Here is a 72,089-nt window from a genome sequence, read left to right on the forward strand (position 1 = left end):
TGATCAAATGAATTCTTCATAAGCTAAAACTTGAAACATAACAATTCTTTGATGTCTAAAATGTAATACAAAAGGAATTTTAACATTTCATTGAACTGGGTCAAAGTTATAACATGTCAAACAGGGCTTCCCAGAAATATGTGCAAAGTGCATCAACGTGAAAATAGTAACTGACCAACTTTGAGGGATTCAAAACATTGTCAAATGGACTCAAAATGACTCAAAATCTAAAACATAGGCTCTCAGGTATGTATACTAGATATTCCCAAAGTGGCGGGTCATGAAACATTTTTGGTTGTGAGATATTCACTTGCAAACATAGCGTCCTGTCATTGTTTGACACTTAGGTGAAAATGCAGATTTGGCAATCTCTCAAAATGGGACTTCACAGAATGGCTCGAAACAAAAAATTATCTTCATGGAACAAGTGGACATGCTAAAAGGAAGGTGTTAGAAACATTAAACACCTCATGGGGCTCAAAGGTACAGTTAGGTACAATCTCATCACAAAGCATTTATGGGCATTTAAAGGGCTTGAATTGACTCAAAATTTGAAATAGATGCTCAGAATGGGAATGCAATTTTGAGCGCCAACATACTGCCTCAAATCTGACTTTGAAATGCTCTTAGGAGATCTCCAAGTAGCTTAAAATCACAATAAATTTTAAACCATAAAGCTATTTGACCTGATTCTTTTCTTGGAGTGCTTTAAATTACAAATAATCATCCTTCCAACTTGTACCCTTTGAATCATCATAATTATGGCTCAATTACAAAATAACCTATTTTCTATAGTGGCATGTATCCTACAGTGCTGAAAAACTTTAACCCAAAAAACCAATACTTCGACTATGAGAGTTGAAATCTTTAATTTACCCAAATGGGTATCTAGAAATGAAAACACATTAAACGGGAACTAATACTAACCATATTTTTGGGTGATATAGGATTGCCCTTACACCACTAGATACTCCTATATTAGACACCCAAGGTAGATTTAAAAGTGACATTTTCACTTTATAGCAGGTAGAGGAAAACCCAAATGGGAAACCTCCATTGAAAATATCCAAGTTGAGTCTTCTATTGGTCGTCCTTTCCACTTCACCAGGTATTCTTCATACTGCCTATTTTTGGTACTTCGGCCCAGACAACTATCTAGAATTTCTTCAATCTCTTCCTTCACAAAAGCAAGAATTGGACATGGCTCCAACATCAACTGCTCATCTACACCATCATCATGATATTCTGTTAAATTTGAAATATTGAAAATATAAGAAATGTGAATCCCATCTACCAAGTCCAACTCATATGCATTCCCTGAATCATGTTTCTTCAAAATTTTACAAGGGCCAAATTTCTTCATCTTCAACTTGTTGTAGGTACCCACTGGAAATTGTTCCTTCCTCAAGTATATCACAACCTAGTCTCCAACTTGGAACTCCTTATGTCTCCTCTTTTGATCTTCCCTAGCCTTATACTATAGGTTCATCTTGGTAATATGGGCTCACACCTCCTCATGTACATTCTTGACATGTTCAGCAAAGTCCTCTACCTCAACACTTGTCCTCTCCCCTTGCTCCATCTTCCTCAGCTCTTGTGCAGACCTTGGACTACTCCCATACACAAATTGGAATGGTGATCTACCAGTACTCATATTTACAGAAGTATTGTAAGAAAATTCTACTTGTGGTAGAATCAAATCCCATCCCTTGGGTTTATCTCCTACTAAACACCTTAGCAAATTGCCCATACTTCTATTCACTACTTCTGTTTTTCCATCAGTTTGCAGATGATGTGCAAAACTAAACTTCAATTTTGTCTTCAACTTCTTCCACAAAGTCCTCCAGAAATACCCAAGAAATTTAGTATCTCAATTAGAAACAATACTTTTTGGGAGACCATGTAGCCTTACCACCTCTTTGTAAGAAAAATTTGCAATATGTACTACATCATGAATCTTGTGGCATGGAATGAAATGTGCCATCTTGAAGAACCTATCAACCACCAAAAATACTAAGTCATTACCCCTTTGTTTCCTTGGCAATGCAAGAACAAAATCCATACTTATGTCCTCCCAAGGGTTCGATGGAACAAGCAATGGTTGATAGAGTCTAGTATTTTGACTAAATCCTTTTGTTGTTTGACATACTTGACAACTTTGCACAAAATTCTTCACACCCTGTGACAATCGAGGCCAAAAGTAATGTTCTCTAATAATGGCAATGGTCTTATCTCGACCAAAGTGTCCTACCATCCCTCCACTTTGCTTCTTCTTGATCAAGTTCTCCCTCATGGAACTCCTTAGAATACACAATTGACTTCTCTTGAACAACATACCATCCTAAATCATGTAATCTAGTCACCTAGTCCTATCTAGAGTAACAGGTTCTTTACAAGCCTTCTAAGCCTCTACAAAGTTAGGATCCCCAGGGTATAGTTTTTGAGTTCATTAAACCCAACCACTTCAACTTCCATTACTGCCAACAATAACTATCTCCTAGTTAATGCATCTACAACCCTATTGGATGTTTTGCTTCTATGTTTCAATGAAAATATATAGCTTTGCATGAAATCTACCCATTTTAAATGTCTCTAATTCAATTTACCTTGGCTATTTAGGTATTGCAATGCCTAGTGATTAGTATACAAAAAAAATTCTTTTTGCAACAAATAATGCCTCCATTTCTTTAAGGCATGAATTATTACATAGAACTCTTGATCATAAACAGAATACTTCTTTGCATCATTCAATTTTTCACTAAAGTAGGCAATAGGTTTACCCTTTTGGCTCAACATAGCCCCAATAACACTGCCACTAGAATCACAATCCACCTAGAACACTTTGTTAAAATTAGGAAGTGCCAACACATGTTTCTCTATCACCTTCTTCTTTAGTAATTCAAAACTCCTAGTAGCTCATATAGTCCACTTGAACTCTTTTCTATCCTCCCTCATTGTTTTAGTTAGGGGTGCACATGTACTACTGAAATTCCTAATGAACTTCTTGTAAAAACTAGCCAAACCATGGAATGATCTTACCTCAGTGGAAGACCTTGGAGTAGGCCATTCCAAGATGATCTTCACCTTCTCTGGGTCCATTTTGTGACCATCAGCTGATAGAACAAACCCCAAATAGACTAACTCCCTTTTGAAAAAGCTACACTTCTTGAAATTAATCAACAATTTCTCCTCACTCAACCTTTCAAGGACACTATGAATGTGCAATAAATGTTCATCCAAAGACTTACTGAAAATCAAAATATCATCCAGATAGACAATAACAAATTTTCCCAAAACTTTCTTTAGTACCTCATTCATAAGTTGCATGAAGGTGCTTGGTGCATTGGTCAGTCCAAAGGGCATTACTAATCACTCATATAGACTCTCCTTGGTCTTGAATGTAGTCTTCCACTCATATCCATATCTGGTAATAACTACTCTTGAGATCTATATTTGTGAAGTATTCAGATCCACTCAAATAGTCCATAAGATCATCCATTCTTGGCAAAGGAAATCAATACTTGATGGTTATTCTATTTATGGCCTAAGAGTCTATACACATTCTCCACTTTCCATCCTTCTTTGGTGCTAGCACTGTGGGTACTGCACATGGACTCAGGCTCTCTTGAATCAAACCTTTCCTCAACAGCTCTTGAACTTGTTTCTTTAGCTCCTTAGTCTCATTAAGAGTCATCCTATGAGAAACCTTGTTAGTAAAACTAGCTTTAGGGACTACATCCATTTGATGACTAATTTGTCTTATTGGTAGCAACCCTTCTAGAACATTATCAGATATGACATCTCCATTCTCACTTAATAGACTTGAAAATTCAAGTGGAATTTCACTACTACCTTCCTTATCTTTTCTAGGAATTAAAGCATAACATATATGTTGGTGTTTCATGCCATCCAAAAAATTTCTTCCATCAACGAGACATACCCTAGCACTGTTGGATTTGATCAAAGCCAACTCTGAAGATGCCCAAGATCACCTGCATGCGAGAGCCTATCAAAGAGAAGCCAAGAAGAGGAAGAGGAAGGAGTAAGGGTAAAACCCTAAACAGACATGAGAGACAATATGTGCAAACACAAGAAGAAAATGTATTTACAATATGCACAATGCCTTATGAAAATACAATGAGAGAGAGGTTTCTTATAAAGACCTCAAGGAAGCTTGTAGAACAAGCTGGAAGGTGGTAGAAGATAAGGATGACAACTTAGCACACATCCACAAAAGGTGGAACATGCTAGAAGGGAACAGACTCTCGTGTTGTCAACAACTAACCACTACATGCATTAAATACAAAATATTAAATAAATGCATTTACCTAAGTAAGCTTAAGTAAATAGAATAAATAATTAACAATTAATTAATTATTTACTCTAACAAGCACTACAACATACCTTTTCATCTTACTTTATCAAGGGCTTCAATTTGTGATGAAATCCATCCTTTCTCAGAGAGTATGTATTTGCATGACCATCATGTATAGCATGCCTATCAAACTACCATGACCTTCCCAAAAATAAATGTCAGACATCCCTTGGAATGATGTCACAGAGAGCCTCATAATGGTAACTCCCAATCTTAAACTTTACCAAACATTTCTCACTAACTAAGACCTTATGATCATCCTATAGCCAAGCAATCTGATAGGGTTGGGGGTGCTTCTCCCTCTTGAGCTTTGGCTTTGAGACCATCTCCTCTAACACCAAGTTGCTAGTGCTTCCACCATCAATAATCACATCACAAAATTTTCCCTTGCACTTGCACCTAGTACAAAAAAAACTCCTTTGTCTAGGTTCAGTCTCACCACTTAGTAAGACCCTTTCATTAACTAGAACCTCTCATCTTTCTACATCCTCTAAATGTGATGATTGTACATCATCATCCACATGAGTGACCCTTGCTTGATCATCCATTCTTCTATCTATCCTTCCTTAACATTGAGGGCATTCAAAGGCATGATGACCTTCTTCATTGTAATGAAAATAGGTACCACAAAAGCCTCCTCTTCTTGAACCTTGTCCATGTCTGCTACCTCTTTTCTCTCTAATCTCCAAATTTTTGATCATGGGAGTGGTTAAAACCCTCGTTCCTCTGATTTTAGCTAGTACCCACATCTTCATTTTTCTTCCAGTTCTCATTTCAGCCTCCAAATGACCTACCACTGCCCCTTCCTCCTTGACTGTACCCTCTTTTCCTTCCATCAAACTTTTTTTTTAGCTTCTCCTAAACTTGCAAGGAAAACTAGTATGCCTTTTCATTGCTAGTCATTCTAACCAGACTTAACTCCTCCCTATTGCTAGATCCTAACCCACTAAGGTAATGAGAAACATTTTCTTAGTTTGCTTCTACATGCCTTGTCCTAATAAGGACTTGGTAAAATTCCTCTATGTATTCCTAGATAAATTTTTATACTTGCTTTAACCCTTGCATCTTTTTGAACAAATCAAGCTTGTAATCAATAAGAATAAACTGCTTCTTTAGTTTATCCACCATGCGATCCCATCTTGTGATTTTCTCCTTTCCTCTCCTATTTCTTTCCAACTAAATCTCTTGCCACCAAATTTTGGCATGGCTTTTCATTTTGGCCTTCAGAAACTTAACCCTATTAGGGTCCTCAATATCCTCATACTCAAAATATTCCTCCTACTCATTGATCTAGTCGATCAACTCATCTAGGTTTAGATTTTCCCAAAACATGTCGACATCAATTTTAAATCTTTTTCCAAGCTTGGCAATGGCCCTAAAAAGCCTCTCCTCCACCTAGTTTAGGAATTCCCTATCTCCTTCCCCTTCTCACCTAATAATTCCTTCTTCTTCATTTTCTTCCTCACTTTTGTCACGTATGGAAACATTCATCCCTCTACGGATCTCCTCTTGTAATGCCTAGACTTGTCTCTAGAGGTCTCTAACCTTAGGAGTAACAACTCTGGCCCTTCCACCATGCTCCCTTCATGGAGGCATTTTATTTTATCAAAACCCACAACCACATGGTCCTAGTGCAAACTACCTCACAGTTGGCACTCTATCTACACACTCAAGAAGACCTGCTCTGATACCACTTGATGAAGGCACAATCCAAGATAAAAATGAACACAACAAGAGAGGGGGAATATTATTATTAGAAATGATATGCTATTACATTTAGTACAAAAAAAAAAGACACCTCAACATGCCCTATGGGCTTATAGTATTATTAGATTCTAGAGAAAATGCTTCTCACAGTACCTTCTCCCAAACTCCATCAAAAAACTACCTTTACAATGCTAGAAATGTCCTTAAGTAAACCAAATTAGGTTTAGGGTTAGGAATAAATTTTAGAATATTCCATTTGGAATCCACCACCAAAAAAAAAGTTCTAGAAAATATGTCAAAAGTCGGTGTAGAATTACAAGAATCCAGAAATGGTAGTCCAACTTCTGTCAGGCATAACTTTTGACTTGACACTCCAATTAATGAACCATTTACAATTTTGGAAATCTCTCCAAGTGCTCTATAGCCCTATGGACCATATTTTCTTGTCTACCATTTTTTGAGCCCATAAAAGGTCGTTTAGTGCCTCAAATTTGACTTTGAAGCACTCTTAGGTCTCTAGTTAGATTAAAACTGCAATAACTTTCAAACCATAAAGCCTTTTGACCTGATTATTTTTTTCAACTGCTTTAAATTACAACTATAATCATCCCTCCAACTTACACCCTCTAAATTATCATAATTATGGCTTAATTACAAAATAACCTATTTTTTATATCGGCACATATCCTAAGGTGCTCAAAAACTCTAACCCAAAAAACCAATAGTGGAACTATAATAGTTGGAATCTTTAATTGACCCAAATGGGTATCCAAAAATGATAACACATTAAATAGAAACTAACACTAAGCATTATTTTGGTGATATAGGATTGCCCTTACACCACTAGATGCTCCTACATCAAAATGAATAATAACTGTAATTGATAACTTCATGACAAATAATCTATTTGATGTTAATTTTGATTAATGATAACAATGCACACATGATATTTCACTTCAGTCTACTACTCCCAACATAGATCTTACTTATGATGATGAAGGCACAAATCCTACACATGATGAACACCTCAATGTGCATTACAATGATACAAGTACATATTCTATTTCTATTTCAAATTAATAATGTAATTATTAATAAAATTTAACCTTTATGTGATATTTTTTGAGTATGCAAAGTGTGATGTTAGTGTTAAGCATGTTGAGGTCGGGGCTGAATAGAATGTGACAATAGTAGATGTAGCACTATTAGGGAAAGAAAAATCCCAGTTATTTTCTTTAGATTTATTCAATACTTGTAACAGAAAAAAATAGTTTAGAATTAAAACTATTTATTTATTATTATAGGGACGCATCAACCTTGTCCTCATTGGAAGAAGAGGAAGCCTCATATTGTAAGATCAGGACCACAAGAGCCACAAGATGTCAAAGATAGTTAGGATGTGCCTATTTGCCTTTATCTTCAAAAAAAGAAATAAGAAAATAAGAAATGAATGTTGCAAAACTTGTTTGATGATGAATGTGTTGATGGATATTTATGAATGTTTCTTATTAATGGATTTTTATGATGATAAATATTGCTTATTAATGGATTTTTATGATGATGAATGTTTCTTATTAATGGATTTTTATGATGATGAATGTTTCTTATTAATGGATTTTTATGATGATAAATGTTTCTTATTAATAGATTTTTATGAATGTTTCTTATTGATGATGAATTTTGATGGATTTTTATGAATGTTGATGAATTTTATGTCATGTTATTGAATATTGTTATGTGATTATAATGATTGACATGTTCACAAATTTTTGATGAATGTTTATAGGTATTAATGAAATACATGTCATGTTAATGAATGTTATGTGAATATAATGATTGATATTTTTTCACAAATTATTGATGAGTGTTTATATGTATTAATTAATTATATGTCTTGTTAATGTATGTTATGTGATTATAATGATTCAATGGATATACTTCTAAAATGAATGAATGAAATATATATTTACTTAGTTGTTAATGGCAAATTTAGAGTGATTATAGGGGGGAGAGGCCAAATGAGCTTCCACCTTCACGTGGTTGCCCTTGTTAAGTAGAGAATATGAAAGGATTCTTGAAACCAAATGAAGCTCAAACTAAACCCGTTAAAAGCATTTTAGTTACAACTTATTTTCGTATCATGTCATTATTGACTCTCACATGCATTACTGCCATTATTGTAGATCATTGGGATGCTCAAACTTTGAAGTCTCCAACATGGTACTTACTTTTAGTGGGTCAACATAGTAGGTTCCAGGCGAATGCCTTAAACTGGCCTTAACATAAAAACTATGAATTACAACATACTGTTTTCTCTATAAGTTGTATGCAGATTATGATTTATTGATGATTACCAATTGCTTCTCTGATAGAAATGGACAACATGTTTCTTTCTCTATAAGTTGTATGCAGACATGGAGCTACTCTTGCAAGAGATTGTGTATCACACTTGTCCATCAAGGAGGAGAAAGTATTTGATTTTCAATATTAAGGTATATTAATCTTCTAAGTTTACTAAAAATCTAGTCACACCTTGTAAGTATAATGTTTACTTCATAGATATCAAGTGGTGAGTTCATAATAATACTTGAATCTATTTATATGTTTTGTGTGCTAGACTTAAAGTTATCAACATCAATATGGTCTTGGGTGCTTAGTAGCTTAATGTTCAATAAATGTTTATGAAGTTTTGATGCTTATTTTGTCTATTGTATGGCATTTAAGAAATATGCTACATTTGTAATGCTTCGTAGTATTATGTCATAGGTAGATCTTATTAATATTATCTAAGATTGAGGTTGTGAGATCTTTCTAGCTAGGTCGACCCATTATGAATGCATCATATTAGATTTTTGAGCATTTCCAACATGGGAGTTGTTATTTAGTTGTTTGTTCCATATCTCAATGCACATGATCTATTAAGAGCAACAAGAGAGTTTCCAACATTTTTGGTTGGTCCAACAACTAGTTTGTTTTGATATTGTTGTGATTAGTAATCATACTATAGGAAAGTAATTTGCACCAATGCTTCCTCTATGGCTTGTGAGTATTGACATTTTCTAGAAACTTATCAGTACCATATATCCATATTATGTCTAAAATATTTTAAGCTCAAATTAATCTATATAATTATATCACAAAGATATTATTATTTTTCTTTAGTCTAATATTTATCAAAGCACTTAGTGTTAAGTGGAGGTATGTTATCTTTGATGAATTTACAATTTATGCTGATTTGGTTCTCATTACTTTAAGATATATTTAGTTTAGTGCATTTCAAGAAATGTTGGCCCACACTATTATATTGGTAATTTGGTTTTTGATTTGAAGTTGTATTTTCATTGTCTAGTTAGGATTTAAGATTGATTTAAGATTGTTCTCAAGTAAAAATATTCCTTTTGGTCTTAAGTGTACAATGATAAAATCTCAAAATTTCATATAATTTACATGTTGTATTTGTGACATAATATTATTGAGAAAAAAGGATTACATCAAAAGAAGGAGCATACTCTCCAATATAGAACCACTTCAACAAACAAACCCATCCTACGACCTTAATGAAACAGATAACTTGTCCCATTGCCAATAGGGATAAGCCTTTCTGACACTTCTAAAGGGAATAGGTTCATGTTCGAAGAACAAAAATCCTCAAACTTGCTCATGTCAAACTCCTCAACCACACATTTCTGAAACACCTTCCAAGCTTTTTTCATTAACTTTTTCTTACTTGCCTCTTCCATACAAAATAAAATCAAAATCCCTCCACTCGATAATCTTGTATCAATCAGATCCATTGCAATAGATACCTCCATATAAATATCTTCTGCCAACATTCTACAAATCATACCATCAACAAGCATTGGGTGACCAAACACTTGGAAAATGGGACAAAAAAATCAAAAATTAGTTTCCCATCATGAACATGCCCAACCAACTAATAATCCACCCCCAGCAAATCAAAAATGGTAACTTTATCTTGATCATTAGCCTGTCTAAAATTTCTCACAATTTTCTCCTCTAAAACCTCCACCAAGTCTAGAACCTGCATACATTTGCACGTTATCCCTAAAAATGCCATCAAATCAATACAAAAGAAAGAGCACAATTCCTTTAGAAAGGAAACAAGTTGATTGTCACTAGCTCTTAACCTAAGATTCAACAAGATATTTACTCAAACTTGTTGCTGGGATATTGAAATGTTTTAGAAAAGTAGTGGACCAAAACTACAAAAGGACTAAGTTCACAAGAAACATTCCTTTTAGTAAATGATGCAAATTATTCTACATTAACCTATACACTTTCTCATGATGGCCTACATATCGTCTGCAATAATCTCCTGTAAGGATGTCGGCAAGAGATCTAGACAATCAAATGTTTTTGACGCTTTGATTTTAATCCCTAGATTTTTCTGTCTATTAGTTGCTTCATTCCCTTCTCAATATACATGCTAGATTTGGACTTCTCCAATAGATCTTAGACGCTCCTCAATTGGTGGAATCTACTTAGTCAATTGCCATGCTGGAATCAGAGAATCATTTTAATCTCTACAACCATGTGAGATAGGGAAAGTAGAATGTAGAAAAAAATTATAACTTCAATCTCAAATCTTTCATTGATCAATTAAAGAGCTTGGTGTGAAGAAAAATCAATGAACACATTGGTGTGAAGAATAATCAATTAACAAATGATTTCAATATCAATTATTTTATAGAATTCTGCTTGCTGCTTCATTTTTTTTTTTTGAACTCTGACTATCATCACTATTTTGACATTTACTACCATTGATGATATAAGAAACCTATCAAAAGATATCTATAATTGGTTCATATTTTTATGAATACTATCATTGAGAGTATGAAATTCATCATAACATATCTCTAGGTTGTCGATAGTTTGACTCCTTCTATTGTCGATGATGTGTACTACCCATCAAACAATCTCTTGTAGGTATCGATAGTTCAACATTAGAACTAGTTATCTGGTGCCGCCATGAGACAGTGATGGCAATAATTTTTGACAATTTTTTTGTCTATATATCAACACTCATCTTGGCCATCAAACTTTCAATTGCAATTTAGCAACAATAGTTTTTGACATTTTTTAGTCACAATTTTGATGGAAATTTGTCAAAAAATAGGTCCAATTTTACTAGTCAACTAATATATTTGGATAGAAGGATGAATTATCTTTGTTATCCTTTTGGTTTGGATTTATTTTATTTTGTTTTAAATAATTTATGCATATTTAGTGAAAGCAGTTATTTACAGATTTAAGATTCCTTGGCAACAATCATGTTGAAGAACTTGATACTGACTCTTATGGAAGAGTTATGACCTTTAAATAGATTCATTGGAAAGATATATGAGTGTTACTTCCTTTCCCTTTGGTTTGGGTCATTTTTATGTATATTTTTGGAAGTTATGAATCTTTTAGTAGAAACTAGTTTTTTAATATCTTCAATGGAGTTATGGGCATAAAATTGCATTCATGCAATGTTTTATGGATTGGAAGAATTAATGGCTTAAATATTTGGAAACTAGACTCATGAAGGATTAATATGAAATTGGTTTGGAAGTTTTTGGTTTCAATTTATGAAAGACATTAGATTTGTTATGGAGGGTTACATGTATCCTTTTGGTTTATGATAGTAAAAATGGATCTTAGTACAAAGACTATAACATGTAAAGGAATAGTTGAATTTGGCTCACTTTTGGATATGTGTTAGAAGGAATAAATTTTGAACAATTCCTCCAAAGTAGTTTTTAGAAATATTTCAAGAACAAAATTTATGATTAAAATAATATGCTATAGAAATCAGACTATGTCAATGGAGATATATTGATAAACTTGTTGAAGCATATTTTGTTTTACTTCACAAGATGCCTTTATCTCATAAATTTATTGAATGGGTGTTGAAGGTAATAACATGGATTCTATTTATCATTGGGTTTTTAATCTTTCCCTTGCATCAAATATCAAAAGTAAAAATATTGAACTTGGATTAAGTTAAAGAAGCAATTTTTTGTTGTAAAGAACAAATTATTTGAGCTGAGCTATTGATGATAGAATTAGTAGAAGAAATGATTGGAGGAGAAACAATGAAAATGTTAGGAAGATTTTTGGGTGAAGTATAAGGGATGTTGGAAGTATGACAAATGTTAGGAGTATTAAATGAAGGAAGATTAGAAAATGAAAAAGAAAAACTATAATAAGAAGACATATATGAAGGAAATAACACACATAGAATATGTTAGAAAGTAAAGTCCACTAAAACAAATAAGAGGGGGGAGAGGGGTGAGTCAATTCTACTTTTAAAAATTACATTAACTTTACCAATAATGAAATATGAAACCAATAAATGCAATAACCATAAGATAATAACTGATATAGGAGCATCTTGGGTCTTTGAACAATCTTGCATCAACCAAAATATTTGTTGTATTTTGTACTAGTCTGTTGTACATGAAGTAGTCATTATTGCTATTGGTTTCTTATTGTGCATAGTTTTCATCATGTTGATGACCTATTCTTGATCCTTGTACTATGTGCACAAGTCCTAATGATCCATATTTCTCAAATTCTATGTCATTCTTTGTTGTCCTCATTTCCTCTTTTTTTCATCCAATGAAGCTCGTTCTTTCAATTGATGCAATATCTTTTGATTACATGGTATCTTGCATCATTCGGAGCTGACTCCTAACATACGTGTGGACCTACCTTTAAGTGTGTGTGATTTCATATTGTCCTTTTCTTAGAGTTTGGTTTGCTCTTCCAAGTCTAGACCTATATTGTAAGTAAATGTTTGACAAGCCAATTTGTGGTTAAGTTGGCTATAAAAAGAAGTTTGATTAGATGTAGGAGAAGATTGACTTAAAAGATAGAAGATAGAGGATGCAAGCTTGGACTCTGATTATAGAGTTTCATTTGTATATGGTTGCAACATGGAAGGCCCTAGAACTAGGAACATTGTGGTTTCTTTATATGTTGCATCTGGCCTTGTGTTTTCTATGCTTTCACCAATTTTGTATAAGCTTCCATGTGCAAATATGAGTAGGGGAGTCTTGGCAAGTTTAGGTTGAGTTTATCCTCTCTTACTCCCTACCTACCCTATGTGAACAACCATGCACAATAACATAATATTTACTAACTAGGGAAACAATTCATCAAAGGGAAAATCATGATGGGAATGATGCCCATAAGATGATGTACTAATATAATTTTTTTGTGAAAGGATAAGACTATTAGGATTCAATTACAACAAATTAGTACATATAATCCATGTTAGGAGACTTTGAATCCCTGCTAGAATATTTCAACACTATTAGAAGTTTCTTCAACCATGTTTGGAGCTAATAGGAATTAAACCCACTATCCAAATTGCTTCATAACTATCTTCACATTTGAAATAATTCTTAGGATAGCATATCCACAGGTGAAATAATTAATATAAATAATTTACTTGCCAATATATTTCCTTTGAAGTTCTCAAAAAATCACCAATATCGTCCTCTACTATGATCTTATCAAACTCATATCCAAAGCACACACATTAAAATAGTTAGATAAATACACTGCATATGACACTCACAACCAAGGAAAAAATCTTTCCTTTATACCATTTGTCCTGAAAACTAATTGAGATGGCCTTAAGGCTTATCCAATGTACAATGAATAAAAAAGGACCTCAATAAGATATTGCATTATACATTACAATACAATTATACATCCAAAATGAATTCCAACACTTAGTCAGTTTGACAATGAACATATGACATGTTACACTTCTACAACCATCACAAAATCCTCTCTATCATGTTATACCTCAAACACACTACCATAGACTTGTCTTCAACTAAAATCCAAGCCCGCTAAACAAGCTTGCACCTCGCTGAAGAGATACAACTCAAATACCAACAAACTATTCCTTGCATACTAATCTACAACTAGTCTTCAACAAATATTCCATAACTCACACAAATCTTTGAATTGATTTGGTTGGAATCATGAATGCTAATGATAATTCTATGGGGGGGTATTGTAGAAAAATTATTAGATCATTATCATGATGATATGTTACATTCATGACTATGTTTGTCATTGATGTCAACATAACATTTTTTTGTGGTATCTGACAGAAGAACAATAGAAAGATCAATTTGATATGGATAGATCATTGAGTACTTTCCCTAGTGAGGTTAAAGGGAAATTATACTAAGTGTCTAGTATATGGAGCTAAACTCAAAAGCATAAGATATTAATTCTAAAAGTTATGCAAGTTTCAGTAAAGATTGTTTTGAGATAGAGTTTATAGAAGCATATTTTGTTAAACTTGTTATATTTCTTAGAAGAGTTGTTATTCTAAAAATCCAAAGTTAAAGATGTAGCATGTTCTTAATGAGGTTCTATAATAATTAATTGAGAAGGTGTAACAACTAACTTAGGAAATTGTGTTATAGATTGGGTATAAAGGAAGGACATTTTCCTTTATCATGTAAGGAGGAAAGAAAATGATTATAAGTAGCACAAAGAGTAGAATGCAAAGATAAGTTGAGCAGAGAAAAGTTGGAAAGAACTTTTTTGCCAAGGTTTTATTGTGAGATCTGAAGTTTGATATTTGGATCTAAGGTTCATGACTTGGTCTACAAGTTTTGACAATAATTGGTTTAGTTGATAGGATAGAGGAAAGAAGTTAAAGTATAGTACAAACAATTATTCTGTAAGGAATAGTTGAGAGATCAGTTGGATAATAAGTTTAGTGGTCTTTCCCTAGAAGCTATTTGGACAGTGTGTCCTTCTATTTTCCACAACTCCTAATAGGGTTGGAATCTCCTAATAGGGATTCAAAGTCTCCTAACATGTACTCATATGTACTAAATATTGTAATAAACTCCTAATAGGGTCCATCATCTAACAAGAAATATTTATATTAGTACATCATCATGTGGGAATCATTCCCACCAGGGTTTCCCTAGTTAACATATATGGTGCAATCGTGTATGTAGAGCTTGTTATGGTTGTTGTTTACATTTGGTTGAATGGTTAAGATTATTTAAGGTTAATAAATATTTTAATTATTGTATAACTAATTCACCCCCACTCCCCCCCCCCCCCCCAAGTTATCTTGGTGGGCTATTATTTTTAATAATTGGTATTAGAGCATCAAGTCCTTGAAGATAAAGTTTAACAACTTTGGGAGATCCACAACGAACATATTCAGAAAGGATTGTATGAAATTTGATGGAACAAATTATAATAGTTGAAAGGAATAGATGAAGACACATCTATTGTGCATGGGTCCAAGATATTGGATCTTGACAAAATTAGAAAATACAAGCATTGCTAAAAAAGATTTGGAAACTTTTACCAAGGAAGAGAGACAACTTTTCATGTATATTTTGTTGATGGTTTGAAACACTATCTTCTAAGTGTTGGACTAGTGGATAAAGGTTATCAATTGTAGTTCATAGAGAAGACATGCATGATTAGAGACAAAGATGAAAAGGTAATTGGAATATGAATCAGATCTAAAGGTAATGTATTTTAGTCGAATCCTACAGAAATGACAAGTTTGATAGCAAAGGTAGATGATAGTTGGTTATGGCATAAGAGATTTTTTCATATAAAATTTGACAACATTGTGAAGTCTAGTAGTATGTTTGCAGTTAGAGATTTTCCTAAGATTGTAAAGCCTACTAACATAATTTGAAAGGAGTGTGTATTGGCAAAACATACCAAAAATTCTTTACCTAGCAAGAAGTTTACTACTATAGCAAAATTGGAGATTGTACATACAGATCTTAGTGGTCTTATGAAGACTAAAGGATTGTATGGTGAAAGATATTTTATGATTTTAGTTGATCACTTTTCTATAATGATGTGGGTTGCTTTTCTTAAAGAAAAATTTGAGGCATTTGATAAGTTTAAGATATTGAAGAATAGAGTTGAGAATGAATCAGGTATGAAGATTAAATGTTTAAGATCAGATAGAGGAGGAGAATTTACTTCAAATGAGTTTAAAATCTTTTCTGAAGCTAATGGAATCAAAAGATAGTTATCTGCTCTGAGAACCCCTAAACAAAATGGCATTACAAAGAGAAGAAATGGGTTAGTAAAAGAAGTAGCAAGAGCTATGTTAGCTAAGAATGATATATCCAAGATATTTTGGAGAGAAGCTATGAATACAACAATCTACACTATAAATAGAGTGCAAGTCAAGAAAGACACAAACAAGACCCCTTCTAAACTGTGGTTTGGTCACTCACCTACAATTAAGTATTTTAGAATTTTGGTAGCAAGTGTTATATCAAAAGGGATGATGATGTTGGTAAGTTTGATGCTAGAAGTGATGAAGTTGTGTCTCTTGGTTATTCATTGAAAAGCAGAGCGTATAGATGTTATAATATGAGAACTAAGACTATTGTTGAGAGTGCAAATGTAAGAGTTGATGAGAAATTCAAGATACAAGAAAGAGTAGTTGACTACAATTCTGATGATGAGAATGTTGTTACTAAACCAAGGAATGATGAAGTATTCTTTGAGACTAACAATGATTTGCAGAATGAAGGAGAGAAGAGGCTTGAACAAAGCTCAAAACCTTCAACAAAGCTAAGAGTTGAAATAAAAACTCCTACTTTTGGTAAGAATATGACCAAGAATCATCCACATGTGTAGATCATTGGAAGCAAAGATAAAGGTGTGAAGAAAAGAAGTAGAATCAATGAAGAACTATGTTTGATATCTCAAGTTGAACCAAAAAATGAAGATGAAACATGTATAGATGACTATTGGAAGCAAGCTATGAAAGAAGAATTGGATCAAATAGTAAAAAATGAGACATGGAAATTGGTCCTCGGACCAGCAAACAAGAATGTGATCTTAACAAAATGGGTACTCAGAAACAAAATGAATGAACAAGGTGAAGTTGTAAGGAACAAAGCAAGATTGGTACATAAAGGTTACGCATAGCAAGAAGGAATATACTATAATGAAACCTATGCTCCTATGGCAAGAATAGAAGTAGTAAGGTTATTCTTAGTCTATGCAAAATATAAGAAATTCAAAGTATATCAAATGGATGTCAGGTTAGCATTTCTGAATGGAGAAATTGAAGAAGACATATACATAGAATAGCCTAAAGGTTTTCCTATAACACATGATAAGGACATAGTATGCAGATTGAAGAAAGCATTGTATGGCTTGAAGTAAGCACCCAAAACTTGGTATGCAAGGTTGGACAAGCATTTGACAAAGTTTAGATTTAGCAAAGGTATGGCAGATAGTAATCTATATTAGAAAGAAATAGATGATGGATTGATGATTTTGGTGATATTTGTTGATGATATCATATTTGGAGGAGATGATACTATAAGTGATAATTTTTTAGAAGAAATGAAGAGGGAATTTGAATTGAACATGATAGGAGAAATGAAATATTTTTTGGGATTACAGATTGTACAACACAAAGAAGGAATCTTTATTTCTCAGACTAAGTATTTGAAAGATCTACTAAAAAAAAATTATTTGAAAATATGCAAACCCATTGGAACACCTATGGTAACTGGACACAAGTTATCTACAAAGGATGAGACACCTATTGTTGAGTAGAAGAAGTACAAATCTATGATCAAAGGATTGCAATATCTGACTCACATAATGCCAGATATAAAAAATTTAGTTGGAATTTTTGTAAGATTTCAATCTCATTCTAGAGAAGCACATTATGTAGTAGTCAAAAGGATATTTAGATACCTAAAAGGAACACCAAAGTTTGGATTTTGATATGACAGATCAAATGATTTCACTTTATATGCTTATACTAAGGCCGATTGAGCAGGTAGTATGGATGATAGAAAGAGCACTAGTGGCAGAACCTTCTTTCTTGGAGGAAGATTAGTTTCTTGGCTGAGAAAGAATCAATATTGTCCCTCACAAAGTATAGGACAAGCAAAATATGTTATCTTAGCAAATGATTGGAATGAAGTTGTTTAGATGAAGTAGATGCTAAAGGATATAAGGATAGAACTCAGTGAACCTATTGTCATACATTGTAATAACACAAGTATAATGAATATGTCTAAGAATCCAATGTTGCATTCTAAAACTAAGTACATTTCTATCAAGTATCACATGTTGAGAGAGAAAGTTGTAGAAAAGGAAATTATATTAGAGTATGTAAGCACCAAAGAGTAGATTGTAGATATTTTCACTAAGCCTATTCCCAAAGAGACTTTTGAGTATTTGCAAGGTATGCTAGGGGTTATGCCACTTCCTACATTAGAGTAGATGATGCAAGAGGGAATTAGTCTAGTGCAACATAGCACTATTGTTTTTTTGGACTGAATATTGATGCTTCTTGTATGGGGGAGGATCTGTGATGGACAAAGTCATCTAAAACTCTTGTTGGATGTTGTTTTTGAACAGTATCTTTGGATACTTGAGCAAGTCAAAGACAATTGTTACAAAGATTGATAGTTGTTGCAACCTTTGACATTGATGTCAATAGGGGAGAAGGTACAACATGAAAATTAGTTTGAGCATGGAAAAACAATTTGATATCAAGCACATTGAGGTATATCAATGGGGGTGAATGATTGATGAAGAGGATTTGAAAAGAAAGGTTAATAGTCTTTTATAGTTAGTATTTTTGGAATAGATGTTTTTCATCTATGTTGCCATCAATGCCACAGGGGGAGATTGTTGGAAGCATGAATTTCGATGATACTTCTATGGGGGAGTATTGTAGAAACATGATTAGATCATTATCATGATGATATGTTACATTCATGACTATGTTTTTCATTGTTGTCAAAATAACATTTTTTGTGGTATCTAATGGAAGAACAATGGAAAGATCAAGTTGGTACAAATAAATCATTGAGTACTTTCACTTGAGAGGTTAAAGGGAGATTATACTAAGTGTTTAGTATATTCGATTAACCTTGGAAGCATAAGATATTAATTCTAGAAGAGGTTATGCAAGTTTCGGTAAAGATTGTTCTAAGGTAGAGTTTATAGAAGCATGTTTCTAGTAAACTTGTTATATCTCTTAGCAATTTTTTTATTATGAAAATTCAAAGTTAAAGATGTGTAGAAGACATGTTGGAGATGACGTAGCTAAGCTCACTCATCATAATGTTACACGTATGGAAAGTTATTCAAGTTATAAGACAAAAGATTAATGTTATCACTAAGTATAATGTGTTCTTAATGAGGTCCTATAATAATTAATTGAGAAGGTGTAAAAATTGACTCAAAGAATTATTTTATGGATTTGGTATAAAGGAAGGATATTTTCCTTTATCATGCAAGGAGGAAAGAGAATGACTGTAAGAAGTTCAAAGAGCAGAATGTAAAGATAATTTGAGCAGAGAAAAGTTGGAATGAACTTCATTGCCAAGGTTTTATTGTGAGATCCAAGGTTTGATATTTGGGTTTGAGGTTTGTGACCTAGTCTAAAAGGTGTGATAGTGATTAGTTTAGTTGATAGGACAAAGAAAATAAGTTAAATTATAGTACAGATAATTATTCTGTAAGGAATAGTTGAGAGATCAGTTGGACAGTGAGTTTAGTGGTCTTGCCCTAGAAGCTATTTGGATAGTGGGTCCTTCTTTCTTCCACAAATCCTAATAGGGTTGGCACAACTCCTAATAGGATTGGAATCTCCTAACATGGATTCAAAGTCTCTTAATAGGGACTCATATATACTACATGTTGTAATAGACTCCTAACAGGGTCCATCCCCTAATAAGGAATATTTATATTAGTACATCATCTTGTGGGCATCATTCCCATCAAGGTTTTCCCTTTGATCAAGGTTTTCCCTAGTTAACATATTGATGTAATTGTGTATGTGCATCTTGTTATGGTTGTTGTTTACATTGGTTGAATGTTTAAGATTATTTAATGTTGATAAATGTTTTAATTATTGGATAATTGATTTACCCACCCCCTCTCAATTATCTTGGTGGACTATTGTTTCTAATAGATTTCTATACACATAGATACATCATAAATACATATCCAATAACACATTGCTAACCTTGTGGAGCACAACTCAATATTCTTTGATTGCACTAACCAAAATTCTCTCTACAACTTTGACTATTCCAACCAAGAAACATATATGTTGACATTAATGACAAATCAAATATGCCAAAAACATCTCCAAAGAAATACCATCAACATTCATGCTAACAATTTCCCCATTTGTATCAATGTCAATATATGATTAAAAATGATAAGTGCCAAAAATACCAAACTCCCATATTGACATCAATAAGTGTTTATTGACATCAACACAAACTACAATGCTTCTTTAAATACTCTCTCCAATATAACAATGTTATTCTTCCCCATAGATGTTTAAGGTTTTTCATGTATTACTCTCCCCCACTGACATCAATGAAAAAAGTGGCATTATGCCAATTCTCGAAGTTCAATCATCTCTAAAACAATATGAAAAAGATGCCCAGTACTAAAATACATTGTTATACAATACAATACTAAATATTTCTCAATAACTTTGTTAAAAATTACTACTAGACAAAAAAGGAAGCATCACCAATGGGAAGCATCACCAAAAATGCATTTGAGATGTAATAATATACTCAGAATATACTAGATTGATGCAATCCTGCATCAACTACTTTGAAGAAGGTTGGGGTATAACCAAAAGCGTGCCTCAAAGATACTCAGAAGTGTCCTTAGCCAAAGTTTTAGTAAATATGCCTACTATTTTTTCCTTTGTGATAACATACTCCAATTTTATTTCCTTTTCTACCACCTTCTCTTTCAAAGAATGATACTTTATTGTAATTTGTTTTGTCTTTGAATGTGAAACAAGATTCTTTGACATACTCACTATACTTGTGTTATCACAATGTATAATAATAGGTGATGAGCCTATAAAATGTCATATCTATATCCATTTGTTATAACACTTTACCCCATGGTTTTAATATATTTCCAAGCCATTTCCATACATTAACTTGGTTTATGAAGCATTAACTATGATTAATGATGTATTGATTAACAATTGCATGTATAGCTAGTTGATGCTAGAAATGATGATTTATTGTGAAAAATGGTTAACATTGAATAATAATATTCTTGAGGTGGTTAACATATTGTATGTGAGTTATTTGGGTTGTTCATGTAGCTGGAAAGAAGGAAAAGAAAGTTGACACTTGTCAATATTCAGTAAGTGCAAGAAATAAAGAAAAAGTTAAAAGCCAGTTCCAAAAAAATAGGCATATCTTGCTCAATTCTTAAAACTACAATGAGCAGCTAAAAACTTAGAGACTCTCATAGCTTGACTTGTCCCCAGTAGCGGTTCCAAAAATGTCAGCCTCCCAATTAGATCAATAACTTGGTTTACAAACACAACTCACGAATTAGACATCCAAAATGAGCAATTATATTTCTAATGGAGAAGGTTCATTTAAATTGTCAACCCAAGGACATATACTTGAAACAAGTTTGCAAAATATATGCACCATGAAACTCTCTAAGTTATTCTATCGTTGTAAAACATAAACTATAATAGTGCTGAAAATAAACTAAATACACACTAATGGCTGCATGAAACTGCATAGTAGTTGCTGCAGGAACTGTATATTATCTAAACTATTTACATCTCTATGTATGTCTACCTCTCTACCTCGAACAACCCTCTAACAACTTAACAAGTTTCCCCATCATCCTTTTAAATAAGGAAGAATCTTATTACAAAAGTAATGACAAAGTGTGCTGAATTTCAGTTCCACATTTTTAGCAATCCACTCAAACGCATGGATCTCCTTCATTATTGCGAATTAGATCAAACCACTTTACCATGTTATGCTCCTCATTTTCACCTTTCCAAATCATTTTTAAAATCTGAATTTCATTAAGAAATGTGGAAGTTATGGTCATTTTTTTGAAAGTGGTTTTATGCTGCTTGAAAACGTGCCACTTTTTCCTCAACCAACTTCTGATCCGTGTTGCTCATTAACTGCTTCAAACCAACTCAAATGCTCAAAAGGGTTTATGCTACTTCTTCTTAAATTTCCAAAACCATAAGTCATTCTTAATTTCATTAAGAATTGAGCAAGATATGCCTATTTTTCTGGAATTGGCTTTTAACTTTTTCTTTATTTCCTGCACTTGTTGAATATTGACAAGTGTCAACTTTCTTTTCCTTCTTTCCAACTGCATGAACAACCCAAATAACTCACATACAACATGTTGACCACCTCAAGAATATTATTATTCAATGTTAACCATTTTTCACAATAAATAATCATTTCTAGCATCAACTAGCTATACATGCAATTGTTAATCAATATATCATTAATCATAGTTAATGTTTCATAAACCAAGTTAATGTATGGAAATGGCTTGGAAATATATTAAAACCATGGGGTAAAGTGTTATAACAAATGGATATAGATATGACATTTTATAGGCTCATCAATAGGCTTTGGAAATTCAATACCTATGTATTTCAATATTTATTTCATTTAAATAATTTGATTATAGTTTATTTCTATTGCTACATACTCTGCTTCTATTGTAGATTGTGATATGAAATCATGTTTATTGCTTAGCTAAGAAACTAATCTTCCTCCCAAGAAAAATTCTCATGTTCTTGTAGGACCACATAGATCTCTATGTATAATTTCCAACTTAAATGATGAATACATTGCTTGGCAATGAGTTCTTCTATTTTTTCATTACACATTCTTTCCAAGCAATGGTAGAGGGTTTCACAATTTTAGGTAAATTTCTTACTACACTCATTGTACTAATCTTCACAATATTATCAAAGTTAATGTGACAACATCTTTTATGCCATAACCAATGTTCATAAATTTTAGCAACCAAACATTTCCACTGATTGACTGATACATTTCTATTATGAGATGTCCAAGGTAATTTTGTACCGAAAGCTTGCATTTCCTTCTTAAAGATTAATTTTTCGTGAAGATTCTATTTGACAATACAATGATTAGGGACAAAGCAATGAACATGATTATTTGAACATCATCTAACAAAATAATGTAGCTCCTACCCTTGATTCTCAAAATTAGGTAACTCATCTCAGACAGGGACATGCCTTTGACATAATTAATGAATGTAAAGTGTAAAGTGTTGCAAGATGTAAGACAATGACATAAATCCACCATTTAATTTCAGCTTGCAACATCTGCAAGCATTAATATATTGAAATAACATGAAGACGAGTGTGGAGAAGAGTTAGAAAAAAAATAAAAATAAAAAAATAATAAATAAGTGTTCGCCTTGGTAAGACATGTGTTTTAGTTTACACTCTAGACGTTGTTGATTCTAGGGCTAGGCAAAAACCATAGGAGAAATATGTATAGTGGACCATAAAGTCAATTCTTTGTTTTGATGGATTGGAGTGCTAGTAGGCTACCTAGACCTTAGACAAAACATCATGAAAATGTAGCTATAATTTCTCAAGAAAACTATGGGGATTAAAGATGGTCTCACTAACCCAGCGGGAGATGACTTGAACAAGAATTTGGATTGAATGATCCAATACAAACATAATAAGGAGATAGATAAAATTAGAAGAAAATATTCTTATGAAGAATTAGACTACAATGTAGACCAAGATCCAAAAAGGGAGGATTCCTCAAGATTGGATGTTGTTGGACCTTCACCAACCCACAACCATATGCCTTGACCTGTTGCATTTCTCTTAGTGGTAGATGAATAAATTTGGATATAACTTCAAGATAAGAATTTCTTCATGCTTGGTGATATTTTTCTTGGTTAATGTTTCTCGGGGTCTCTCGATTTGTTAATTAGCCATGACAGTGTATTTTGAACTATTTATGGTAGATTGTAGTAGTTGGTCTATCTTGTGATGGATGATTAGCTCTTTCAAAATAGTTAGGAGAAGCATTTACATGCTTAATGTTATCCATGTTTAATTTACTTATTAAGAAAATATATTTTTTTAAACTTCTAAAATTTAAGAATTTTCTTTACTAAATTCCTTTTTTTCCTTAAACAAAACTAATTAGACTAATGCATAAGCTATAATATAAAACTTTACATGAAAATTCTATTTTTCTAACACTTCAATTCCTCTTTAAGGGCTGATGGTAATTTTACAATCATCATCTATAGTGTTTGGAGGTTAGGAATAATAGTTTAAAACATCTAAGATTTTTGGGCTTAAGTGGTTAGGGAAAGGTTTCGTGATTTATGTCTTATGGGTTGAAATTGAATATTTCTTGAATGAGTATAGGTTGTATTTTTTGCATCAAAATCTAAGGTAGTGCATTTTACTATGGTTTTAAGTTTGTTCTAATATATGTATTAGTTTAATTTGTTTAATGAAGTGTGGTAGGGGGTTATTTAATTTAGTTATGTATTTAGGATTCAATTGATTTACATATTTGCATTTTACCAAGTGATATTTTGAGGGTGATAATTATGAGCTTTTATGTTAGAGATGTTAGTTAAGGGCTCGTGATTAAAGGAACTAAATTTAGGGTTCAAAGTGATTTGTATGGTTTTTTAAGTCTAGGTTGGTGACATGGGATTTTCAATTTTAGTTTTAGGGAATTTTAAGACCTATTGGGTTTTGAGGTTTTTAAGTTTTTTGTAACTATATTATTTTTTTGGAGGGTTTTAGGTTAGGGGATTACAGTTAAATAAGATTTGAAATTTTAGTGTTTTATAATTCATTGTATAGGTTTTAAGTGCTTAAGGGAAATACTAATAGACATTGGGGGTTTGAGGATAAGAGTCCAAGTTTTGAGGTTTAGAATTAATTATTTGAACTCTTGGGATTTTAGAGGGTTTTCTATTGAGGGTTTAAGGTTATAATTGGTAGTCTAGGTTAAGAGTTTGAAACTAGTGCTAATAAGCTTAAGCTTATTGAATTTAGGAGTTTGGGATTTGAAGCTTATCTATAAATATTTTAGAGTGCATTGGGGCTTTTAAAGGTATTAATAATTGAGTTCTCTTTATATTTTAAGAATAATATACATTTGGATATTTAAGGGCATTGTTTATGAATTTTTACATTTTGACATTACAAAATTATGTCAAACTTTAAAGGTTTTGTGTATCATCTAAACCTTTGAACTTTATTTTTTAGTAATTTTGGAGTCTACCTTTAAATACTTTAAGAGTAATAAGTAAGGATTTGGATATTTAAGGGCGTTGCTTCTGAATTTTTACATATTAACATTACAAAATCATGTCAAACCTTGGAAAATTTGAGTAACTTTTAAGGCTTTGAGGGGGATCTTATAGATTTTCAAATTATGATTGGGAGTCATTGGGAGTTCAAAGAAATGGAGTTTGTAGTTTACAAAGGTGAGGATTATTTTTGTTATAGATTTACATAATGAGGTTTCAAGACATTGGTCTTCAATAGACTTAAATAGTTAGGGCCTTTTAAAGTTTTAATATCTTGTGAACTTCTAGGTTCAATGGTTTATTAAGGTTGTAAGATAAAATTTAGCATTTATTTTCTAGGTTGCAAGCATGTTTACTTCTTCTAGAATTTAGAATTTTGAAGTTTTAATAATTAGGATGGTGTGGGGGTTCAAGGTTCATTCTTAGGGCATTGGTGCTTGGCATTATTAAATACTAAAGGTTACTATTGTCACAAAAATTTGCACCTTTGTCCAAATTTTTAACCTAAGGAAAACCTTGTAAAACATGGAAACAACCTCCAAGCTATGGAACTTGAACTGTGAGGTTGAGTCTTTGGAGAAGGCCGACTTCCTTTACTATTAGGATGCACCTAATTACACTTGGAGAAGAAAAGGGAGAATGAATCCATGAAAGAAAATCTACCTACTCTAACCTAATGGGGTGATGCACCAAAATAGAGTGTTTGACCTTGTCTCTACCCACAAATGCATAGTTAGCTAGTTATAACCTCAAAGAATATAGATTTAGACTTTGCCTAATCCAACAACCACATGTAGATCAGACAACAAAAGAATGGTATAGGAAGAGACTTCACTTAATATCATTCAAATGCCAAAGTAGATACAATAATGCAAATGCAGAATATGGATAAGAAATATCAACCAGAGGCAAAAGAAATTTTTCACATTATGTTAATGGCTAAAGAAGAATCAGTAGAGGGTTACAATGGCTCAGAGGCATGAGAAATTATAGTAGCATGCATAGAAGCAATACTAGAGAATGAGAGAAAGATCAACCCTTACAAAGATCACAAAATCTGCCTTTATAGCTCAGGCATAACCAAGATATTTCTAATTCAGGTTACTCCATAACCACTACCACTAAATTCTTAGAGAACAATCAATACAGTCCCAACAATAGATTTGATTTGGTACACTTGCAGAAACATGAAAATAATAGAAACCCTGGCTAGAACAAACCCTAAAGTGATGGCAATGGAGCCAATCAATGCCAAAACTCCTCAAAATGGATGATCAGATAGTGGGAAGTGTGCCCATTGCATCGTCAAAATGTAGCATTAACTTTGAGTGGTTGGGATTGATTAGAAAGATTGGATTGTGCAAGAAAACCCAATTTTCCTTCATTTTTGTCTTACAAATCAGCAAGGTCAATAGTCAAACAAAGCCCTGCAACCCAAATGAGCCATGTGGACTAGTAATATTATTTCCTTTTGCCACCTCGCAAGGTCTTTTTAAGTTTGACTACCTCATCGGCCAACTAACCGTGCCACCTTCCTAACTTAAATGTGAAAGCTGATGAAACTACCAACCTAACCATCATTGCAAATTGGTACTCTCTACCAGGGCCCACAAGGACACATGTCCTCATGTAACTTCCCCACATTTTCTAAAATTCTTGCAACTTCACAAAGAAGGGAAGCGCTAACTGTAGATCATTTTGCATCCGATGATAAAGAACACAACTAGCCCCTTGACTACATAGTTAGCATGTCGACCAATGAAATGCACCCAAATAGCCAACACGTGCCAACGCGCTTTAACAATTGCCTAATTGTTCTGAAAAGTTTACCTTTATAGATCTAATAGGAAAAGGTCCATAGAATCCATGTGGCAACAAGGCACTTGCCCACATTCACAAAAAACCTTGCATCTTGACCAACTAGGAAAACGCCCACCGTCAATCATCTTCAATCTAACAGTGGATGGAAACAAGTGATCCACTAACAACCTATGTCATTACCTCAGCCAACCAAGAGCCTTATGTATGCCAACTTGACTGACAACCTTAATTTACCTATGGTCTCACAAGGAAATAGGACCCACATGCCACATGGAAACGAGGTGTTTTCCCACTTTATTAAAAGGTCATTCATTTTGAGAAAGCGAGAAAGTGCTCACCATGGATCAATGCAAGATTTGATGGTGGATGAAAAGTTGCACGAGCCCAACAGTAAACTTAGGAGAATATGGAAGTATATAAGGTATTAATTTTATTTATTTCATATTTCCTTTAGAATTAAAATATTTTGAAATGGGAAGCAAACTTTTAACATTTGAATTTAAAAAATGGCAATTTGGCAGGAAGGCAAATTTGGCCAATAGTTACATTTTAAAGATTTTGAGGTTTTTAAAGTTTGCCTCTTTCATGATTTGCACATACTCATGGGGCAGTAAGTTTGTCTCTTTCAACATTCTAGTAGTTTTAAAATTTTAATCTATTGTATTAGTTTCTAAAGTTTAAAGTTTCTAAGTGTTTGATGTTTGGGTTTAAACATAGTAGAAAGGGCCAGGGGCTTTTAAGCATTTACAATTTCAAAAATTTAGAGCTTGATATATTTGCACTTCTGAGATTGTATGAATTTGGAAACTTTAAATTATTTTAAGAATTTGTGGATTTGGAACTTTTAATACAATTGCAAAGAAATGTGAAGATAAATAATAATATTTATTTTTTTTAAATCTTGGAAAAAAGTTTTTCTAATTTCGAAATTCACTTCTTAAAAAAATGTAGTTTTAAAGTTAGAAATGCTAATAATCCTCAAACCAATAATTTTTTGACAATATGTGAATTTGACCATAATCAATTGAATATCTTTGAAATTTAATGTGGCATTTATTTCCTAGTTCAACAAACAAAAAAATAGGAAGCATTAACATTGATAATTCAGGAAAGCTAAAACTAACAATGAATTATATCATTGTGAGAAAAAGGACGAAGTACAAAATATTAAAATCATCCTAAATCATGAAGAGGGAACTAGAAGGAATCCACCTCTAGAAGTGTAGTTAAATTGACAATATCCTAGTAGACTTCACAAATATTTTACTTATATCTTCTAGATAGCATCAATCACGAAGTGTGATTTCAAATATTGATGCTAAAAATTATTATAAAACCTAATCCAAAAGATTAAAGAAAAATGCAATATGGATTGTAGAAATCTGATAGTATCAAACCATCTTTGAAAAAAATAGTGTGTCACTTTAAGAAGAAGAAAAAAATTGTTTTGGTGGTGGAATGATGTTTGGTCCTTATTTTGTATAAAAGAGTTAAAACACATTTCATCATTTTCTTTGAGTTGAGGGCCTTTATTTTATTGGTAGTAGAACCAAGAGTGCTTTATCTTGTGTTTTGATTCTCTTTTAGAAATAAGGTCGACTAAAGGAGGAAGTCTTTTCAGAGACCATTAAGTTTTATGTAGGGACCCCAAAAGAACCTATAACAATATTGTGCTCTCTAATAAGTGTTATTGCCATTAATTTAATAACATCATTACACTTATATGAAGAGGAGTTGAAAGGTTGGTTTAACACAAAATCCCAATACCTCATAGTAGATTGGTAATCAAAATCCAATGTCAATATTAGATAGGCAAGTCGACAAAGAATCATCTAAAATGCATGACATAAAAAATTTGAATTTTTGACAAACCATTTTATGGCTAATTTTTCTCAAATTTAATCTAGTTATAGGAAACAACAAAATTTTGTTTGTCTTTGTATATAGTATATTCGCATATCCATGAGATTTTAATGCAAAGTGAGGATAAAATGACAAAGAACTAAACTAAACCCAAGAAATCATTGTCAAAATGTAAACTCTATGAGCATCCCATGTTTCCCTAACTACAACTACCAAGAATACTCCCAGATCGACATCTCAGTGATAATTCTAGAATGGGAGTATGCTTAAAATATAGATCTACAAGAATGTATGCAAGATCTATGGCTAAATGCAGATTATATGCATGTAACAACTCTAGAATGCTATTAAGTGAATATGCAATGAGCTAAACATGTGCTAAAATGATACTAAAATAACATGAAAAGAAAGCCAAAATGCTATCAAAATGACATGAACTTGCTATAATGACAATACTAAAAGAATGATAAAGAATGTGCCTGTAGTGCAGATGCCTAAAACTTGGGTCCCTTAGCTCTTGAATTTCTCTCTTATTTATAGGATTTTAGAAGGGGTTCAGGTAAGAATCATGATTTTACCGTTGACTGGAGGATGGAGATGAAATTGAAAATATCTCATAAGGGACCAAGAGGAAGAATCCAACAAACTTAATTTTGAGGATAAATGAGGATTTTTTCAATTCTTTTAAATGTAAAAGGAGGATTTTCACTTTTGTGAGGATAAATGACTATTGATTTAATAAATATTCTATTTATTTTCAAACTTTTGTCTTTTTCCTTTTCCCTTTTTGAATTTCATTTTATGATTTGAATTTTTTTCTCCTCTTTTTACAATGATTTAGGTCCTTTTTTATTTGGTATTTGATTGATTGATTGATTTGAAAGTCTGTCAATTTCCCTCTAATTTAATCCCTAATTCACATCCTTTGATCAAAATTGTGTTGTTTATGTCTTTTTGAATTTTGGGTGTCTACAAATGTCCCTCTTTGAGCTAATATATGAAGCATACAAATTCAAAGAGTGTCCCGATTCTCTAATTCTAGGTCAAATTCTAGTGATTAAATGTTTGTTCAATGATATTTTGACATTTCACGGTTAATATGATGTTTGACTATCAATACTTGATGTTTGATCGTCAATGATTTGATGTTTGATTACTGACAATTTAATGTTTGATTCAATGTTGATATTTTAAAATCCTTGATTGGATGCCTTAGTTTGATTTGATGTTTAAAATTTTGGCTAGGATAGAACATTTTTAATTTTTTAGAAAATTTGGATGCCCCAATTTGATATGGATATATTGCCCCCTCAAAAATGAAATTAGAAAAATGAATGTGCAAAATAGGAATATTTTGATTTTATTCCTCAAAAGGTGATTATTGATAGATGAAGATGATCAAGTTGGTTTAAAAAAAAACCCAATTCAAGAAAGTAAGCCAAAAAGTTATAATGTTGGGTAAATAAGTCAAAAAGGTCATATAAATGCCCCCAAAGAGGGTTAAATAGGTCAAAAGACCTTATACCCTTGTCATTTTCACACTCCCCTTTTGTTGTTAGTGATTTGGAGCTCTGAGCCAGCAAGGATGGTGGTCCCTTTACAAGAGCATAGATTCAAGAGGGGTTGCAAGTACAAGTGCCAGCTAATTACGATGCCCCAATACTTCATCAAGATCCTCCATTTTTAAGATTTTTGAATTTGTAGTTTTTTTAAAAAATTTTGCACAAATTTTTGGGGTAAATAAAGTAGATTAGATGTTTTAGTGCTTTTATCTATTCTTTTAGCAGCTTTGAAATTTTGTAGTGCATTCAAATAATAGTTTAGTGCATTTGCATGATGAATTAGCATATACGAAACCCTAACTTATGAGAAAATTAGCACATATAGTAAAAGAATAGCACATATATGTCATTCAACAATGCATATGAGTATTTCAATGCATTCAAGGGAACTTATAGTGCATATGAAACATAAAGTAGCATTTTTAAGTTTAATAACACTTATGCATTTTTGAATAGCACATACGAATGTTTGGGTAGCACTTTCCCATTACAAAGCACATCCAAAGTATGTAATAGCGCTTGCAAGTGTTATAATAGTGAAAATGCATCTTTAGCTCATTTATTTGTTCAAATAGCACACACAATTCCAAAATAGTGCAAATGAGTTCTGAAGCACATTTTCTTGTTAAAATGGCACTAATGGGGACTTGAAGAGCATAACAGATTGTGAAGTCTTAATATACCATACAACAACATAAAAGGCTAGACTATGGGTCTGTTAGGTAGTGGTCTATCATAACAACACAAATAATAGCAATCAAGGAGTAATAAAGTGATGTCTTAGGATTAATCTGATGATAGATAGATAGAGAATGATACCCCAACTAAGGATACAAAGTAGGGAAACAAACATGTCCAACTTAGGATGCTGAGTAGGACAAATAACAAGTCCAAGATAAGACCATTATCTGACTAGCTAGATATTTGACAGTAGATTAATGTATGATAATCACTTGGGATGAAAACTGACATTGTCATTTGATTGTTTGAATATGAACAGGTGTGTGGGTGAAAGCTCATGGTGTGAGGATTGTATCCATGGCCCTTTGTAGTAAATTTTTTGAATGAGGAGCTGCAGGTGATTGATAGATGTGGTTTCACCTATTTTCTATAGATGCCCTAGTTCTAAGTGAACAGAGGGCTACTGATAGTTGTGGTTGAGCAATAGCACTTGAACCACAACACCTTCCACATGCCCATGGGCGAGATGACTATGACTCTTGAGGATGTATATTGATTATTACAGATCCTAATAGTAGGAGACCTTGTGTACTATAATTAGACTATAGATGGTACTATGTTCAGAGATTGTTTGGAGATGACAACATTGGTGATGACAGTGTACCATGGTTCTAGATGTTGGAGTATGAACCATTGCTAATAGTGTTGGCTAGACTAATAGGAAGATTTTTGTTGCTAGATGGACAAGGGTGGGGATGTCTAGTTAGATGGGGGCAAAGATTTTCATGGGGTAGCTGCATATTGGTCCACTTATATCAAGATTTGCATCAAGTTGTATAGTCTAGGGCCTCATCACTATCAGTAGGGGTGATATTGTTATAGTTATGGACATGGAAGCATCTACCCATCACTTTCCCGATATGTGTGTGACAACATCCTTAGGAGATGCCTTACGTATACACATTTTAAGGTGTAATTATGCAGCCCCACCTAGGCAAGACAAAGTATTGGTGATAGATATTGGATGACAATGATGAGATTGTATGGAGGCCATACAGATTGATTGAGCCATGGGACAAGGATGATGATGAGATGGTATATTTATTTGGCCCAAGATATTTCTTGGTCAGATTCCCATAGTAATAGAAAGATTCTATTTCAGGTAGATTGTGAGACAGTTTGGGCAGCGACAGGGCATGCCCTAGGGATTAGCACATTATGCTCGGGTTCAATCAAAGAGGGTAGCCTGGGGGTTGACCTTAGAGTATGAGGCTTTTTCTGAGGCCTTTCTCTAGATGATAGATACTCCACAGCCATGGGCATTGAGAGATGGAGAGGCAAATGCAAGGATGGAGGGAGATATGTGCAATGGTTCTGTGAGCATCCATTCTTGAGATACACAGATCTAATAGAGCCTATTCTGGGTATCGATGAGCAGTTGAGTGGAGGAGAGGATGGGGATGAGGATGGCAGCCAAGGGAGAGGTAGAGGGAGGTGTTGGGCCAGAGGGAGAGCTAGAGGTGAAGTTAGAGCATGGGGGAGATATGGAGGTTGAGGTCGAATAGCAGTGGTACTACCGTGGAGGATTATTGCACAAGGTCTAGTGTAGAGGCTAGGAGATGTGGATGTAGGGAGATTTGGGGGAATCTATGGCCATAGTGGGGCAAGGGTGAGAGGAGGTATGGGAAGTGGTGGAAGATCTAGTCAGTGGGATGGTGATGTTGGTCACGACAGGCCCAACACTTCAAAGCCTTAATGACTACCACCAGGTTGTAGCTGATCTTGAGAAAATATAGAAATAATGCATCCAAAGGTGAAAATACAACTATGGCACCCACAGATGAGATGATTGATACCTTACCCAAGCACTCATAGGAGAGATTGTCTATCTTAATTGAACCGACATAAAAGGTCAATATTGGTACAGAGCAAGAACCAAGGATCATCTATTTGGCATAGTCTTTAAACATTCATTTGTAGACACCCAAAAATTGGAAAGACATAAACAATACAATTTTGATCTAAGGATGAAAATTAGGGATTAAATCAGAGGAAAATTGATAAACTTTCAAATCAATTAATCAATCAATCAAATACCAAATCAAAAAGGATCTAAATCATTGTAAAAAGAGAAGAAAAACAATTAACATCATAAAATGAAATTCAAAAAAGGAAAAGGAAAAGGAAAAAAGTTTGAAAATAAATAGAACATTTATTAAATCAATAAAGTCATTTATCCTCACAAAAGTGAAAATCCTCCTTTTACATTTAAAAGAATTGGAAAAATCCTCATTTATCCTCAAAACTAAGTTTGTTGGACTCTTCTTCCTAGTCCCTTATGAGATATTTTCAATATCACCTCCATCCTCTAGTCAAAGGTAAAATCCTAATTATTACTACAACCCCTTCTAAAATCCTATAAATAAGAGTAAAATTCAAGAGCTAAGGGACCCAAGTTTTAGGCATCTGCACTATAAGCACATTTTGAGTTATCATCCTTTTAGTATTGTCATTATAACAAGTTCATGTCATTCTGATAGAATTTTGGCTTTCTTTTCACATTATTTACTATCATTTTAGCACATGTTTAGCTCATTACATATTCATTTAATATTCTAGAGTTGTTACACGCATGTAATCTGCATTTAGTCATAGATCTTGCATACATTCTTGTAGGTCTATATTTTAAGCATACTCTCATTCTAGAACTGTCACTGAGATGCTAGTATGAGAGCATTCTTAGTGGTTGTAGTTAGGGAAACATGGGACGCTTGTAGAGTTTACATTTTGATAATAATTTCTTGGGTTTGGTTTAGTTCATTGTCATTTTATCCACACTCTACATTAAAGTCTCATGAATACACAAATATACTGTGTACAAATTGGCGCCCACCATGGGGCTCAAACTTAAATCCTCTATGATCTTCAATATTTATGTCTAATCGCCCATTTTTATTGTAGATCTATATTTTTTGTTGGTTTCTTGTGTAGATATGATTGGTTGCAAGTTCTACAAAATTTTAGAAGCTTTATAACAATAACATCAAATGCTCGAAGGCTTCCTAGACACACAAAAGGCCGGATCTACAATTCTTTGATGCTACAACACTTATGAACTTTGTTTTAACACTTATGGACAATATTCTAATGCATTCAAAGCATTTTTTAGCACATTTAAATCTTTTTGTAATGCATCTAAAGCATTTTGTAGCATATTTAAAGCTTTATATAGCACATTTAACACTTTTTGTAGTGCATTTACTAGTTTAAATAGTGCATATGATATATCTTATAAAACAAATTCTTATTCCTGTAGCACATCTAATAAAAGTTATAAATTGTTGAATCTAACTTCCAGATTTGATTCTTGGTTGTTTACAGGTCTTTACCAAGCTAACGAGAACTCCCAGACTACTGATAGCATGCGGCAGGAATGAAGACCCTCAAAAATGCACCTAGTCTTTGCCAGCATCAAACCAAGTAAGTGGACCTTGACCCTTTTTAATTCAAAGAGCAGCATTCCTAAGTTCAAAAACCTAGTTTAATGAAAATGTTTGATCTCACTAGCCTAAACAGGAGTAGACCTATGCTCTCAGAGTTGATTAAAATGCCCAACCTTTGGTAAAGATTAGTTATAATCAAACGAGGAAAGAACTCACACATATCTTAACTAGGAGCCTCTTGTCTTCTGTAGTATAAGGGCTTCTAATTGAACAACTTTTTATATTATGTTTGGGAAGTCAGGACAGTAGGGATATGCTCTCACTCTCCTAGAGTGATCAAATTCCCAAACCTATTTTTGATTTCCATTTTCTTACTTTCTACTAGGTAGGATTACTTAGCCATAGAAAGGATACCTCCTGAGTTGACTTAGTAGGGCTAGTGAGAGGGAATGCCTTCCAATCTTGCATTCCTAATTGAATGCTAGCCACCCATGTTCAAAATATAGCCTTCCTCTAGTCGTCCTGTCAGGGATTGCACCAAACCTCCTTAGCATTGGCGGGAAGCTCTCTATCACAAGAGAGATAAATTTGAACATTGTTGGTTGAAAACTAAAACCCACTAGTCACCAACTCTAGACAACCTTGTTGGGTAGCCCTTTTCTTCCATTTTCTAAGTACGTGTAGTTTTATATTTTATTGTCATTTCTACTATTATTGTGCTTGGATGTGTCTTAAAGCTTAATAATACACTCCAATTCATATCACAGTCCTCTCAAAAAGATGCCACTACAAAGTGATACAAAAACCAAGCTCAAAACAAGAACACTATTGAAGGACTTGGAATAGTGCATTTACTACTTAGAACAGTGCATTTGATCCATTATGTGATGCATCTAAATTCTACTATAGCACATCTGACTTCAAAATAGCACATTTGAACATTAACACAATGCATTTGCTTTGTAGAGTAGTGCCTAGTGAATAGCCAAATAGTGTATACACCAATTGTAATAGCGCATTTGAGCAATCCTATGGTACATCTAGAAAAAAACCTAAAATAGATGTTATCTATGTACATGACACAAGAAAACAATGGATTCAAATACCCTTTTTACTCATTAATATATTCCAAGATTGAGAGATCCTAAGATTGACTGTAATTATTTTTGAAATAAGAAAAGTTATAAGTTCCCTTTAGAGATTCTTAATTCAACAGTCATTATTGGTTCACTTCGCATATCAAGCTAGAAATGTCTAGAGACACACATCCCTTCTCTACTTGATTTCACAAAAGTGAACTTACCCTATCAACATTTCCAAACACCTTGTCAAACTTAGCTTATTACTCCAAACAAAACATGGTCAACAGAAACCCTCATATTGTGAAAATGCAGAAGAGTTAGAGGAATCCTATTCACATCTCATGTCACTATGTAAAACTAGTGTAACCTTAAAACCAAAAAGATCACCTATATGGGTTAGTGCCAAAGTAGCCAATAGAACCATCAAACCTACAAAATCTATGGATCTTATTGAACCTATCACACCAACAGATTTTTCATCAAATATAATTACCCATGAGTCACTGTTGTTCAACCAAAATTCAAAACCTTTTGCCAAAATGGGTTCATCCAACACGTGGGATGAAAAGAGCATCAATACTAAAATTGAAGACTTTCAACAAAATCCCAAGCTTGTTGATATCATGGACAAGATACTTGAAAAACACAAAGAACATTACATACTAGCATAAGCACAACAAGGTGCAAAATTGCCATCCAAGTTTGACATAACAAACCTTAAACAAGATGAAGAAGAGTCACCTTTAGATAATATCAAACAAAAACTACAAGATCTCCAATTGGAAATGCAAAGAATGAAGCAAGGAAAAACACAACCTATAGAATTTAGCCTTGAAAAGGTGTGTCCTCTTCCATTTGATAAAAACATTACCTTTACGCCCTTCCCTTAGAATGTGCACATACCACAATACGATAAATATTTTGGTACATTGGATCCCCAAGATCATCTTAGACAATTTTATACTCTAAGTATGGATTTCATTCATGACATGGCATATCTAATGCACATGTTTCCTAGAAGCCTTGGAGGACAAGCAATGGAGTGGTTCTCAAAACTACCCTCTAATACTAAATCCTTTGATCAATTGGCTTATATTTTCATTGCCCAGAGTTCTTATAATATTGAAAGGGAAGTAACAGTGATTGATTTGTGTAACATGAAACAACTTCCTAGAGAATCATTCAAGGTCTTCCCACAGTGGTAGATACACACATTTTTCAAGTATCATAGAGACATCCCAGACAAAGAGAAGACTGACATTTTCATCAATAGTCTCTCTAAACCAATGAACTATTGGCTCTAGCTCCAAGGACCTAAAGATTTTAAGACTACCTTAGATAATACTACTAAGGTAGAAGAGACCTTGATAAATAATGACATTATTAAGTTACCAAAAGATGGTAAGGGTTTCTTAAATAACTCCGCATATACTCACAATTCATCTGATCAGTCCACTAATAAAAAAAAGTCATGGTGGAGAAATAACATCAAAACTGCATTCAATGATGGGTGGTTGAAGCTAACCATATTAAACCACAAACCCAACCCCATTCAAATCAATAATATCCTATCGTCAATAACACCAATCCAAACACACCTCAACAAGATAATGCATCTCCATTTTATCAACATAACATGGTAACTCCCTTAACATATAATCAATAAGTTGCTTATAATCAAGCTCCTCCTCCAAGAAGATATTAGTCTTTCAACATAACCAAGGAGTATACACCTATTGGGGTGTCTTATGAGAGTGCTTTACAAAACCTCTTGGTCAATGAACTCATTGTACTCCCAGAGGCCAAACCCTATGAACTGCAAGTTAAACCAAAGTGGTGGAGTGAAAAGCATTTTTGTGCCTACCATGAAATAGGGAAATAATTATTTCACCCTTAAGGGGGCCATACAAAAATTAATTAATGATGGAACTATCGAAGTAAATAACTTTAATAGCAATGAATACCATACAGCCTTCAAGAACCCTTTCATGACCCACGAGGAAGGGTGAATCCTCTAGAGCTAATCAGAGTGCACCTCCTCATGATAAGGTTAATTATGCTCTTCACTACGATAACACCATCAACATTATCTCCAAATTTGATGGTGTCATAAATGTCATCATAATTAAAGATAAAAACAAGAAACAATCATCAAATGTTGTTACCTGAGGCCGAGCCTCTAAAGTCATTTTACCAAGGCCCATGACAAATTTTGATCATGTGGCTATGAGTTCCTCCATACCCAAATATAACTTGGTCAACTAGTTACTCAAGACTCCCACCCATATCTCTATTTTTGAATTGTTGCAAATTTCCCTTAAGCATAAAGAAATCCTCACCAAAGCCTTAGTGTCAAATGACCTTGATGTTAGTAGATTTCAAAACATGGTCAGCAACCTTGTTGCCCCTCACTGTGTATCCTTTTCTACTCAAGATGAATGGTTGACATGTCATCTTGAGCGGAAAAGGATACATAGTGAGGGGAGTTTTGGGGATGAATGGTTGACATGTCATCTTGAGTAGAAAAGGATACATAGTGAGGGGAAACAAGGTTGTTGACCATGTTTTGAAATCTACTAACATCAAGGTTGTTTGGCACTAAGGATTTGGTGAGGATTTCTTTATGTTTGAGGGAAATTTGTAATAATTTGAGAATAGAGATATGGGTGGGAGTCTTGAGTAACTTGTTGACTAAGTTGTGTCTGGGTAAGGAGGAACTCGTAATCACGTGATCAAAATTTGTCACAGGGTCTAGTAAAATGACTTTAGAGGCTTGGCCTCAAGTAACAACATTTGATGATTGTTTCTTGTTTTTATCTTTAATTATGATGACATTTATGGTATCATCAAATCCAGAGATCATGTTGATGGTGTTATTGTAGTGATGAGCATAATTAACCTTATCATGAGGAGGTGCATTCTGATTAGCTCTAGAAGATTTTCCCTTTTCATGGCTTATGAAAGGGTTCTTGAAGGTTGTATGGTCTTCATTGTTGTTAAGGTTATTTACTTCGATAGTTCCATCTTTGATTAATTTGTGTGTGGCCCCTTTAAGAGCAAAACAATTGTTTGTTAAGTACCCCTTGTTCTGGTAATAGGCACAAAAATGCTTGTCACTCCACCACTTTGGTTTAACTTGTGGTTCATAGGGTTTGGCCTCAAGGATTATAATGAGTTCATCAACCAACAGGGTTTGTAAATCACTCTCATAAGACACCCTAATAGGTGTATACTCCTTGGGTATGTCGAAACATTGATATCTTCTTGAAGGAGGAGCTTGATTATAAGTGACTTGTTGATTAGATGTAGTGCCTACCCCTAGTTCGTATTTCTACTATCATTGCCAAACTCTTTTAGGCCATTTTTATGCTTATGATTAGTAGCATTGTTTTGAGATTATCAAATATTGTTTTTCATCCAGTTTATTATATGATGAGATTACTTGGTACTCTATATTTCATGTATGCATGATGATTACTTAGTGATTTCAGTTATTAATGATGATTAGTTAGATGGCTTATTATCAAATGTGTTTTCTTATGAATACTTACCCCATACTACATGTGTATGGTATGCATTTTTATTTTCTTTATGTATGGTGTTTCTGATGTGGTTAAGGAAGGGAGTCATAGTCACCTACTAGTCGGGATCTACACAATGCATCACTTCTTGCCATTGCCTATTTAGCTTAGAATATTGTGTTTGTACATGCGTGGATTTTATGCAGGTCGCAAGTATCGGGTATCAACTTCCCTAAATTACCAAGATGAGCGTACCCTATCACATTATCTCAATGGCAAGAGAGGGGAGATAAATTCTTGAGTCCAAATCCTAAACCTTTAAGCCATTTGTCCTAATTGAAAATTAGGACAAGTATCTAAGTCGAGTACCCTCTGAATGCGTCGGATGATGTTAATTCGTGATTATAACCCTTTAGTTTGATTTTGTATGTGTTTTTCTTTGATGGGTTTTCATATGTTATTTTTGGTGAATTTTCTATTAATTAAGTCTAATTAAAAGATTAAATTAATGATTTAATTTAATAAAAAATTATTATGATATTTTAATATTTAATTATATTTAATTAATTGAGAAATTAATTAAATAAGAGAATTAAATATGAGGATAAAAGTTATAAGAATAATTTTTGAATGTGATAACATTTATTTAATTTAATAATAATATATTTAGAGTTCATTTTTTAATAAATGCTAAATATTATTATTATTTAAGTTTATAAATATTTTATCAATTAAGTTTCGAAAATAAATTAAAAAGTGAAAAGATATTAATTTAATAAAAGTTTTAAGTTCGCATGATGTATGCATGAGTTGAAAATATAAGAAATTAATTAAAAAGATAAAACAAGTGAATTTTAAAAGATATTTTAATCACATAATGCATGCATGATTTTAAAAGTTAATAAATTAATTGAAAGCAAAGTCAAGTGGAAATTGGATAAAGTTATTTAATAATTCATAAGCGCGCATGAAAAAGATTAATGCAAGATAAAAGAAATATAAATAAAAGTTAATATTGAGTTAAGGGTGGTGAACTTGGAGTTCTCCTGAGTGAACGTACAATTAGTGCCCTAATTTAAGTAGAGAACTCTTTATCTCAATTTGGGGGTTCATTTTCGAGGGAGAAGAATTTTGGACATGAATTTTTGGAATTGAATTTTGGAAGGAGATTTTTGGGGAAAGTTTTAGAGAGAAGTTTTTGGATGGAAGCAAATTCTCTCACAATTTTTGGGTGATTGTGTATTAGCATCAGGCTTAGGTAGGATCTTATGTTTTGATCACTAAGGGAATTATGTAATTCAATATATTATGTCTACTTCGTGCTTGTAGAAATTTGTTTTCTCCAATTTCATTGTATGAATCTTGCCACCTTTTGTTCTAAATCTTTTGCTATTCGATTCCATCTATAAACCCAGATTGAAAAAACTATTTAGAAAACCTTGTTCTACAATTGAAAGAAATTAGTATTAAATCGGAATCTAGGTTTGAATTAAAATGGAATTGAGAAATTTAATCTGGGTAGGGTTTGAAATTGGATAAAGAAAATTCTAAGTTGGAAAATTTTGCATGGTTAATGATATTTTCTCTATTAGTCTATATTTGTAAATGTTTATAAAAATAATAATAAATAAATAAAAATCATTTATTTAAAATATTGTTAGTTTTTTGTAAGAAGAATTTTATTCAACATAAAAATAAATTTTTTTAAAAAAATGTATATGTTATACGCATTGAGGAGGGGTTTCAAAAGTTTGATTTTAAAAAAATTTAATATATATTTGGGTGGGCGGGGGCCACCACCCCTCCCCCTCACCCCCACCCACCCACCTTTCTCCTTCCCTTTTAAATTTTGACGTCCACTAAGGCTCACACGGTAGGGTAGCAAAGCTACCACGGTAGTAGGGGCTGCCAGTTTTTAAAACGCATGTCTTCTTTTTGTTATGGTTTTACTTTTAACATAGTTAATATTATTTAAAAATTAGTTTATTAAAAAATTTAATTTAATTAAAATTTAAATATAGTTTAAACATAATTTAATTAAAAGTTTAATGTAAATTTAAATTATTATTATTTAATAATTTTAAAAGTATGATTTTAATATTATTAAATTAATTAATAATTAATGAATATAAATAAATAAAGAGTTTTATTAATAAGTTTTATTATTTATTAATTTAAATAATAATGCATTTAATATAGTTAATCTTTAATTAATAAAATTATTGATATTTTATTAATTATTAATAACTGACAATTGTTGAGATATTAATTTATAAGTATTTAGTTTGATAATCATTAATAAATTTAATTAAAAATTAGTTTAATTAAATTTAATTAATGATGAATATAGTTAAATGAAAATTGTAGATTTATTATAATATTATTTAGATTGCAATCACTTATCTTAATGAGATAAATAAATAACTTGCCCTTAGATCTTTTTAGGAAATCAATCTAAATCGAATAGGGGTAATTGCACAAATTATTTAAAGATAAGAATGGGTTAATTGTAAGGGTGAACTATGAGACTTATTTACTTGAAACTTACATTGAACGAAAAATTGAAACCTTATTGTTTAACTCAACTCTATATTTTCAAAATAAACCAAACCATGAGACTGCTCTGTTTTCTATGTACTGTCTATGCTTTGGGGGCTTTGGGGTTGATTAGGTGTTGACCAATTCAGGTTGTTACCAGAGGCTTGGGGGTTGTGTGATTGTGATATTATTATGTTTTGGGTCTCAATCTTTTTAAAAGTCAACCATGGTAATGCGATGACATGCTCTATGATGTGTGTGGATTATTGATTGTTATTGCTTTCCAGTTTCCTTGTGTGAAGCTGAGGTGTATGTTTATGAGATACCTAACTTAACCATTTTTGAGTCTTCGATCAGTTATATTTAGATTTCTTTCCAGTTGCTTTGAAAGGATTAAGGTGTTTTGAATGGTTTGTTCTTGATGATGTCATGTTGTGACATGTTTTGACTTGATCATTTTGGAGTCTTTGATCAGTATTATTTTGGGATACTTTCAGGTTGCTCATTGAGAACCGATGGGTATTGTGATTTATCTTGGTATCGTTTCTGGTTGCTCGTTGAGAACCGATGGATATTGTGAGTTATCTTTGATGCTTTCCAATTGCTCGTAAAGAACTGGTGTGATTATTGTGGATTATCTTTTGATGCTTTCCAGTCACTTGTACATGACTGAGGTGGTATTTATATGATTCTTGATTTGTGATGTTATGAGCCTAGGGTAGGTTATTTGCATGTAGTATCGGGAAGTGGCTTGTAATGGGGGTCAGAGCCCTAAGTGGTTGCTAGGGTAACTCATTGTAAGTTGTTTTAATAAGTGAAAGTATTACACTAAATGGGGATTAAAATGAACCTAATAAGATAATTTTATGTTCTCGCTCATGCCTCGAGTGCTAGTACAGACCAGGATGGGAGTAGAGAGAACGCTTGGTTGCGACCTTGCATTCTATAGTATGCCTTGTCAATATGAGAGGATACTAGTGGCCACATAGGGATTACTAGGGACCTTGGAGTCCTAAGCTAATTGCTACGGTAACTTCTACATGATTCATGCGATGACACTTGCCTGCTTACATAGTAGGTTTCCTACATGTCTTTGTGTGCCTTTGGGTCTAGATGTCAAACTATGTTGGAACCTTTGAATTAGTATACTTTTAGGATTTCTTGGACTTAGAGAGTACTTATGTCATGTGGTTTGATATCCTATTCGGGACTTGAGACTATCTCCTCAGCACGGTGGGAGTGGGCCATTTAGGTTCCATGTGGTTAGGTGGTAGTGCTTTTTCACTCTTACCATTGAGATCTGTCTGTAGTCACCGTGGCTAGAGCTTCTTGGGATGCTTGTGTATCATGTTTAGATGATGTTATTTACTGATGCATTTACTTATATTAATGATTAGCATGTTAAATTTCCTTATGCTTATGTTGTAGTATATTTAGTCGTGACATCCCTATTACGATAGTACCGATGATCTGATTGGTGGCTCATGATGTTACGTATGGTGGATGGTTTCATTTATTTATTTGTATTTGTATCATGGATCCGAGGAGGATGATGTATTTCTATTTTTACATATGTATATTATTTTAGCCTTTCATACCCTGTGACATGTACAGTGGATGATTGAGCATTCTAAATTAATTTGGCAAGAGGCATTCGGAACAAATGTATATTATGGACATTGGACTTTCCAATTATTCTTTCATATGGATGTAGTAGTTGTTAGAGTTAGTTTTAGTTAAATTTAAATGTGACTCAATGTCATGGGATCCTTAAGGAATGTAACCTATTATATATGCTTTAGTTGATTGTATGTTATTGCTTCCACTACTATGTTAATTCTTTAGGTTAATTATTTTGGATCCCTTGGTGGGGTGTTACATTAGACATCAAGGGAATTGCTCTATTATGTCGATAAAATAGATAGGCATTATCTTGCCAAGGTGTGTTTGGATTGGTGTTATTGACGATAGGATACTACTAATTTTGATGGGGTTGGGTTTGTAGTTTAACATGGTTAGCTTCAACCACCCCATCATTGAATGCATTTTTGTTGTTATTTCTCCACCATGACTTTTGTTTATCAGTGGACTGATTAAATGAATTGTGAGTCTGTGCGGAGTTGTTTGAGAAACCGTTACCATCTTTTGATAACTTAATAATCTCATTATTTATCAAGGTCTCTTCTACCTTAGCAGCATTCTCTAAGGTAGTCTTAAAGTCTTTAGGTCCTTGGAGCTGGAGCCAATGCATCACATAATGGGTTTAAAGAGACTATTGATGAAGATGATGGTCTTCTCTTTGTCTAGGATGTCTCTATGATACTTGGCAAAATGTGTGTCTCCATTGTTGTAGGAAGACCTTGACGATTCTTCAGGAAGTTGTTTTGTGTTACACAAATCAATCATCATTACTTCCCTTTCAATATTATAAGAATATTGGGAAATGAAAATGGAAGCCAATTGATCAAAGGATATAATGTTAGAGGGTAGTTTTGAAAACCAATCCATGGCTTTCCCTTTGAGGCTTCTAGGAAATAGGCACATTAGATATGTCATATCATGAACAAACTCCATACTTAGAGTATAAAATTGTCTAAGATGATCTTGGAGATTTAATATACCAAAATATTTATCGTATGTTGGTATCTGCACATTCTGAGGGAAGGGTGTGAAGGTAATGCTTTTATCAAATGGAAGAGGACACACCTTTTCAAGGCTAAATTTTGTAGGTTGTGTTTTTCCTCTCTTTATTCTTTCCATTTACAATTGTAGATCTTGCATTTTTTATGTGACAATATCTAAAGTTGACTCTTCATCTCATTTAAGGTTGGTTACGTCAAAATTGGATGGCAGTTTTGCACCTTGTGCTAATGTTAGTATGTAACATTCTTTTTGTTTTTCAACTATCTTGTCCATGATATCGACAACCTCAGGATTTTGCTGAAAGTCTTCAATTTTAGTTTGGATGCTCTTTTTACCCCATGTGTTGGATGAACCCATATTGGAAAAAGGTTATGAATTTTGGTTGAATAGGGGTGACTCATGGGTAACTATATTTTATAAACAATCTATTGGTGTGACAGGTTCAATAAGATCCAGAGATTTCATACATTTCATGGTTCTATTGGCTACTCTAGCACTCACCCGTATAGGTGATCATTTTGGTTTTGTGACTACACTAGTTTTATTACATAGTGGCATGAGATGTGAACAGGATTCCTCTAACTCTTATGCATTTTCATAATATGAGGGTTTCTATTGGCCGTAGTTCATTTGGAGTAACAAGATAAGTTCGATAAGGTGTTTGGCAATGTTGATAGAGTAAGTTTACTTTTGCAAAGTCAAATAGAGACTGTCTTTGGAAGTTTCTGGCTTGATATGCGAAGTGAAGCAATAATGACTGTTGAATTAAGAATCTCTAAAGGGAACTTATAACGGGGAACTTATAACCTTGCTTATTTCAAAAATAATTACAGTCGATATTGGGATCTCTCAGTCTTGGAAAATATTAATGAGGAAAAAGGTTATCTGAATCTGTTGTTTGTTTTCAAGTGTCGTGTACATAGATTTTATCTGAATCTGTTGTTTGTTTTCAAGTGTCATGTATGTAGATAGCCTCTGTTTTAGGTTTTTTTTTAGATGTACCACAGGATTTCTCAAATGCACTATTACATTTGGTGTATGCACTATTTGGCTATTCACTAGGTGTCGTTCTAAAGGGAAAATGTGTTGTGTTAATGTTTAGATGCACTATTTTGAAGTTAGATGCATTGTTTTAAAGTCAGATGTGCTATAATAGAATTCAAATGCATCACATAATGGATCAAATGTGTTGTTCTAAGTAGTAAATGTGCTATTTCAGGGCCTTTAGTAGTGTTCTTGTTTTGAGCTTAGTTTTCATATCAGTTTGTAGTTACATCTTTTTGGGAGGACTGTGATCTGAGATGGAGTTTATTATTAAGCTTTAAAAAACATCCATGCACAATTATAGTAGAAACAAAAATAAAATATAAAACTGCACACACCTAGAAAATGGAAGAAAAGGGCTTCCTAACAAGGTTGTCTAGAGCTGGTGACTATTGGGTTTTAGTTTTAGTTTTTAGATTTACAAACAATGTTTAGATTTACCTCTCTTGTGATAAAGAGCTTCCCACCAATGCTAAGGAGGTTTGGTGCAATCCCTTGTGGGACTAATAAAGGAAGGCTATATTCCAAACATGGGTGGCTTGCATTCGTGGGAATGCAAGATTGGAAGGTGTTTCCTCTCACCGACCCTGCTAAGGCAACTCGAGAGGTATCTTTTTTATGGGTGAGTAATCTTACCTAATAAAAAGTAGGAAAATGGAAATAAAAAATAGGTTTGGGAATTTGATCACTCTAGGATAGTGAGAGCATATCCCTACTGTCCGGACCTCCCAAACACAATAGACACAATTACAAACCCTTATACTACAAAAGACAAGGGGCTCCTAGTTAAGCTATGTATGGGTTCTTTTCTCATTTCATTATAATTGATTTTTACAGAAGGTTGGGTATTTTGATCAACTCAAAGGAGTTGAGAGCATAGGCCTACTCCCGTTTAGGTCAGTGAGATCAAACATTTCTATTAAACTAGGTTTTTAAACTTAGAAATGTCACTCTTTGAATTAAAAAGGACCAAGGTCCACTTACTCAGTTCGATGCTAGCAAAGGTTAAGCACATTTTTGAGGGTCTCCATTCCTAACGTGCGCTATGAGTAGTCTGGGAGTTCCCATTAACTTGGTAAAGACCTATAAGCAACCAATAATCAGATCTAGAACTCAGATTCAATGATTTATAACTTTTATCATATGCATTATAGGAATAAGCATTTGTGTTATAGGATATATCATACACACTATTTAAACTAGTAAATGTACTATAGAAAGTGTTAAATGTGCTATATAAAGCTTTAAATGCGCTACAAAATGCCTTAGATGTGCTATAGAAAGATTTAAATGCACTAAAGAGTGTTTTAAATGTGTTAGAATATTGCTTGTAAGTGTTAAAATAGAGTTCAAAAGTGTTGTAGCATCAAAGAACTGCAAATCTGGCCTTTTGTGCATCTAGGAAACCTTTGAGCATTTGATGTTACTGTTATGAAGCTTCTAAAATGTTGTAGAACCTACAACCAATCAGATCTGCACAAAAAACTAACAAAAAACACAAATCAACAATAAAAATGGAAGATTAGACAGAAATATTAAAGATCAGAGAGGCTTTAAGTTCGAGCCCCATGTTGGGTGCCAATTTGTATATAGTATATTCATGTATTCATGAGACTTTAATGCAGAGTGCGAATAAAATGACGACGTACTAAACTAAACCTAAGAAATCATTGTCAAAATGTAAACTCTACGCATCTCTCATGTTTCCCTAACTACAACTACTAAGAATGCTCTCAGACCAGCCTCTTAGCGACAGTTCTAGAATGGGAGTATGCTTAAAATGTAGATCTACAAGAATGTATGCAAGATCTATGACTAAATTTAGATTATATGCATGTAACAACTCTAAAATTTTATTAAATGAATCTGCAATGAGATAAACATGTGCTAAAATGATACTAAATAACATGAAAAGAAAGCCAAAATGCTATCAAAATGACATGAACTTGCTAAATGACCATACTAAAAGGATGATAACTTAGAATGTGCCTATAGTGCAGATGCCTAAAACTTGGGTCCCTTAGCTCTTGAATTTCCCTCTTATTTATAGGATTTCAGAAGGGGTTGGGGTAAGAATCGGGATTGCACCTTTGACTAGAGGATGGAGGTGAAATTGAAAATATCTCATAAAGGACTAGGAGGAAGAGTCCAATAGACTTAGTTTTAAGGATAAATGAGGATTTTTCTAATTCTTTTAAATGTAAAAGGAGGATTTTCACTTTTGTGAGGATAGATGACTTTATTGATTTAATAAATGTTCTATTTATTTTCAAACTTTTGTCTTTTTCCTTTTCCCTTTTTAAATTTCATTTTATGATTTGAATTTTTTTTCTCCTCCTTTTACAATGATTTAGGTCCTTTTTGATTTGGCATTTGATTAATTGATTGATTTGAAAGTCTATCAGTTTCCCTTTGATTTAATCCCTAATTTGCATCCTTTGATCAAAATTGCATTGTTTATGTCTTTGCCAATTTTTGGGTGTCTACAGTCTTCCTCACTGATTGAACAAGTTCTAGCTAAGCAGTGTCTCTCATCTATTACTATAAAGTCTTGGTTCAAACAGGGTTCATATCGGTTCCCAATTCGTGTCCAATTCACTTGTGAGTTCTAGACAATGTTCCAAAGGCAAGATTGCTTGTTAGGGAAAAACTGAGGTCAAACTAAGGTAGACCCAGGTAAACCAAGTGTGAACCATTCCAAAAAAAATTCTATATTTTAGTGCAGGAAATAATTATTACAGAATTTGAATAAGATCCTTATCATTACAAAACAAAATTTGTTGAAGTTTACATATTCGTTACATCAAATTAAACTAGCCCTTAGGTCGAATGACCCCATGAACCATGGACATTTTAACTAAGGAACATTTTAGAATTTAGCACATGAATGAATATAGGATTTAATTTTAACATTATAAAATAAAATTTACTAAAGAACCTATGTTTTTTACATCAAATTAAACTAGCCTTCAAGATTTATTTGTAATCAATTTTTCATCTTCATTTGCTAATAATGAATGACCTATGTCCAATTAATTACAAGCTTTCTATAACAATAAATCATACTTTAAACATTAAACAATAGTTTCAATAAATGAAAGGAATTGCAAACTACTTAATTAAAATATTTTTAAAATAGAAAGTTAGAAGCTACTTAATTAGCATTTTTAAAATAAGATTTAATTACAAACATTATAGAAATAAAGTAATAAACATTTGAAGACTTGTAGAAATGGAAAATTAGAACTATCCAAACTAATAAACAGACCTGTAGACTAGGAAACAATTAACTTCTGTTTTCCTTCCTCACTAATCGAATCAAAATTATAAATCACCACTTGAGGCCAAGTGTTGTGACTATGGTATACATTGAATTACAAGTCTTTGGCTAAACATAGTCTACTGTCAATTACATTATGTTTCTGGTTGTATCTTATAACATATTTGTTAAGGATATAAAGCTTTGATTATGTACTAGGGGGAAACAATCGTTCATATTCAAACAAAAAAATGTGTTTATATTCAGATAGTAATATGAAATGAATTTATAGTCTCCAATGGACATCTCTCATTAAACACGAACTTGATTAGCATTTTTACCTAAAATGTTATTGAATTCTATGTTATTTGTGGTGTGTCACTTTGATTTAAGCGGTGCAAAAGGAAGATTGTGGTAAGATTATATTTTTTATGTTTATGCAATCAAAATTTGTTGTAAGAAGGTATTTTTGCATTTAAAATAAATCACATATAATTTGAGTCTATGTCATTATATATGATCTAACATAGACTCTACTCTGATAATAATACTTATTATGATAATGGACTCTATTATTAAGATCGTGTTAATTTGAAGAAGAATTGACTGGTTTTATTTGACAAAAACAATATGAGAATGGAAAAAAGACATTCAAGATACTCCAGAGTAAGATTATATTTAATGTTCATGGAATCAAAAATTGTGTAAAATAAATTGTTTATTATTTGAATGCAGATTTGCTAGATAAGTAGGAGATATTTTCTACAGCAAGTCAAATTGCTATCACAATTCAACTATATAGTTTTTAAGTCAAACTCATTAACGCATCTTTAATGTCATTCTTTGTGATCCAATATCAAGATGAAAATGTATACCATAAGAATGAACTACCATTGAAATCCATCAATAAAACTAATAAAAAAAAAACAAATTTTCATGCTCCTAACAAAAGAGATATCCAACAATTAGGCTTATAAGATTGTACTTGCCATAGCTCCAATTTAATGTATCTTTTGGAAAATTTAGAAAAAAATGTTGTGTTTTCTTGGGAAGAACCATCATGGAATGAGAGTTTGAGTCGTCTCACTATTCTTAGTTATACTGGAGGAATAGAGGTTGTCTCCTGTCGCAAGTGCAAAGCTACAATGTTGTAACCTCGCTGCATCTATGAGTTTAAACCTACCTTCTCACTATTAATATTCAATCCTAGTTTGACCAGTAATACAAGGAATATACGCTACACCTTGTTGATTTGATAAGGCATTAAAGAGAAATCAAAGAAGTATATGCTATGCCTAGTTGATTTGATAAATAAGGTATTATAAATAAATCTCATCCCTACAGAGACCTAGTTACAATTTTCCTAGTTGGAGTTTCTAGTAGTCTTAGTGTTAGAGACTTGAAGTGCAAAGGATTTGAAGCAAAGTTGTAGGGAATGACGAGTTTTATATAGTAACCAAGCTTTCAGTCTAATTTTTTCTTGGAAAGATGAATAGTGATCTCCAAGATTTACACAAACAAAGTTCGTAACTCCATTGGAACACATTGAGCAATTCAAGTAGGAACGACAGAGTGCTCTGAAATGAATAGTTTTTGAGCTTGTCAAGGTTTTCTGATTAGGATGGTAAATAAGGGAGATTTAAAATTTTGGAAAACGGTGACTTAAGTATGCTTGAGGTGGAGCCAAAATACTACAAGAATGATGTTTAAGAATCAAGCAGATAATTTTTATAGTCATATTTATGCAATCCTGGTTTGAAGATGCTCTGAAGCATCTGTTGATCCAATAGCCGGAGCTGATGAACTTGACTCAATGAATCCATTAGAAGCAACAGAGGCAGAAAAAAATCACTTCCAAGGAATTTGGTATGCACAAAATAGATTTGTTGAAATGATTTTGTGTAAATCTAAATTCCACAAACTCTGTCACCGTACCTAACAAGCATCGGCATGACAGGTGAGAAGTTTGACAAAATACCTTTAACGGATACCATGATTGTAGGATGCACACCAAATGGATCTATTAAAAATACTTGAAAACATCTAAAACAAATGTAACTGGCAGGACTCAAAGTGGCGTCCAAAATGGGAGCGTTAAACAAATGTGGATGGAGACTTTTGTAGCTGTAAATGTTTTGTTGGCAAGTAGCCTGGGTTGAAACGTGTGCAAAGAATGGAATTCAAATAGACGGCATCAGGGTATGGGAGAGGCACTCCAAAACTTCACATATACGTAGTATGAATTGAAATGTGCACTGATCACAATCCACGAAATTCATTAAATCTATCTAACTTCTAAGCATTTACACTGTCTGTTAACGCCTCCAAGACAACATTAACAATTCACATCCACCAACCAATCAGACTAAGCCCAGAAGGATAAAGGAGGAAATATTATTTCCTTTATAAATTTATGCAAATTTGTGGCAGTACAAGAAAACAGAGGAGATAATGATAAGTTAGCATAACAGAAGCACTGAAAAGAAAGCTCGTGTATTGTAAGCTTACAACTTTCTGCTCTCTCAGTCACTAAGAGTTTGAATTGTAGATTTGACTGATCCAACTGCCAGAGGTCACCATAGATTTGACTATGGGAACCAATCTTTACCTGACCCAATTCCACAACCCTTGATAAAGAGATTTTAAATCGCTAAAGGTTTGTTGTGATATTCTGTGGTTGCTTTCACTTGAAGGTTTCTAAAAATCCTTATTATATAGGCATCAATGTTTGGGACAGGTCTAACCAGGATACAAAGTTTGTAATATAACTAGGAGATAGAAATTCATAATTTCATCATAAAATAAAAGTAAATGACTGGATAAAGATAAACAAAAACAGTGGCAAAGAGCACATAATAATTCTATATCTCCATGTAAGTTTAGAATCAACGAGATTTGTGAAATCCCATGCTTCACAATAAGGTCCTCGGGGAGGGTTTATGGTATTTTTATGTTGGAGATCATTGTTCAATTGAATATTCAATTGAACAAGTGAGCAAAGAAAATAAAAGAAATGATTAGCTTACAATAAATAAACTATGCAACTACAGAAAATTCTGTGCTAACCGAACAATTTCATATTTATCCATTCTAGATCATACTAGTTTCACTTTTTATCACATTTTATTTTGAAAAATCCATAAAAAAATCACCTGCAATGTGGTAATCACAAAATCACACCACTTAAAAACACTAAAACTCAACATACATTCTTTGCAATGAACATAAATTCAGAGGACTCACCTGAAATAATTTCGGTTGGATGCTTGGCTTTAATCATCCCACCTTGACCTTCCCCTGCTCACCACACCTTCCTCACTCTCAGATAAAATACAAGAGGGAAACAAAATGAAACACATAAAACCTAGAAAAGATGTGAACACAGAGAAATGAAACACACAAAATGAGAAGTTGTCACAAGCAAAAAGAGAAATGAAGAAGCAAAGGCATGGCCATGCCAAAGGAAACAAGAAAGAGAAAATCCAAAATCAGAGCAAAAAGAAAACCAGAAAACACGAATAAAAATGATCAGAGTACCTCTATATATAGTGAGGAAACCAACGGAACTTTTAGAAAAAGAAAAAGAAATCAACGGAACTTTTATTCAAAAAAGCAGAAATAAGCTGAGAACACAACTCAACGGCTATGGCAGGATCTGGATCACAGATTCACAGAGATTTTTTTTGTTTTAACATGAAAACGGAACTCTTTATTTAAAATGCAGATATAAATAAACTGAAAAAACAAAAGTAGAATCAATTTTAAAAAACAAAACTCAACAGCTACGGATATCAGAAAATCAGAGACCCTTATCTTTTAAAAGAAAACGGATAAAAAGGCAAATCCAAATCGCACACAGATTTTTAAACTGAAAAAAGCTAAAAGCAAACATCGTAATCATTCATTTGCCGTCATCGACGACTGACATTTAAGCATAAAAGTTGTCTTCTTCCAAATCAACGGCCCTTTACTTTTGTAATTTTGTTGCATTATTTGTATAATTTAGCGAAAGTAAAATTTTCTTTTTGAAAAAACATCAAAATAATATATATTAATTTTTTTAAAAATAAATTTTATTTTAAAAATATTGTTAATTTATAAATACTTATATTTTTAAATAAGGAGCTGGAGTCCCCCTTTTGATCAAAGTGAAAGATGAATGCTTTTTATGATTAGAACATTGTGTGTGAAGATTTGTTATGTCATGTGTCATATTATTATATTTGAATTAATTATTTTGGTTCTTAATTGATTCAAATAGTAGTGCTCCATGTAAGGTCAAGTAATTGTAGCTAACTTATGCAAGAGAGTTTTTAACAAAAAGCAACTTAACATGTTCCTTTTAGTCAGTATAGTTGTATGATGTTGGTATACATTGTTATTTCTAGACACAAAATTTTCTCAAGAAATTTATGTGTTTTCCTCATTGTATAAAATACTTAACTTGCCATGATTTTCAAACACATATATAAATGAAGTGTCATGTTGCTCATTTTAATAAAATAAGTTCATCTATGCTCATAAAATGAGGAGGTGAATATGATGCCTTCTAATGGGGAAAGACTAAGGGCAGTGTAGTCCGTTTAGCTCTCAATGAGGACCCTAGAGCTAGGAGAGTGTTCAGGAATGGTGGAGGAAGGTGAGTTTGTTGACATTGATGGGGGAGACCCCTTCCCCTTTCTGCAAGGAATTGAGGATCTTCCAAAAACCCCTATGCGGAATATGGTGATTGAGGAGGTGTGTGGGGTTGTGGAGGAAAAGTGTAAGGATATTTTGGATGACAAAGAGGTGGCCCGTGTGCTTAGTTGGAGTGAAGATCCCCCAGATGCCAAGATGGAGGAAAAAACCACTACCTTTGTTTCCCCTCCAGGGGAAGATGAGGGAAATGGCAAACTCAGAGAAGACATACTAGAGTTTCAAAGAAACCAAAGGGCAGGAAGGAGATGAAATTGGATGTGGGGAAGATGGTGAAGTAGAATAGAAGGACGAAGTAGATGGCAAGGGAGGTTGCTAGTGGTAGGCAACTACCTTGGAGTCTATGGCCAAGGGTAGGAAATGATTATACTATCATGGAATATGAGGGGGTTGAATAGCCCTTAGAAACAGTTTGCGCTTAAACAGCAACTATTTAATACAAGAATTGATATACTTCTGATTCAGGAAGTTAAAATGACCATGGCTAATCTGGATAGTATTGCGAGTTATATTTGGCCAAGGGCTAAATATTGTTACAATGAAGCGAAGGGAGCGTCAGGAGGTGTGGCCACCTTTTGGAACCCTAGTGTTGGTAAAGGGAATTTCATCCATAGTTCTAAATGCTACCTTATTACTAAGCACAAGAAAGATGAGGAGACTTGGAATGTCATTAACGTGTATGCCCCAAACTTGAGGCAAGGAAGATGTCGGCTCTAGGAGGAGTTGTCTAACTTCCTTTCCCATTCTAGGAACTCCTTTTGCATGGGTGATTTTAATTCCCCATTGTACCCCTCTAAGAAGGCTGGAGGAGTGGTGGATTATACTAATAGTATGAAGGATTTGGTTGAGTTTATAAATAAAAATGACTTGATGGATTTGGAGATGAGAGGTGTCAAGTTTACTTGGTTGAATAATAGGAAGGGAGTTGACCTCATACAAGTCAAACTGGACAGGCTCCTTGTCCTAGCTAGTTGGTATGTGTTGACTTCCTCCATTCTCACGAGATTACCCAAGATGGTCTCAAATCATGCCTCTATCATTTTTAAATGAAAAGGGAAGGTGCAAGGGGGCCCAAGACCTTTTAGATATGAAATTATGTGGTAGTCTCATCCTAACTTTAGAACTCGTGTTAAGGAGTGGTGGAGAATAAATATTGAAGGAATTGCAATATTCAGGCTCTGAGCAAAACTTGACAATGTGAGAAGGAATGTTTGACCTTGGCATAAGAGATACTTTGGAGATATTTTTAAGACCAAGAAGGAGGTGGAAGGTAAACTGGAGGAGCTCCAAAAGGCGATGGGTGAGGGCTTGGCATCAGAAGATATGATTCTTGAAGAGGAAAATTGTAGGATGGTGTAGAAGAACACAATGAATAGAGAAGAAACTTTTTGGAAATAAAGATCGAGAATATTATGGCTGAAGTTGGGAGATAGAAATATGGCGTTCTTTCATAGATCTACCTCTAACAACAAAAGGAGAAACACTATTGACTCAGCGACGAATGATCATTATATAAAGTTAACAAAAATGTGAGAGATTGGAAACTGAGCTAGTAGTTACTTCAAAAATTCTTGTAAGGAGGAGCATAGGGCCTTCAATAGGGAGGATAGGCAGTGGTTGACTGACTCCATGCCTAATGTGATCTCGATAGAGGAGAATGAGGAGCTTACACAACTAGTCATTGAGGAGGAAGTGTGTAGAGCTATTTTCTCCATGAAGGCCTACAAATCTCCAAACCTTAATGGACAAGAGTGGTAATCCAGGTATGGCTTTAAAGTTAGATATTTCCAAAGATTATGATAGGATTAGTTGGGCTTTCTTGTATGAAGTCTTGGAGAAAATTGGTTTCAATCAGGGAGTTATTAGAATTATTAGATCGATAGTTGAGACTGTCAACTACTGGGTGTTGGTGAATGGTTTGCCTTCAGGAAACTTCAATGGGGAGAGGGGCCTAAGGCAAGGGGGGGCTATTTCTCCTTACCTATTCATCATGGTTTCTGAAGTGCTGGGAAGAGCTTTCTTAAGAAAGGTGGATGGAGGAGAGATCAAAGGCATTAAATCAGATACCTCCCTCCTGGCAAAGGTCATACAATAGTTTATGGATGATAGCTTCCTTAGCGTGGACTCGTCGGTGTCGGAACCTAGAGCCTGGAAACATGTCCTAGAGATCTATGTTGTTAATACAGGCCATAAAATTAACTTGGATAAAAGCAAGGTGTTCTTCTTCAACAGTGAGTTGGATATCCAAAGAAGGGTGCTAAATATTTTGGGTTGCAATATTGCCTCCCTCCTTGATATGTATTTGTGGCTCTCATTGACTGTTAAAGAGGTAAGTAATCACTTTTGGAATATTATTCTAGAAAAGATGCAAAAAAAGATGATTGGGTGGAAAGGTAAAACTTTGAGTAGTGCAAGTAGGCTCCAATTCATGACTTCTTCCCTTCAAGGTATCCTTGTTTACTTCCTTTTCCCTATTCAAAATCTCTCAAGCTATGGCTGAGGAACTTGAGAAAATCCAAAGAAACTTCCTTTGGTCTAGGGGGGAGGGAGAAGAACTGGATGAGTCTAGTGAGTTGGGATACTATGTGTAGACCAAAAACTAAAGGGGGTTTAGGTATTAGAAAGATTACTAAATTAAACAATGCTCTTCTCACTAAGATCAATTGGTTGGAAACTAGAAAAAGGATGAGACTTGGGGAACTCGAATTATATTGACTGCATTTGGAGGAATGACCTTCCTGTGAGGTCCAGGATATGGGATAACATCATAAAAAATAGAAGTCTGCTTAGGGAAGGAGTGGGGTGGTTGGTGGGTGAGGGTAGCCAAGTTAGTTTCTGGGAGGATACTTGGTTAATTGGAAAACCTTTGGTCAAAATGAAGTTTATAATCCTCAGAGAGCATCTCCAACTATAGGTGGGAAGTAAGGTGATGGAATTCATTGGGTTGGGCAGGAGGTGGAAGAAGATACAACTACACCAAGGTTATTTAGATGTAGGAAGTCTACTGGAGGACCTGGAAGAACTCCTTGAAGGATACAAAATTCTAGGGGTGGCTCAGGTAGACACCTTCATTTGGAAGGCAAAATTTTCAAGGGATTTTTTAGTTGATTATGCTTATAGGATGATTTTTGAGAAAGATATGGAGCCTAATTACTGGCAGAAAATCTGGTTCAACTAACTGATTCTATAGATCAATATCTTCTGGTGGGTCATAATCATGGGAAAATCCTAACCACTGATAACCGAAGAAAAAAAGGGATTCCAATTACCCAACAGATGCTATCTTTGTAAAGAAGAGGAAGAAAGTATCCCCCATCTGTTCTTGGAATGTAGTTTTTCTATTAACATCTGGGGAAGGTTGATTCAAAAGCTAGAGATGGTATGGGCGTTCCATAAGGGGATTGATCAATTTATTGAGAATTGGCAATGCCCGTTTCTACACCCTCTCCTTATCCATTACAATTACAATTTTGGAGGTATGGTGTGTGCTACTATTACAATTTTCCCCTCCTAAATCATTTTTTCCATCATGATTATATTTCTATTACTTTCTTCATGTTATATGAATGAGTTGATAATAAGTTTGATGTTAAGGAAAAGATGAAAAAGGGGGTTAGTTTTACAATCCTTCATTAGGGTTTGATGTTCCACCTTTATCAATTTCATCTAGCCTTGTTACCCCTAGGATTGTAGAGGTTGATATCTCGGATCTTCATAACCCCCGCCCCCACCATATTTCTTTGAGAATTTTTGGCCCTAGAGCCCCTACCCCCTAACCATCACCAAGTGGGTCTCCCAAGGAGAGAAAATTAACCCCTCCTAGCAAAAAAGTGAAAACGGAGAAAGGGAAGGAGAAGGAGCTAGAGGATTCACAAGAAGAGATTAGAGGTGGTAGATGAAGATCTGGAAGAATAGCGAAAAATGAATGCCAAAAGGAAAATAAGGACCACTTCTTTGTAGGAGGAGGAGGATTATGAAGAGATGACACACCCCGAACAAAGAGTGAATTAGAAGACATCGAACTATGGCTTGGGGAATCAGGAGGATAAGGAGGTGGAAAGTTTAGACTCTTCTTTGTCAGGCTTGGGTGGTGAGGATATGGAGAGAAAAGAGATGAATCATGTCTTCACTTCTATTACCATGGGAAGAGTGGATCTCACGCAGGATCAATTTCTAGATATGGTGGAAAGACCCCCCTCCCCTATGACAATGTCATCTCTGGGTAGGGGGATACCTAAAGAAAAGATTTTTTCTAACCCCCTTGATTTTGTAGGATAACAACAAGGACATGGTGGAGGGAAATTCGGGTGGTAAGCTGGAGGATACTAAGGAGACCCACAATTTGGAGGTTAAAGACCTAAGAGAGAGGTTGCAGGCTCTACGGGAGAGGGTTAGACTTTTGTCAAAGTTCACCATCAAGGTGACACATGCGGCAGCCACTACACTGCACCTACTAAAGGATAACCAAGAGGAGGACTTGACTCATGAAGACTCTAGAATGCTCTTCGATTTCCTGGTAGAAGATTGGGCCAACATCCTCCTCAAAGAGAAGGAGGAGAAGAAGCCCAATTAGGGCCTGCTCCTCTCTATCTTATGTGTTTGTTGGTTTTTTGTTTTAAGGACTTAGTCTGTTTAAAGGTTTTTCTGCCTTTGTTTAAAACTCTTTTCTTTTGAGCAAAATTGTTTCAGGCCATCTTAGTAGGATGCCTGGTAGTTTTTATTATTATGCTCCTTTGAATGATTTTTTTGTTTTGTTAAGCAGTAGTAGGGGGTAATCTTTTGTTTGGTTGGTAATCTTATGGTTGTAGGGCAGTTTGTCTTATGTAAGGGTCAACCCCCTTGTTTTGACTGCTTTATTATTCAAAAACATTAGGAGATTTATTAGTACACAAGTTACAATCAATTCTTCTATTAACTTTCCAACTTTTCCACATTCAAATTCAATACAAATTATCCAACTTAACTAATTTGAAAATGATAAATAGAAAAATACAATATTCAAAGATGTAGATTTGATAGTCTATAATCATGTTTCTAGATTCAACTTTGTAGAGAAGTTTTACCAAATCTTAAACTATTAATTTATGATTTACCAAATTCATTTATATTCATATGTATTCAATTTTTCTTTTTAAAAAAATATTTTATTTTAAAACATACAAATAAAAAGAAAAAAAATTACATTAAAACAACATATTTATTATCATACTTATAACAAAAATAATAATAATACTTCCAAGACTAAAATTTAATTGGAATGTATTCTATGAAAACTATTCTATATCAAAACATAATAATTTACAACATAACAACAGAAAGAAACATAATGTTCACAAAATCTTTATTTAGGATCATATAAGAAATTAAATCTTATCATGAAATGTATATAAAATGTTTTCACACAATGCTATTACACTAATATCTCCATTGTCAAGCCACTATTACAATAAAATCCTTGCCTACAATCATCAACCAAGTATGATGGTAGTGACCATCAATGGCAGGTGCTCTTGTTTGATCTATTACAAAATTTGTATTAGAAAGCCTAGAATTTCTTCCTTTTGCAGTTGCATGCAATTGGCCAAAGATTTCCTGTGAATCCATTTTTTCTTACATGTTTTTTTTAAAAATTCGGTACTATACAAGACAAGTCTGATTTTTCATGTAAGGGTTTCAAAGGATTGGTTACCATGGGGACTACTGGAGAATTTGACATGTGCTACAATGTTGAGCAACATTAGATATGAAGTGGGAATTTTTTTTGTCCCCAATCATAAATTAAGATTTTGGTTGTGATAAATGAATTTAAATGAAGATCTCGGTTGTGATAAATGAATTTTAAAAAAAGAGCTCTAAACTTTAGTCTGTAAATATTATTTTTGTCTTAAAAATTAATGGAGGGGGGTAATAAAAATATTAAATAGTAGAATTAATAAATGGTGTTATTTAGTCAATTGTTTTTTAAACAAAGGTAAACGAGTCATATATATGTATTAAAAATATGGAATTATGACACAGAGTAGTTTGGAAAATTAGTGAGAAGAAAAATGAGAGAGAAGTAGAAAGAAGAAGAAACAAGAGCTCTATTCGAGCATGTGTCCCTGCCTATTGTGAAGAGGAGTCCCTGCCTATTGTGAAGAGCATAAGGAAAAAATTGTTGAAAGGGAAAAGATGAAGGATTATTATACCAGAATTATAGATTTTTAGTCAAACTCATGCACCTATATAATGAATTAACTTTAAAAATACGTAATTGATTCTTGATATTTTAAAAATTTAGATTATTATATGATATATCTAAAATCCAAAACTAATCTCATATTATATGTCGTTAAAAAAGTTATAAATCATTAAATCATTTGAAAATAATTGTTATAAATAAATAAATAATCTCATATATTATATTTTATAATTTAATATTATATTGATAAATTTTTAAATCTTTATTAATGTTTATTTTATGATCCCTGGTGGGCTCTTTGTGAGCCTTTCAACTTTACCAGTGGACCAAGGGTCCTTTGACATTAAATGCATTTTAAATTTGTAAAACAAATATTTTTATATGAAAAATTATAACAAACATATAAAAAATCAAATTTTGAAAAGTTAGAAAAAATACATACAAAAATAAGTTTGTTTTTAAATATTATGCATATTATCATTTAGATGTAAAATCCTTCAAGTTGATCTAACATCTAGTGCGTTGACTCTTTAAAAAATCCTACAAAATTTTCGGTCATCTTATGGTGAACTCTTATCTACATACAAAAATAACTATAGTAGTCTTCATAATATTAATACGGCATGTAGTAAACAAAAGACTTTTTAGAGTACTCAAGTTTGATCTTGCATTGACAAAAGACTTTATAGAATACTCAAGTTTGATCAAGCATTAAATTTATTTGGAAAAGCAATTCAAAAATTTAAAAGTCAAGAAATTTTGGGCATATTGACAACTTTCCATCAACTATTTAAATTCTTAGAGAAAAGCTCTCACAAATAGTCTACTAACTAAAAAATTTGAAAAAAAATCATCCAAAACCTATTTCAAATATCTTCCATCCATTGAGGAATGTGAAAGTAGTGTAGAATAAATGTACAATAGTCATGTGCCAATTGTCTTTTGATGGAGGACATTCTCCTTTTGTTGCCTTATCTATATTTGCTCTGCATGTTTTCTGAAACTTGAAGAATCTTCTGGTAGCAATCTAGATTGGACTCAAATTCATCAACAACATTGTTATGTAATCACAATAATAAATGAAAGAAAATCGTGCTTTGGCAAAGCAAAACTAGAAGCCAAATTTTCTCTCCCCTTCTTAGTCATACAAGAAAGAGCATCTTATTGAGGAAAATAAAATAGGCCACAACATGGAAATGCCTCGATTTCAGTTTCTCCAATCCAAAGACATTTGACATGGTTGCTAATAATATAATCCACTCTACCCAAGCATGTTTGTAGAGTATTTTAATCATATGTTTATTAACATTATTATGAAAATATGTGCAGCTATGAACTCAATAAATGTGCTACTCAATAATTTTGGCATAGACTTTAACTTAAATAAATTTGTTGACTGAACCAAACAGAGTCAATGGAATGGGAGTGTATTACATGTTGGATAGTTGTTTCCCAAGATCAGGGTGTCCCTCATCTTGTTTGATGTGGAGGCTTGGCTGGCATATTCATAGACTTACCATGTTTTTAAAGTGCTAAATAATATATGCAAAGTTTTCATTTTTTGAAGTGAACAAAATGAGTAAGATTTTTCATTTAGATAAATATTCTTATATATAATATATTATATCTATTATATAATATGTATATTATATATAGATTATTTATATTATTAACATATTAACTAATGATGATTAATCATAGAGACAATGACAATGTTAGTACAATTATAGAAAGCAATATCCTTCTCAGCTGTATCAATCACATTCTCTACAAACCAGTGATTCCTTCGCCCTTGCAATTATAATATTAATCAGTATCACAACAGTAACACAAAATATATAGTGCCATTACATTTGCAGTGATCCTAAAAACTCAACATGGTATCAAAGCTAGACTACAGGTATGAAAATAGAATAAGAAGAGAAGGGAATAAAATAAGCATCCATTGCAGGACTACACACATAGCATGAGTATACAGACATAGCAAAAAAGATATGGACAAAATACTATGACGTGGACTAAAAAATAAAATCAACCTATATATTTAGCAAGCAATTCTAGAGATGATGGGATTGTAAGCAATAGAGCATACATAGTCACTGGATTAATAAAGGATTATCACATTCCTAAAATTACTTATAGAAATTGAAATATCTGATAAAAAAAGTTATCAGTCTATAGAAAGAGAGTGTAGTCCATATGAAGGAGCATATTAGTATGCAGAAACACTATCACATAAGTCATCATAATATTATAAAAGACAATGATAGAGATTCCTCATTAATAGTTATTTCAAGCCATCATATGCAATGCATATTACCGACAAGATTGATAAAGATTAAGGACAACGATGAGGAAGCCACACTTATATAAATGTTCATCTGTAGCACAGGCAACATAACAATGATCTTATAAGGGCACCATCAACCAGGCAAATAATTTGATCATGTTTGCGCAACAGATTTGCATCACCATACCATATATTTGCAATCGACATCTGATAACTTGGATAGATATCAAATAGAGATATGTCACAAGGAATAATAAAGAAAAAGGTTGGTTTGCCTTCATTTAATATTGGTGAATATCATTGGGTATTATAGAGACTCAAAGATGAGAGAAAACCCCCCACATACTGAACAATAAAGTATCAAATCATAACCATAACCAAGGTATCATTGAGAAATAAATATACTGGTTATTAATTTCAAGAGGAGAACATAAAGAAGGAATTAAGAGATAGATGGAAGTGGACGAACACAACATCACCAAATTAGTGATATAAATAAGTATTTAGACATGAGAGTTAGAGGATGATTTTATTAAGATTATTATAATCACTCAATATCTGCAATACAATCAAACATAGACAACATCACTATAACTGGGAAGATTATAAGCAATAAGAGTCATAATCTCAAATTGAACAGAATACAAGCATCAAAGATTGATCACTTAATCATTTTTACCTTCAATCCATTATCATCAATGACAGAATAAGTATATTATAAATCTTCATCTTTTATCAATCAATTATTTAAAAGATATATATCTCTAGAAGGTATTAACTAAAGTGAATCCAAGGTGATATTTGACAACCATATAAGCAAACTAGTGATTGGAAAGAGGAATTATGAAAATATTTTGGATATCGATCATACAGGTTAATCATATATTGATGGGAAATTTGTATGAATAAAATATAATTACAGAGATATAAGGGAGTGTTATCGATTTTACAAACTTTGATCTTGAAATGGAAATCACTAAAATAGTTTGCCATATGCCACACCTCTTAACTCAGACGATAATAGATTATTAATTAGAAAACCTTTGAACTAGTGGTGGAGTGAAGTTGATTAGTTAAGGGTGTATGTACAGGAGATACAACGTTTATAAGCACAGAGTTACATGAGAGATTTTATGGAAATTGCATTTGTACTTACCAAGCTATCTCACATGACTATCCAGGTTGGAGGAGGAAATGCAGCTGGCAGTTATTGGTATTAAGGAGGCGGATAAATAATCAGTTTGCTCATAAATCATGGCATCCATGTAATTCAAAGGAGATTATCAATAAAGACATGATAGGGCTATCATGCCAATAAACAAGGATTGGGCAAGACTACGTCGATGTGTAGGAGCTACTCGCTAGCAAAAATAAGAATTGATGAAAGAAATATGACGAGGCATCTGTTAGTTTATCCGAGAATAGAATGATATGTTGAATTAGTAATCTATAATGGTAATATTTTTGGACATGCAACCAAAGTGAGTCTTTACTTCTCCAATTTGGAAATATCCTTTCATGGATTTAGAAAATGTTGATCTCCGCTCTTGCATCAACATTTGACCTTGTTTCATCCATGCTTCCATGATACCTATGAGGAGTCTTAGAGAAAGAAGAAGAAGAGGAAAGGTCCTAAATGTTATGAACGGAAGAATTGCATCTATTATTTGAGACATTCCACTGATTGTTGATCAGACGTTAAGTTTTCTGGTCTTGTGAATACATAAAATGGAGTAAGTGGGAATTTTATATTGTGGGGGAAATAATATCTAACGTTTCATTCTCATTGTTTGAGACAATTTCTAATTTGATGTATATATAGCTTCATTGGAGAAAATATTATCATGAACATTGATGTACAAATAAATATTTTAATGTATTACATTTATCTACTCATTATAGTCTATCTTATTTGTATTTCTATATGTACCATATGACCTATGTTCCTTGATCTTTTCCTTTGTATTTAAAGATGATCTTATGAGAAAAGAAGGTTGGTACTTTACACATGCTAACAAATGTTGTGTAGAATCAATCTTATGATAGTAGCTGGAAAGAAGTCGTGATCTTGAATTCATTAGTCATATAATGATCAATGAGGTTCTTGCAATGAATATTCTTGATGATTGAGATTATGAGTACTCTTCCATTAAGAGGGAGTCTGACACTTCTTCAAAGGCAACATAGGAGCTCAAAAGATTGATACTCAGAGGGAGCCTAAAAATATATGTGTATGAATGCATGATTTTGATGGGCTTACCCCTGTGTACATCATGAGGAAATAATGACTTGTCGCCAGAAAGAAACAAGATTGATATTAGTTTCAGAGGGAGTTCAATGGGAATCCTTCGATGAAGAGAGCTCTAAGGAAATAACTAGAGGATCTAACTTCCCAGGATCATTCTTCAAAGGGAATATTTTGAAGTGTGATATTTTATCTATAAAGGAAAAAATCGAAGTGTAATTCCTTGTAATGCATTCTTCTCTATGAGAGAGAATTTGAGGTGAAAGTTCTTGTTCCACCCTTTGACTTTGTTCATGGTGGTTACTATTTTGTATATGTGGGTTATGTCATAAAAGCTAACAATCTTATGTGTGTGTGTGTGTGGAAGGTAGCTATTGTAAGTTGATAATCAAGTATCAACAATTTGACCCGTTGTCATGGCATACTTCATTAATTTGTTGTCCAGGAGTGTCAAAAGTCATGATGATGAGTATATCCTGATCATAGTTTATTAAGTTTTTTTCTTAGAGTGTCAAAGATCATGAGGGTATGTGCAAGATCATGGTGTGCAAAAAAGTGGCGATGTCAAAAATATTTAGTTTTGAAATGTCTAAAAGCATTTCAAAATATGCCTTGACTTTTTCCCCACCCATCTTGATACCAAACCAAAAATGTAATGCCTTGCCATTTTGGATACTTGATTTGAGAATGGGTATCCAATTTGAGAATAGGTACTAGATTTCATAATGAGTAATCGATCTATGTGCCCAAAACATGGTGCCAAATTAAAATATAAAGGGAGTGGGGACCAATTTTTAAGATAAATGTTGTTTTTTATTTACCAAACTCAAAGGTGGGGGGGGGAGACCAATTTTTAAGTTATATTGTCCTAGTATAATATAGTTATAACATAAAAAAAAAAAAAAAAAATTTGGGGGGGGGGGGGGGGGGGGGGGGGCGAGGGAGGCAATTATTATATAGTTACTACAATTTATTATATAGTATTAAATAATTATAATTATTATTTACTATATAATTGTTTTATATATAGTTAGTACTTATTATATATTATTGTATAACTATATATCATATATATTATAATTATATATTATATATATCAATAACCTATGTTAATAAACTATATGACGATGTATGTTCCCAAGGGTCCCCCTAGGGAGATACATGTTTTACAATGAGTCCAAAGGAGTCATGGGATATCCTATGACCCCTTTTGACCCATTATATGACAAAATATGTTCCTAGGGGTCATAGGATGCCTAAGAATATATATCTTGTGTTTCAATGGGTAGAAATAGGTTATAGAGTATCCTATGACCCCTTTCAACCTATTACATGATAACATATATTCCTAGGGGTCCTAGGACCCCTATAGGCATACATGTTGTGTTCCAATGGGTCAAAATGGGTCATAGAGTATCATATGACCTTTTTGACCCATTACATTACAACATGCATTCCTAATGTATGTTGTCATGTAATGGGCCGAAAGGGGTCATAGGGTATTTGATGATGCCTTTTGACCCATTGAAACACAACATGTATGGACCTAGGGGTCTTAGGACCCCTATAAACATATGTTATTGTGTAATGGGTCAAAAGGGGTTATAGTATTTTGACGGATTAAAACACAACACACATGATGATAAGGGTCCTAAGACCCCTAGGAACATATGTTCTTGTGTAATGGGTCAAAAGGGGTGATAGGATACCCTATGACCCATTTATACCCATTGGAATATAAGAGGTATGTCCCTAGGGGTCCAAGGGACCCTAGGAACATAGGTTTTCATGTAATGGCTCTAAAGGGGTCATAGGATACCCTATGATACCTTTCTACCCATTGAAACATAACATGTATGTCCCTAGGGGCCCTAGGACATGTAGGAACATGAGTTGTCATGTATTTGATTGAAACGGGTCATAGGTTATCCTATGATCCCTTTCAACGGATTTAAACACAATATGTTTGTCCCTAGGAGTCCTAGTGTCATGTATTGGGTCAAAAGGGGTCATAGAATATCCTTTAACCCCATTTGACCCATTGGAGCACAACATGTATGCCCCTAGGGCCCCTAGTTACCCTGTAAACATATTTTGTAATGTAATGGGTCAAAATGTGTCATGACATGCCCTATGACCCCTTTCTACTGATTTGAGCACAACATGTAATGCATTGAAAGAGATCATAGAGTATCCTATGACCCCTTTTGACCCATTGCAACACATCGTGTATGTCCCTAGGGGTCTTACGACCCCTAGAGAACCCCTAGGGACATACATCATGTGTTTGAATGGGTTGAAAGAGGTCATAGGGTTCCCTATGACCCCTTTGACCCATTAAATGATAACATATGTTCATAGGGGTCTTAGGACCCCTAGAAAAATATATCACATGTTAAAATGATTCAAAAGGGGTCATAGAGTACCTCATGACCCCTTTCAACACATTATATGAAGACATGTGTTCATCATGTGTTTAAATAGGTTGAAAGGGGTTATAGGGTAACTTATGACCCCTTTGGACCCATTAAATGATAGCATATGTTCTTAAGGGTCCTAAGACCACTAGGAACATATATCATGTATTCGAATGAGTCAAAAGGGGTCATAGAGCACCCTACAACCCCTTTTGACACATTTCATGATGACATGTGTCTTTAGGGTACTATGACCCCTAGGGACCTATTTTATTTATTCAAATGGGTCGAAAGGGGTCATGGGATAATCTATGACCCTTTTTGACACATTTCATGACAACATTTGTACTTAGAGGTCATAGGATCCCTAGGGACCTATTTCATTTGTTTGAATGGGTCGAAAGGGGTCATAGTTTTTGATGTATTTCATTATAAATATGTCCCTAGGGGCCCTAGGTCCCCTAAGGACCTAACCTATTCAATTTGTTCAAATAATTCAAAAAGGGTCATAGGATAGCCTATGACCTCTTTCAACACATTTCATGACAAAATATGTCCCTAAGGATCCTAGGACCTCTAGGGACCTAATTCATTTGTTTGAATGGGTCAAAAGGGGTCAATATATAACCCCTTTCAACACATTTCATGACAACATATGTCTCTAGGGGTCTTAGGACCCCTAGGGACCTATTTTATTTGTTTGAATAGGTTGAAAGGGGTCATAGGATAACTTATGACCCTTTTCAAAACATTTCATGAAAAAATGTCTCTAGGACCCCTAGGGACATATTATAATTGTTTATATGGGTCAAAAGGGGTCATAAAATAACCTATGACCCCTTTTGATGCATTTCATGACAACATATGTTCCTAGGGGTCTTAGGAGTGCTAGGGACCTATTTCGTTTGTTTGACTGGGTCAAAAGGGGTCATAGGATAATCTATGACCCCTTTTGACACATTTCATGATAACATATGTTCTTAGGGGTCCTAAGACCCCTAGGGACCTATTTTATTTTTTCCAATTAGTCGAAAAGGTCATAGGATAACCTATGATCCCTTTCAACATATTTCATGATAACATATAACCTTAGGGGTTCTGATAACATATAACCCTAGGAACATATTATAATTGTTCATATGAGTCAAAAGGATTCATCGAGTACTCTAGGATTACTTTTGAACCATTAAATGAGAACACATTTTCCTAGGGGTCATAGAGTACTCTAGGTCCCTTTCAACCAATTATATGATAACATATGTTCCTAGGGGTACTAGGACCCCTAAGGATATACATAATGTATTTGAATGAATCGAAAGGGGTCATAGCATGCCCTATGACCCCTTTTGGCCCATTAAATGAGAACATATGTTCCTAAGGATCCTAGGACCCCTTGGAACATATATCATGTGTTCAAATGAGTCAAAAGGGGTCAAAGAGTATCCTATAACCTCTTTTGATTGATTAGATGACAACACATGTTCCTAGGACTCCTAGGACCCCTAGGGACATACATCGTGTGTTTGAATGGGTTAAATCAGGTTATATGGTGGCCTATGACACCTTTTGACTCAATAAATGAGTCCATATATTCCTAGGGATCCTAGATGGATATCACTAGTAAATTTGGACTCAATTTTCAACAAATTTTGGTCGCAATTTTGACCTAGGTTGGTTGAAATTTCTACCAATACATTTTTCAAAAGTTTTTAATTTTTGCTAGCTTTGATTTTTCATTATTGGTTGAAATTTCTGCCAATGTTTGGTTGAAATGTTTTTAGAATTGGTGGAAATTTTGACCAATTCTTGGTAGAAAATTATCAAGAATTGGTCGAAATTTCCACCAATGTTTGGTCAAATTTTTTTTTAATAATTGGTGGAAATTTTGACTAAGTCTTGGTAGAAAACTATCAAGAATTGGTCGAAATTTCCACCAATGTTTGGTTGAATTTCTTTAATAATTGGTAGAAATTTTGACCAATTCTTGGTAGAAAACTATCAAGAATTGGTCGAAAATGTTTGGTCAATTTTTTTTTAATGTTGTATCAAGCAATTGTTTCTTATCCAAGCCATTTAATTTGCAACCTTTTAAATCTCTACAAAGATAAAGTTGGAATAAGAGAATTTTTCTTCTCAAAGGTGTCCTTTGATTGTAAAGAATCCATTCCATTATCTACTGAACAAATGGATGCTTTACAATTAGAGGACACCTTTGAGAAGAAAAATTCTCCTGTTCCAACTTTATCTTTTCAAAGATTTAAAAGGTTGTAAATTAAATGGGTTGGATAAGAAATAATTGCTTGATACAACATAGAACAATTGGACATTTATGCATAGGACACAAATTGAGTGGATAAAAACATGAAATACTCCCATGAGTAAACAACTATGGTAGCAAGTAGCTACAATCTAATAAAGAAATTGCAAGTCCTCCAATATTTATTATCTATTAAAAAGAATTTAGAATCTCAAGAATGTTATAACTATTAGTGCACATGCACTAGGTGGGTCAGTGCAAGAAGTTGGGTCTCACTTTTGGCCAAAAAGTGGAAGTGTTTTTCCTGTTTTTGAAATATTTTTTCAATTGATGCCAAAATTTGAGCCATTTAGAGATTAAATATAAAAAAATTCAGAAATAAAAATTGTAGTGCCTGGAATCTTCTTTTTGAATATGTAATTTATTTGTATACCCATATGATAGATTATTTTTTTGGTATGGATCTTTAAAAACCACTTTTTCAAAATGCTTGTTTCAGGACCATACCATGCTCGTGTACGGACACCATAATTTGACACAAATGAATGAATTTTTGTGAATTCTTTTAAATGGAGTTACCTGACACACCAAAGATTGATGAGAATATTTTTCTAGAATTTTTTAATGAATATATTTTTTATTATTAATTTTTAATTTTTAATTAGCTATAAAAGAAAATTTTAAAACCTCTTGTGTACGGACACCATAATTTGATCAAAATTTCACTTTTTTCACTCTTTTTTTTTAAAACTTCAAAAGAATTGAATGTAGATTGATGACATATAAATTAATTTAAGAAAAAATATAAAATTAAAAAGTTATTAAAGTTTTAGTGAATGTCTACATTTAGGTACCACCTTTGATTAAAAAATTAAAAAAATAGTAAATAAAAACATAACTCTATAAAATTTATATTTCTGAAATCAGGACAGTGAGAGCTCTAATGGGTTTTTGTTTCATAAAAAAATTTGATCGGGAAGACCCTCTAAAAATTATGGCAAGGCATGAATTTGTCAATTCAATGCCTTAGCCAAATCTTAAGAGGCCAAGGCATAGGCTTGGTCTCACCAAGCCTGTCCCAAACCAAAATTCAAGGCAGGAAAAAAAAATCCCACCTTATGTTGTAAGAAACGGGCACCCGTTATTTGAATTTCAAAAAATGGGTTCCTGTTTTGAAAAGCTAAAAGTGGCATGTAAAATCTATCGAAAACTTAAAAAATTGAATTTTTAAGAAATGGGTACCCGTTTTTTACTTTTAAAAAATGGGTGCCCGTTTTTTATTTTTTAAAAATGGGTGACCATTTCTTAAAAATTTAAATTTTTATTTTTTTGAGAAACGAGTACCTGTTTTTTGAAAATAAAAAATGGGTACCCAATTTTTAAAAATAATGGGTGCCCGTTTTAAATTTAGGGTCGGGCACCCGAACCAAAAATGGGTGCCCATTTTTTAAAATCGGGTACCCGTTTCTAAGAAGTTTCATTTTGCAAATTTGACTTCTGCAGAATTGCGACCCAAGTTTGTGCATTCACCCAGGTAATGGTTGAGATCTAGAGTATGGTGTAATACACCTAGTAGAAAACAATGGAGTAACTAAGAGTCAACATGTCAAGAAATTTTGAATACCCCATTTTACAATATCAAGTAATTAAGTATATGTTCCCCATCATGCATCTAGCATTAAGACCACCATGGTGAAGATGACAATAGACAAGAAAAATCTATTGTAGTTTACACTATTATCTAGGATTTTTCTAGTGTGAATGTACTTCCTTATGGTACTTCATGACCCTCTATCTTAGGAAACCCTATTATTTGGACTGCAAACTTTCAATAGGAGAGAGTAAGCCAAAAACACATGAAATTGCGGGGGGTGCTTCTATGATACTAGGTACTTATAGGAAACCAAGCCTTTATTCTAAATTTTGCAATAATGTCTATGTAAAGGCCTACAATGTACTATTAGGTTGTGCTTAGTTGATTGTGCTCAAAATCAACCACAATAGGAAGAAGGATATACTCCTATTTCAAATTATAGGCTAGAAATAAACTAGAAAGTAAGAAAGAAACCAAATTCATCAATATAGGCAGACTCTAAATCTAAAGTTGAGAACCCTAATGATGGAAACCAACAGCCTATAGAGCCAAACTGCGAAGAGATTGTGAAGGTGCAGTCATGCTTCAAGATGTTATGGACTCCCCTCAATAATTTGTTGCATTTGCAGATAAAAGAGCACAAGGTGTTCCAAAAAAATAGAGGAAAGTAGAAGTGTTGCAAAGAAATGAAAAAAAAAGAAAACTCTAGATATATTGTGTTTGTTTTGACCGCCAATGTTTCAATCAGATTACTCTCCTAAATAAAAAATAAATTCAAGGATTAAATAGTCAAGGACATACTGGCCATGTGTATCTAACATGTCAAGGCCAATGTAGGGTCAATTCCCTTAATTCTATCTTTCAATTGGGCATTTGGAGTTGCTCTAAAAACTCTTGATCCCTTCAACTTGATGATCTGAACTTTGAAGAGAAGTCATTTTAGGAGTAACATACTTTCATTTTTAAAAAATGACTAAATTTTATGGTAACTCCCAAAAAGACACTTTAGTCATAATACGTTACACAAGAAAGCATTATAAATGCAAAAAACTCAAAAAATGATCATCTAAAGAAAGAAGCTTCAAGTCCCTTACTTTCATTCCCTATGCCTGATCACCAAAAAAATAGTCCTAAACATATTATTTTCTCTCAACACCTCAAATTTGAGCATTAGTTACCTAAACCTCAAATTCATTGCTACAAAAGTAGATTAGAACTATTGACTAAAAGACTGGTTACTGCCAAAGTTTTTGTCTTTTCATTTAACTCTTACAAGTTGAATTGAAAAAAATGAATTTCCAATTCTTTTCATTATAGAAAATTTGTAATCTTGTCTTCTTCTCTTTTGCAGATGGTACTAGTAGAACCAAAGAGGCTGAAAATAGCGACACCAAAATAACAACCACGAGCATTAGTATTATGTTTCCAAATTAGTAAACTACACAAAAATGTTTCAATGCATCTTTCTTTATCTGGAGAGATTTTAGTATTTCAGGGTGCTAAAAACCTCTCCCCATCTTAAGGTTACCTCAATTGAAGTCTACAATCTTTTTCCACTAAGAATACTCGACCATTTATAATTGATATATTAAGCATATTCTAGAAAAAGAAATCAACTTACTTTCCTGAACTGCTAATAGAAACATAGGAGTATGAATCATAAGTTACTTGGTCACCATGATGTTTCATTTGTTTGATCTGCAAAGCTTC

At 33.3% G+C, this 72,089-nt stretch overlaps 1 long non-coding RNA gene across 1 annotated transcript; it reads right to left on the reverse strand.

Moving 5' to 3' along the window:
* Positions 1–21,603: 21,603 nt before the first annotated feature.
* On the reverse strand, positions 21,604–52,476 carry LOC149578125 (uncharacterized). Its single transcript, XR_016355524.1, has 3 exons — positions 51,944–52,476; positions 46,426–46,524; positions 21,604–22,270 (listed from the first exon to the last, which is right to left on the reverse strand). It is a non-coding gene; the product is annotated as an uncharacterized LOC149578125 (long non-coding RNA).
* Between the last annotated feature and the right edge of the window lie 19,613 nt (positions 52,477–72,089).

Source organism: Cupressus sempervirens, chromosome 1, assembly GCF_028749045.1.
Source record: "Cupressus sempervirens isolate cs-2001-9-10 chromosome 1, ASM2874904v1, whole genome shotgun sequence".
NCBI lineage: Eukaryota > Viridiplantae > Streptophyta > Pinopsida > Cupressales > Cupressaceae > Cupressus > Cupressus sempervirens.